The sequence below is a fragment of the Asterias rubens genome, chromosome 1 (assembly GCF_902459465.1).
Source record: "Asterias rubens chromosome 1, eAstRub1.3, whole genome shotgun sequence".
In the NCBI taxonomy this organism is placed as follows: Eukaryota; Metazoa; Echinodermata; class Asteroidea; order Forcipulatida; family Asteriidae; genus Asterias; species Asterias rubens.
The window spans coordinates 2,713,799-2,767,010 of NC_047062.1; the positions used below are offsets into that span (position 1 = coordinate 2,713,799).

The window sequence follows — 53,212 nt, forward strand, 5'->3', positions numbered from 1 at the left end:
TATGGTACACAAAGTGTGGGTCTTGGACAACATTGTTTACCGAAAGGGTCCAATGGCTTTAAAAGATGCTGGTATTTTTTTTACCATTGCATAATTTCTCGCCTGACCTTAACCGGCGCGCCAAGGTGGTTTGTCATGTAGCTTATCTTATACTATGGTTTATTTATTAGCTGCACTGGCGGTCGAGCAGGCCGTAGAGTACGTTTACAAGTAAGACTATCATTTGTTCATTTGGCACGGGTATTCGAAAGCAGATAAGATGATCTTTCTTAATCTCTTGCTAGCTTCGCTTGTGGGATTTCCCCTGGTAGTATTTGGTAGTCTTTTTGTTGCATATGTTTTATATCTTCATTACGTGCATGTGAAGTACAGCCATGTTCCTGGACCAAAGCGGAAAAGGTAAGTCCAGTGTACACGATTTGCCTCCCTAATCGTACTGGTCGTCGACTCCCGTTATTATTAAGGCCCTGTCACACCATAGATTAAGGACAGAGACGTTTTAGTCAGTGTGTGCCGACGTATGGAAATTTCTCAAACGTTGGCATACCCTAAACTATCGGTGGATATTTCCACTGAAAGCGTATTCATAACGATTTGGACGTATGCATTCAGTGTTAGTAATTTTTCACAGAACGTTTCCGTAACGAATGCTTAGCGTGTTGCCGGCGTTCACAACTTATGTACTGCGATAGTCTAGCTACTGCAAAGCGCGCGGCAGCGTATTGCCGAAGATCACATGCAGTAGCCTACGAAAGAGGGTGCCTCTCGACGATTGAAATAATAACTGCGCTTTAAATCGTAGTATCATCCTGCGAACCCAATTTGTATATACCGATTCCCATAAACGCTGCCAATACGCCATTATACGGTAGCTATAAGTTAGAAACACGTTCAGTTAGTTCTGTGGTCGTCCAGAACACGTCAAATAGGTTCAAAGCCCGTAGGTTAGAAATAAGTTATGGGTACGCTAGACATTATCTCGACGTATGTCGACTTATTATAAACCTACAAGTAACGTATGTGAACGGTTTTAAACGACCATATAACTTACCTACAACTTATGCGGAACTTATGAGCCATACGCTGGCATACGTCGAAAATGTTTGTGCATGCACACAATTATTACAACGACGTACTTTTCGGGCAATTCGGGACCGGCAGAAAAAAAAACTCGTTTTAACCGGATATGCGAGCTCGTAAAGGCAATGTCACGCTGGTACCAGCGTGACATTGCCTTTACGAGCTCGCATATCCAGTTAAAACGATTTTTTTTTTCTGCCGGTCCCGAATACCAGCGTGACATTGCCTTTACGAGCTCGCATATCCGGTTAAAACGAGTTTTTTTTCTGCCGGTCCCGAATTGCCCGAAAAGTACGCGCTAATCCTCCAATCAGATTGGCAGAATGGAGTGGTGATAAAGACCTACATTGCACTGCATGGCTAATATCACTACCATGCGTCTTGTGTGTTCTATGTCACGCGCCAAGTTTGCTTGAAGATAAATCATAGATAAATACGTTATCACACGCGCGCTCGTGGAAATAATTATACGGAAAATATAGCGCGTCTGCGTCCCATATCCATGGGACGCAGAAGCGCTATATTTTCCGTATTCCACTCGCGCTTGTGTGATAACTTATCGTTGTTATTATGGATTACATAAGCGCGGTAGTTAGCAAGAACATGGTTATAACGAGGTAATTTTGGGCGGCCCGATACAAGCAAAACATTCTTTTCAACAAGAACAATATACAAAACATCAAAGTAAATACCCTTTTAACAGCCTGAACGTCATTGCTTTCAAAGACACCGGACACTATCGGTAATTGTCAAAAAACAGTCTTCTCATCACTTGGTGTACCTCAACATAATATGCATAAATTAACAAACCTGTGAACATTTTTAGCTCAATTGGTCGTCGATGTTGCGAGATTATAATGAAGAGAAAACACCCTTGTCACACGAAGTTGTGTGCTTTCAGATGCTTTATTTCGAGACCTCACTATCAAACTATGCGGTCTCGAACAAAATTCGTGAAAAATGACTTCTTTCTTGAAAATAACGTCTTCAGAGGGAGCCGTTTCTCACAAGGTTCTGCTACTACTCACATTTTTAAAGGCATATGTTCTATTCCATTCTTTTTGCCTCGTATTTGCCTAAGAATGCACCACAGAGCACCTAGAATGCAAACAATTTCCGGGCCCTTAGGCTATTGCAGTGATTAATTCCGAGACCCAATATTATTATGGTTTATACAAGGTGCTACTGCGCATACAGCAGCCACAGCAAGGAAACGCCGGAGCGAACCCCTACCTTTGGATCAACGGCTTTACGTCCCATCCGAATGACGAAGTGTCACGTCTAGAGATTCGAACCCACACACTGCTGATCAGAAACACCGGAGTTTGAACTCGGTGCTCTTAACCGCTCGGTCAAGACACTTCTGCTTAGGAGTAGTACATAGGGGCTTGTTTCACTATCGTGTCGTTCGTTCGTTGAGACCATAGCGGAACAAACATCATAGTTTTAGGACTAGTAGGAGCACTACTATACTATTTGTATTATAATATCGCCATCATTTATTTCGATAGGCTATCGCCATGATATTTTTCAATAGCAGGTATATGATTATAATGCACCAGCGTTCGACGAATGAACATATTCGCACCATTGCACTCATAAACATTCATTATTTGTTTTATATAACATCCAGGTAGATCTTTGTCATTTTGATTGAAAGATACAACTTTCAAAACAAAAAAAGCGTAGGCCTCCAATTTTTAATTGTAGAAGACGAATGCTAGTAATTATTATATAACACCCAAGCAGATCCTTGCTATTTGATTGGAGGATTGTCCGTCACGTGATAGCAAATAAAAGTACCATTGCACGCTGAGTCACTCACCGTGCTTTTTCGTTCCATCCGAAAAGTACCATTGCACGCTGGCACGCTGCCAGCGTGCAATGGTACTTTTCGGATGGAACGAAAAAGCTGAGTAAAAACATCACTGCGTGCGCGTGTCTTTGGTAACGCAGCAGGTGTAACTGCAAGAAGGCATAGTAAAATTACTAGCATTCGGCTTCTACAGCTGAAATTGTTTGTTTTGAAAGTTGTATCTTTCAATCAAAATGACAAAGTTCTACTTGGATGTTATATAAAACAAATAATGAATGTTTTTCATTCGTGCAATGGTGCGAATATGTTCATTCGTTGAAAGCTGGAATGTTCCATTCAACTCGGCTCCGCCTCGTTGAATAGAACATTCCATCTTTCAACTCATGAACATAATTCGCACCATTGCACTCATAAACATTCATTATGTGTATACTAATATGCCTTGCTGCGTTACCGAAGACAACGCGCACGCAGTGATGTTTTTACTCAGCTTTTTCGTTCCATCCGAAAAGTACCATTGCACGCTGGCAGCGTGCAATGGTTTTTCGGATGGAACGAAAAAGCACGGTGAGTGACTCAGCGTGCAATGGTACTTTTATTTGCTATCACGTGACGGACAATCCTCCAATCAAATGGCAAGGATCTGCTTGGGTGTTATATAAAATGTAATATTCGCACAGTATATAACGCAATAGGGTTTTTTTAATGATTTTTATTTCGTTGATTTTTTTGGAATGATACATTATTTCAATAACCGGGTCAAAGGTCACGATAACATATTAAAGATTTCAGTGACGTACATTAATTTCAGAAAAATTTATTTTTGACAAAAAGAATTGATTTGAGCATGCGATTCTCATCATTTTGATACCAAAATTGCATACATGTGGTAAAAATTGACATGGTTATGACATATTTTTTACCAAAAAGGTGGTATTTTACCCTAAAAATGTCGGATTTTAGTGGGTTCTGCCCTGACCACATGGTAAGTCGGATCGGGCTGAAAATTTGTGTGCATTCATTGCTCATAAGGACCTACAAGCACAACAATTGTTATCAAAATCGGAAGACATGAGGTAAAAAAGTGAGTTGGTCTGACAATGGCCTGACATGGAATGACCGATATACCAGGTTGTTTAAACGTTTAATTTTGCTGGTATTTTGCTGGTTCTTTGTATGACCATCGTATCATGAATAGGCCTTTATACTATCATCACTATGGTGTTTATTCTTCCTTCCTTGTGTTAGGAATTAGACTACACAATTTGCTTTAGCAATAAAACGGGGGGCCCGGCAAACACTGAAGAGAAAAAATTAAACGGGTATAAACGAGATTGGGGAAAAAACAGTAGATTGACCCTGCACTCAACTAGAATAAAATGAGTTATGGCCATGCCAAACAGTGGCAAGCACAGAACAATGTCAACGCATGGGATCGCGGGGACGGGGAGGCACTAAGAGGTGCTGGTTAGATGGGACGGGATAAGGAGGGGGCACATGGTAGGAACGGCAAAATAAAATGCCCTGAACAAATGAACGGGGCTGGGGATATAATTTGGAAAGGAAACAAAGAAAATGGACTTGAGGACGATAGACAGGACAGGAGTATAATAAAAACCACTGCAGCAGGACCCGTGCAAAACTGAAAAACATAGATGGGAAAAAGACGGGCAAGTCTACGATTTCACAAAGCACTAAAAGGTTCGTCGTGACTCATAACGTCACTCCATTTACCAACGGGGTATAATGGAAACAACCACTAGCGGGACCCGCGCGAAACTTGAAAGCATGAGTTCGGGCACTAGCGGGAAACCCGCTATAGATTTCCACGCTGTTTCGATTTCACAAAGCACTAAGATTGATCTTAACTTTGTATCAATCTTAATTGGTAATCAAAGAGTGACGTCCAATACAAATTACAGTGTCCTTGTTTGTACTCCGTTTCGTTTATTTTTTTCCCGTTCAGTTTAATTTTTTTCCTGTCCCGTATCATTTATTAGTCCCTTTTCTCGTTTTCCCTATCCCGTAATATTTCCCAGCCCCGTTAATTTTGTTCCGTCCTGGTCATTATTTTTGCGTCCTGTTTTTTCCGTTTTGTATTATTTGTCTGTCGGATTAATTTTGTTCCCGTCCCGTTTATTATCCCCCGTTCGCGCACTTGTACGCGATTTGCAATGTTTTTTTTTTTTTTTTTTTTTTTGCAAATTCATGTATTGCGGGTCCCGTTAGACAAATAAACTGGGCAGTTAGCGCAACTGAATACCTGATACGCATACCAATGTGCGCTGTTGATGATCTGATCATAGTGCATGGGGGTGATGCGTTACACAATGACCACGTGACGACCGTAAAGTTGCGATCACATCATCAGATCACATCAAGAAATCAGTGTAAGTGTTAGTTTTACTGTCAACTGTCACTTTAAAAAGAAAAACAATATTCAGGAAACACCCATCAAATTGCGTTTTAAAGATGTTGTGAAGCACATGTGTGACACATGCAAGCTGTCATTTTTTGCACCAAACCAATCCAATGACTTCATAATTTAATGAATAACTGGAAATTGAGTGTACAAACTTCGGCTGGTTGTTAAAGTAACTCAATTACTGGTTATCAAATTTGCAAGAGAATAGTAACAGAAAAACACCTTTTATGCATTACTTTGCGTGCTTTAAGATGCAGAAGCCTTTTATTTTTTGAGTAAGAAATTACCTCTTTCTCAAAACTACATTACTTCCGAGGGAGCCTGTTCTCACACTGTTTATATTATCAACAGCTCTCAATTGCTCGTTACCGAGTCAATTTCTTTGCTAAAAATTTGTTTGACTAATTACCAATTATAAAGTGCAGTCTCTGTACTGTGCATGGGACTCTAAGTAGACTGGAAAGTCTCATTTTTTAAATTTAGTGATCAGGTTAATTTGTTATTTTTCTTTACAGTTTTTTCACCGGGAATGCTGCTGATTTGAAGCAGGCTGCCATAGATGGCAGAGTGTATGAAGATGTGTTCCTTGATTGGTAGGTATCTATTTATAGAGCTACCAAATCGATATGTGGTCGTTGTTGAAATCGGAGCACATACCATTATCGGTTATGAGCTGTGAAAGGTGGTATATTTTCATACTTAAAAAAAAAGTATTTGAAAAACACGGTGATTATTTTTATACATTTAATGAGGACTCACCTATCCATAACTTTTAAAGAAAACCATTTCATATTCGCTGTTTTTAATAGTAACGCGGCCTTAAAAATAGGTAAATTTCACTATTTTAAAACACCCAAAGCAGTAAACCCAGCCCGAATAGACAAAGTTGATGTTTGGGACCAAGGTATATCAAATATGAAAGTTTAAAGGTATTTTTTTTTTTTGGGGGGTGGGGGTGGGGTATGCTCTGATCGTCTTCTGGAGAAAGCTTTAGCTTTCTCAAGAAGACGATCAGAGCATACTGATCGATCAGAGCATACTGATTACATGGTGTATCGCAAACCTTTCCATATCGTATATTTACAATGCAAAGTTTCAAATCTTACAAGTCATAAATAGCTGGGTTTTTTTCTTATTGGCTACCTTTCTCTGCGAAGCATTTGCGGCAAAAATAGATTTTACAAAACAAAAACAAACATATTGGCAGCTACGTCGTTAAGCCTTTGAGAAAACAGCCAGGAGAAAAATTTGAGGCCACTTTTGTTTTTTTGCATTTACTCCAGACGTCATTTTGATTAGTTTGCAAATTGCAGCAGCTTATTCTAATTTCTTATTGATAATATTTTTATTTTAGCATGATCAGTATTTCTGATTGTGATAGTTATGTTTTCTATTTGCATTTACTAGCTCAAGTGACCTGACGTATGGGGTGGGGGAGGAGGAGCTGTCCTCATCTACTGAAAAAAAAACAGCATTCATAAATAAATAAATTCAACACAATGACATTGAAAATATAAAAGATAAATCTCCGGTTAGGCACAGAGAATATTTCGGAATACCAACCTGTAGTTAATTTAGACATGTTTTCATTGAGAAAACCAACGAAAAGGGGGCCTACATTTGATTATGTTGGGATCTAGGATTTTTAGTTTTGAATAATAATTATTAATATTATTATTGGATCTTTCCGATTGCAGGAATAGGGAATTCGGGCAGGTTTTTATATTCTATCTCTACTACCAGACCTTTGTTCATGTGTACATTCCTGAAGTTGTAAGGGTAAGCTTTTAGCAAGAAGACGGAGTGTTATTGTGTGTGATTATAAGCTAAAAATGGTTTATTTAGCCCCCTAGTGTCACAATTAAAGTCCACTCATGGTCAGGGCTACAATAAAAGGGGACAATCTAACATGTTGCCTGTCATGTGTTTTTGGAGCTGTTGTTTTTGTTGTTTTCCTAATCTGCAAAAATGTTGTTGTTTTTGTTTTGTTTTGGGTTTTTTTACAATATATATAATTAAAAAACACTGGACACTATTGCTAATTGTCAAAGACCAGTCTTCTTACTTGGTGTATCTCAACATATGTAAAAAATTACAAACCTGTGAAAATTTGAGCTCGATTGGTCGTCGAAGTTGTGAGATAACTACATATACAAGAAAAAACACCCTTGTCACACGAAGTTGTGTGCTGTCAAGCTTGATTTCGAGACCTCAAAATCCATTCTGAGGTCTCGATACCAAATTCATTGAAAAACGCTTCTTTCTCGCAAACTACGTTACTTCAGAGGGAGCCGTTTTTTTACAATGTTTGATACTATCAACCACTCCCCCATTACTCGTCACCAAGTAAGGTTTTATGCTAATAATTATTTTGAGTAATTACCAATAGTGCCCACTGCCTTTAAACACTAAACAATTTCTTGTTCACAAAATGTGACAATTTTCACACTTTTGATGGTGTGTTTGTTGAAAATCGAAGGGATGGCCATTTCGTTTCTGTATAAAAAGACAACTGAAGTTGAAGCTAGAACATGCTACAGTAATTCATCTTATATTTCACCAATGTGACCGTTTAAAGTTTCAATTGGATTTCAGGAAATGTTAGTGTTGGACAACTATCCGAAGTTCGGGATTGGCTTAGAGGGCTTGGCATGCAGTTTTGGCCAGCGTTTAATGGGCCGAGGTCTCGTGACCGAGTTGGATCATGAAACCTGGAAACCACAGTCCGCCATGTTCAGCCCAACCTTCCATCGAAAGTAAGTCTGATCCCTGAAATAACAACAATACACAAAGAAATAACTTCTACAATTTTTGTAAACTCAGAAATTCTTTAACAAACCTTGAAAATTCCATGTTGAATATCAAAAACTGATAATCGTACATTGTGCCGCATATAATGGAATATTAACTTAGCATCGGGAAAAAGGATTACTAGTTTTACCCTTACACAGATGTGTGTTAGCACTGTATACTGCCAGTACTTTCACGGGTTGTGGTACCCTCTGCTGTGGATTCGGAATGCCTATAGCTATCGGTCGATCTCGATGGTCTATTTGGTAAGACATCTCTTCTAGAATTGCAAGGGTCGTTGGTTCGAATCCCATTGAGTTATGCCTGTGATTTTGTAGACATGACTCGACTGGGACTTACCCAGCGGCCCCAAATTCAAACTTGGAAGCCCCGGATGGTCCCTGCTGGTAGTGAGTGCAACGCCGCGGGGACACTGATTTCTTGGGCCATGGTGTATTGAAAAACAAGTCCCTGCCCCGACCGCCGGGCACCGTGTAAAGGCCCGGTCACACAGGCCCCGATAACGAGAACGAAAACGAGAACGATAAAAATGCACGCTCGCGATTGGTTGAATTGCTCCACGCAGAATACGCCCACGCTCATTCAACCAATCAAAGGCGTGCATTTTTATCGTTATCGGGCCTTAACGCCCACAGGAAACAGGTTACCATTGACAGGTGCATTACCTAATAGCACTAACTTGACGTGTTGTAGCCTACTAGTGGTTAATGGTGCGTTCGATTAACTTCCCTGGGTTGACACCGGTCTGCCACCGATACGTTCGAATAGCTTTGACATCATTCCAGGGGCTCACCCGGGTCAGCCCCAATGGCCCTGCTTGTGGAGTGGGTCACTCGAGGGGGGGGGGGGCTGGCCCCAGGTGCATGACGTCACCACGAGGTGGGTGATTGTTCGATTAGCTCTTGTCAGGGGCTCACCGGGGTGAGCACCGCGGGTTCGACACAGGGTATCTAATCAGTTTTAATAGAGGATTTTCAGTTAAGATCAATCCTAGCTCTTTGTGAAATCGAGTGCTGGTCATGACACTTGTAGGTCCGCCATGTGTCGTGTATTGCACTTAAAATAAAACAAAAAATCCATTTAAATGTATCGCTATGAGAAAGGGGTTTGCCCGGTGTTTCTGGCAGTGGCTCCCTTATGCACTGCAGCACCTTGTAAATTCTTAAATTGGTTATATAATAATAATGTTGTTAAAACCTTTCTTAAAATACTTCTATTTGTTCAAGTGCATTGAGTACCTTGACATGATCATCGTGTCCTATTTATAGCCTTGTATCCGTGGCCCAATTTCAAAGAGCTGCTAAGCACAAACATTCTTCCTAGATAATTCAGGATTCTAACCAAATTTCTATGTGTTGCATTATCCTTTTTTTTCAAGGAAGAAATGTCATGCTTAGCAAACGTTTTTCTTAGCAGCTCTATGCAATTGGGCCATTGGGTGAACCTGAATGACGATTTGGCTCCACTCTTCTCGGGTCTTGTCTTTTTCCAAATCCAGTCCGTTTTGTCATCAATCCAGAATCACCTTGGGGCATCCTCGCTATTGGTAGAATGTGTGTTGTATAAGACTATACTTAACTAGTGCAATAACATTCTCACATTATTTCTATAGCTACCTGAAGACCTGTATTGTCCAGTTCAACTCCAGCAGTGACGCTCTAGTTGAGTGTTTGTACAAGAAAGCTGATGGGAAAACAGAAGTGAACATGATGGATATGTTTAACATGGTTTCACTGGACAGCATCAGTAAGGTACATTTATATGTTATGTTGAAAAGCACTCCGCACTAATGGCGTCGATGTCCGACAATCCACCACATTTTCGACCACTACATCATCAGTGCAGGGGGAACTCAACTGTCACTGCATGGCGCTGGTAGTTTTACAGACCTCTTAACTATTTTTATTTGGCAAATTGTTAAAGTCACCTGGAAATATATTTTGTTTTCTTTCAAACATAAGAGTATATGCCTATGAACAATAAAACCATTTTTGTAATAATTGTTTGTCACGATTGTTTTTGTTAAAAAATAGATAAAGTTGTTTGGGGGGCTGACTCCGCCTACCCCTTTTGTGACGTCAATCGAGGCAGACTTTGCCTCCAACGCGTAGAGTGAACACACCTGCATGTACGGTCCAAGTCGTGAGTTTGTACGTTTCGAAAAAAGTTTTTTTATTGCATTTTTCCGGCAATGCCGACCAGGTGTATTGCTGCTGGAGTGCAGCAAAACAACTAAGATGGGGTCAGGTTGCATGTGTTCCCTAGATCCCAACTATAGGCGGTTGTGCAGACTCACAAGAGCAAAAGTGGTCCGGTCCGACGTCTTTTTCAGCGCTGTGCAGCGAACAATTCGAGCCGTCGTGCTTGGAATCCGGAATACACCAAACATTTGACAAACTTATTCTAAAACCTGACGCAATCCCAACAACTTTTCCAGCTAGTGGGAAGTCAAAGAAGGTACCTGAAAGACGTGACAAACGTATAGGAGCATATGCCAAACGTGAAAATTTCGGGGAAGTTAGAACTTTGAGGGCATGTTTTTAGCTTGCGATTCACCGTTCAGGGTAATCCGAGTGGACCGTCCGCACAGCAGTCGTAGCGCGAGCAGTCTCCTCGTGACCGTTGTTCGTATGCATCATACCGATCAGGTACCCAGAAGTAGTGTACGGGGCCAAACGACACATGTTCTCTTCAAATATCGCGCCTCGATTGACGTCACGAACAGCGCCCTCTCGGGTCGGGGCCTACTCTTAAATTTGTAAATAAAATGATAACTAATTTGTAAGAACCTTGGTTAACTGTTTATTCACATTCCACTCATCAAAACACATATCTTAATGACAAAAGCTTTACTTTGAAAAAATACCACTTCCAGGTGACTTTAAAGACTTTTTCCTAACTTTCATGAGGACTCTAAATTCGAAAACGAGTTCATCACAAAACTGAATTTGACCTTGAAGTCTCTCTTTAGATTTCAAACGTTTTGTGATATCTGTGTTAAAAACATTTTCTTGTTCATGTTCAATACAAACACATTCGTTCGTTCATTTATTCAGTACCATTTATAACAACTGTGTTCCTTCAAATAAATCATTATAAAGATTTTTACTGATTGAAGATAAGCATTATCTGAATGTATATATTTATTTATATTTGATTTATTAAGGAAATCAATTTGTTTGTTCATTCAAAAGTCAGATGATTAATTTTTTTTTACCATATACAAACTACCAGTAAAATATGTGAGCACAAAATGAACCCTAAATTCCCACCATATCCCAACCAATAGTTGAAATTACACATAAGATTTCTGTCTATTTTAAACTATGTTGATATTTGCATGTGTTATTCTTCTGTAGGTTGCTTTCGGTATGGATACGAACGTATTTTCTGATGAAAAATCTACATTCTGCACAGATATGCAATTTATGGTGAATTGTGGTGTATTACTACTCCGAAATCCACTAGTTTGGGTAAGTTTACCTCTTGATATAGCTGGGTTGGTGTTTTTATTTTATGTCACTTTTCATATCCGTTAAAAGCACATTTTGGTAAATGTCAATGACCCAATATTATGCCTAAAAAGGCTTTAGGCCTGAAAACTGTTCATGTTGGGTGAGAAATTACTTCTCTTTTCTAAACTACGTTAAAAGAAAAGCAAAAGAAAAATGTTTCCGGTTATATGCCATTTTAATATACGGTCGGTAGGTCGGAAAGTGTTCATCGTGTTCATAGCAAAGCGTCGAGTCGAACACCTCTCGTTTTGTGTACGTAAATTTATATTTGATGTATAGGCCTGCTTCTTGTTCCTTCTTCTTCTTCTCAGCGTCCATTGTCTGCAAATTACACTTTGTAATAATATTGAGATGTACTTTGATAGGCATGGGTTCAATACTAGAAATGCTGATTCTCTTAAATGAACACGTTGCCATGCCTTGGATCGAACGAGTTCAAGGAAACTGCTCTACCAGCTATTAGAGGCATGAGGCTACCAGTGGGCTCACATCTCCTCTAAATCATCCGTCAGTTTTTACGCACCCTAAGTTATCGTCTTTTGTTATCAGACTTTTTGTCTTGTCGACACCTTAACTTCACCTTATTTCTTATGCACTTTGCCTGTGACGTCACTTCTGCACCATCCTGCATAGCTATAGGTAGCTAAATAAGGATTCCACCATTGAAGATTGAAGTTGTTCTATAAAAAGTTGGACGAGTTGGTCGAAAATTTGACTCCCATAAATGGCCGACCGTGTAAGTCGACATTGTACTTTACTTCTGCAACATCTTTCTATCCATGTGCATTCCGTTTTAGAAACAGTTACAGAAGACAAACTCGACCAATCCAAGGCAACTTTTTTAGGGAGAACAGCTTAAAAGTTGTTCTCCCTATAAGCCTAACATGGAATGTTTTAAGCAACCTTTCAATTATTCTGGTGCTGCTATATGGAATATGGAATAAGTTACTTACTGGGGCCCATAATGCATCGTCTATTGGTGGTTATAACAATATGTATAAACAAATCAATTTGTAAGTATATTTTAATCCGCATGTTGTTCTTCTGGGGTTTTTCTTTTTTTATGTAAAATCGGTTTACTCTGTCTGTTTGTATTTTCCCTTTTTTATACTGACACGGGACCATAACGTAATACAGCTCTGGTGCTGATTTGTGTATCCTGTGTAAAGATGTTTAATACATTAGGTTTCTAAACGTTAATAATTTTAAATCCTTGAAAATCAGCATCGAACCAACGACAAGAGACATTGGGTTGCTTTGTGGATATTACACTAAAATAGGTGTTTGTTTTTTATTGTGTAAGTGACCTTGTGTGACCTCTACTTCCGGTCAAGAAGTGCCTTGTAGTCTAAAACTGGCATATTTTAAAGATGAAACTTCCTTCGTTGTCTTCTCTCCGTTGGGTGATAACTTATTGGCTAGTATAGTAATTAAAGTTTGCTTGTGGTTAATTACTTGACATGACATTTAAGTTTTGCGTTTCTGAGAGTCCTTGTCTCCTCAACCATCTTGGCTTTCATAGAAATGGGGAAGTTTGTATTGAGGATGTTTGTACTGAACATGAACAATTTATTTATAGTCTGTGATTTAATTTGTATTTCAGCTAAGTCCTTTTAGAGACCATATTAAATTCCGAAGAGAGTGGAGAGCTGCTGCCAAGAGAATGCGGGAGATGGGACGACAGTGCATTATGGGCCAGATGGAAGCGCTCAAACGAGGCGAGAAACTGGACAACAACATCCTCAGTCATATTCTGCAGTCTGCAGCGCCAGATAGTGACAGCAATGACCTGGAGTTGATGATCGATCATTTTGTGACATTTTTCTTGGCAGGCAAGATATTTTTTTATTAGATGGAAATTTGAATCAGGGATAAAGAATATTTATTTTAGTTTTACCCATATACACTGATGTGTAATAGCACTTTATACGTATGTATTTTCCGAAGCTTTTTTTTTTGGCGGGGGGGAACCACAGGCATGGGTTCGAACCAGTGACCTTTGCAATTTTAGAGCATTGTCTCACCAACTAGACCACCGAGATTGCCCGGTAAATATTTTTACTGGGTACATCCAGCCTTTTTTCTCACACAGTTTTAGTCTTAATGTCATGTCTGCACTTTAAAGCCAATGTGTACGAATGGTAGTTGTCCAAGACCAGTTTCCTCACTTGGTGTATCCTAACATAAATTTTGCACAAAATGCCTGAACCCTTTCTCATGCATGAAGCCTTTCTCAGATTCAAATCATAAAAAACATCTCTCTCTATAAAACTACATTACTTCAAAGGGTGACGATTCTAAAAAAATTTTTTTTAGTACCAACAGCTCTCCAGAGCTCTTATACTGAGTATTTGTATTCAGTAATTTGTTGGTGAAATTTGTTGGTGAAATTACCGAAGGTAACCCCCCCCCCCCCTCTTTATAAAAAACTTAAGGCAGAAAACAGTGCAGTTCTTGAGTTGAATACTTTTAATTCGAATGCCAGTCAATATTAATGTGACAAATTTAATTGTTATAGGGAATTATTGAGTTGGTTACTAATATCGTTTTCTCTTCTTCAATACAAGTGCAATCTTTCAGTACAATTATTTTTTATTTTTCATGAGTAAGTAAACCACATTCAGGAGTGTTTTTGTAAACTGCTGTCGATTTCATTTGTATAGGTCAAGAGACGACAGCGTGTCTTATGGCATCTACATTGCTGGAGCTTGGGAGACATCCAGAAATAATGTATAAGTTAGTCACTTATCTTGTGATTAATTTTTTGGGGTGAATTGTCGTTTTATAAGCCAGGTTAACTTGTTTTTATTTTTTTATTTTTTATGTTTGGGTATTTGTTTGAGGGTTTTTGTGTTCTTGTCTGTTTTAGGTTGTTTGGGTCGTTTACTTTGTGGGTTTTGTTTGTTGTGTGTGTTTTTTTCTTTTACTTTTTTTATGCCATTAAACAACAGGGCAAAGTCTGGTATTTAACTTCGTTAATGTTTTAATTTTTTTTTTTTTTTTATATTTAATAAGTAAATAAACCAAAATAAGAGTTTGGTATATGCAAATTTGCTCTTGAAATGTTAGGTTGTCACACCAGTTAAACACTCCGCTGTTCTGTGGTTAACTCTACTTTTTTCCCCTGTTTAAATACTTTGTTATAAGGATGAAGACTGAAGTTGATGCAGTGCTTGGTGATGATGGATATGTCAGCTTTGAAGACCTATCCAAATTGAAATACACAACTGCTGTAAGTTTGTATCAGTTAAATATTTGTATGAGTTTGTATGGGGTATATTGAATATTAATGTACAATGTATTGAGTGAGTGCTCCTTTCAAAACATACCGTGTAAGTCTAGCCTTGACTCAAGGCTGTTGGCGTAGTGTGCCCCGGCCCGACGCGGTACGATTCGACAGTCTTGATCGAGGCTAGTGTAAGTATGGCAACGAAAAGGTCCCAATTCAGCTTCCGGGTGCCTCTGAGCCATCAGTCAAAACATTTGCCACCATCGTATTGTAGCTGCTATTGAAGGTGATGGGAGGTCAATAAAATTCACAATCTATTACGTGATTTAAAAACAAAAAAATGTCTCCTGACGATGACTAGAGCATAGAGCAAGCTAGTCAAATTGTTGTGACCAATGAAAGCTCATTCGATGTAGTGGGTTTAACAACCCTCGATTCACTAAAGCAAATAAGTAGTAGTCACGGCTGGTTTCCTACAAGGAGGACAGTTCTTTTCAGAACTGAGAAGTCTCCTGATTTCCGAAAAAAGTCTACTCCGCACAAAAAAAACATAATCTACCTGGCAAGTAGATACACACATGATGTTACCACAAATCTTATTAATCAAGTACATGTATTCCCTTAACATGTGTCTGTGAGGTGTCGTAAGAGCAATGACCTCTAAATGGCTCTTTGCGAAATGCTTAATTGATGAAGTGATTTATTGGTTTCATTTACGGGAAATTAAAGTTGAAGTATGCAGCATTTTAGCTGCCTTTTAATCCATTTGTGTTTTCCCAATTGGTTTAAAAAGGTTTTGAAGGAAACCTTACGTTTCCATTCCCCTATTCCATCTGTGGGGAGGTTGACACCGAAAGACGTGGTGTGGAACGGTATTAAAATCCCTGCTAATACAAACATCTCGGTGAGTTATTTAATTTTTCACTTTTGATTTTTCTAATCCCTCCCTCCCATATTTTACTTTCGTTGAATTCATCGCAAATGCCTATATTGGGCATGACCCCATCTACCTGACGTCATCACAATACTGTTTTGTTGCGCCATTTTGTGAGTCAATGTCACTGAGTGTAGTTTAGCGGGAATGTTATCACCACGGTGCATGGCTACACATTTACCGCTGAGCGTGGCACAGTTGCCGCCTGCGAGGAAATCGAGCCAGGGCTCGATATAATGCACTTATATTTGGCAACAAATGAGTTTCCTTTGTCTTTTTCCTTTTCACTTTTTCTTGATTTACTCATTACTCACCTTAAAAGTTTTTAAACTGAATGACATAAATGTTTATCTTATCTTATATTAAATGTTTAAGATTATCTTATCACGTATTTTCATTTACTCCTTCAGGTTTGCATTATGAACCTGGCGAGACAGAAGGAGTATTTCGAAAACCCAGAAGAATTTATGCCAAGCCGATTCTTGGGTGGAGACAAGTAAGACATGCCTTTAATTTTTTAAAGAAATATCCCTGTATATGCGATCAAGCTAAATCAGTCGTTTCTCGGAAATATCAGGATGAAGAAACAGTTTCTTTTAAATACAGAATGTCAAACTATATCTTATTTCATATTGTCAACTTCCTCCTGATGAATAACACTAAGAAGGGGTCAAAATTAGCATTGCAAGAAAATGTGCCGAAGTATTTTCAGTTATAACGACTCGACTTCAAACTCTTTTTTTCTCAGTTGTATTCTCTCGCACCGCTTGGTTTTCTACTATTATAATTTTTGAAACAAATGTGATATCAACATGGCGTTTAAGCAGCATTAAAGCATTATGTTATGCTCTTTCCTAATATTTTGTTTGATAACCTGGGGTGAATTTCACAAACTTTGGTTTTCACGCTTTCAAAGAGTTTGCAATATAGAGCCAAACAACTAAAACAAGTGCTTACTCAAATAATCTTGTTTTAGGCCTTTGAGTTAAACTGTTTTATGTGTAAAACTAGTTTTTTCATTTTGGTTCTGGTATTGCAAAAATAATTTTCGGTCTATTAAAAGTTTGAGCTACAAGCCCTAAGGTCTTATGGTATTTCCACCAACACGTAACATGTATAAGTGCCAACTTAATTGATACCAAAGATTACAGGGTGCAAAAGTGCACAAGATGGGAAGCTTTAGTTATTGTTGGAATGAGAGATACACATCGGCGCCATTTCAACAAGCATACTTCTTGTTATATAACGGTCATTGTCTGCACTGATCTATAATTGTTGCATCAAAAGAGATGCTTGTTGAAATGGTGTCCAGTGCACAGCTCAGCTTCCCCAGGTCGTGCCTTTGGTGCTCTACAATATTTGACTGAAACTTTCATGTGAGTTTTATGGGTTTGAAAACTGGCAAATTGGTCATGTAGAAAATAATACAAAAATACCTTCAATTCAATACAATTCAATTCAATTCAAAAAAGGTTTATTGAAACAGGTCTCGCAGTTAAAAACTGAATTGCACATGTCAACGTCGTCTTAAAAAAATTACATCAAATAGAAATTATCAAAGAAAAGGATATTTAAAATTATATTACTTTCTGGTAATCCAATGCTTTTTGTTCTTTATGTCATTAGCAACAACTACATGTTCATCCCGTTCTCACTGGGTCCAAGGAAGTGTATCGGGAAGCAGTTTGCTATGGTGAGTAAAGGCCAAGTCACATTGCAGCGATAACGAAAATGATAACGATCACGACGCAAAGGGAACGCATTCTATTGGTTGAAACGCTCTATATAACGCTCTGACAATGATTTTGACTGAGCGCCTGACAGCAGCCACTCAAATCAGCTCTGTGTTTGTTTGCTAATTTCTTAGTATATTGCTCAATTTGTGTTTTTATTCTTATACAACTGGATTTGTTACTACACCTGGAATCTACAGGACTTTTTCTGTGTATCCTGGAGTCATCTGAATTGTGAAAATAGTGTTTTTCTGTTGGAAATTTTCACTGTCTCAGCTGAGAATTCTGGTGTATAAAGCTTACACACACTTAGGTGGCTGCATCCTATGCAGTCATCCACCTAGTCCATGGACATTGTTCGCCCATCTGGGGACAATGGAGGTAAGTATCCTTTTCATTCTTTCTCTGCTTGCTAGACCATTGTACTGTACTGACTCATCTGTGGTCAGCTTTGTTCCATCAGCATCAATTGTGTCTGGTGCTTGCATCCTGCCAAAGACACATCTAGGCCTCATCCACCATCGAAGATATCTGAAATGCCCTGTTTCTTACTATGACAACTCCCCAGCCACTTTTCATTTGGAAATTGTGATTTTTGGTGACATTGCTGTAAATCCCGGCCCTGAAGGTGTAAATAACTCAAACTCAGCAGAAGCTAGTCCAAACTCTGCAAATTCCTACTCGCGGAACAAGCTTCTAAGTCTCCGCTATGCCCCATCCACACGTGCTACAACTCTGCTGCCTTCCTGTATGTTATCATTACAGAACCTTGGCCTTTTTGTAAATCCCAGCACTGTTTACCGACCTACACATCGTGGTAAAAAAGCTGGTCGCCGTAGAACTGTTCATAAACCCCCTGTACCCGAAGTTACACTCCCTTCTGTTCCAGTACCAGTGACTACAGCCAAATCTCAACTCAGCTTTTGTGTTCTAAACACACAGTCCATCTGTAACAAGTATGACGATTTTGCTGATTTTGTTCTGCAAAAAGATCTGGACCTTGTTGCCGTTTCAGAAACATGGCTTAGACCAGACGACAACTTAACATGTCGTCAATGTACGCCTGCTGGCTACTACTTTCATCACATCCCAAGACCTCACAAGACTGGTGGAGGAGTTGCAATACTGTACAGATCTACTTTATCTGTCTCTGTGAAAAGTAATGACGTCCAGTACACAACTTTTGAATCTCTTCATGCTGAAGTTTCCGGAAACTCTAAATCTGTTCGACTTGTCATTGTATACAGACCTGAAAGGGATTCAAACGGCCAACATGTGACTTTCTCAAGTTTTCTAAGGGAGTTTGAGAATTTGATTTTGGAATATCTGCTTCATCCATCGGAAATCATTATCACCGGCGACTTTAACATTCATGTTGATGACGTCCACAACACCAATGCAAACCAGTTTAAGCATCTACTTCAAGCTTTTGGTCTTACCCAGCATATCAAGGAGCCAACTCATCGTCTCGGTCATTGCTTGGATCTTGTCATAACTCGTGATATCTCCCCACCAATTGCCTCAAACTTTATTATTCTACCTGGATTATCTGACCATTATGCAGTCATGTGTAACTTGAGTCTGTGCAAGCCCAAAGTCCCAACCGTCACTATAAAGAGCCGACAATGGAAACATGTGAATTCTCCCGAAGTGTTCCACGACATAGGCACTCATTTAGCAAATCTAGAAGTTGATCATGACTGCTTGGATTCCTATGTCAGCCAATATGAGAGTACAGTCAGTGACATCTTGGATAAATACGCACCTTGGAAAACGAGATCAGTCAAGGTCCGAACTGAAGTCTCCTGGTTCAATGATGATATTCGTACAGCGAGAAAGATCTGTCGTCAACTGGAGCGGAAGTGGCGGAAAAATGGCAAATTGGCAACACAACGACAAGAATATCGCAACCAATGTAAAGTAGTTAGGAATTTGATCAACCAGGCAAAGATCATCCATTATTCATCTCAAGTACAAGAATCCTCAGGAGATCAAAAGAAGCTCTTCAAGATAATTGGTAAGTTGTTGCTCAAACCCAAAACCCCTGTCCTTCCATCCACCTACAATAACCAGGACTTAGCAAACGAGTTCCAGAAATTCTTTGTCACCAAGATTTCAGACATCCGCTCATCATTTTCATCAGTCCCTTACAACGTGCCGCAGACATTGCCACATCTTCAACCAGAGTGTAGACTATCTGTGTTTGAGCCTGCCACTGTTGCTGAGATTCAAAGGGTTATTATGAAATCTCCTTCAAAATCCTGTGAGCTGGATCCAGTATCAACATCCATGATAAAGCAAAACATTGATATATTTGTACCCTACATCACTAAGCTTGTAAACGAATCTCTCAGTTCCGGTTGTTTCCCCGATAGCCTCAAAGTTTCCTACATCAGGCCGCTCATCAAGAAACCAAACCTGGACAAGGAGATATTTAAAAACTACAGACCGGTTGCAAACTTAAAATATCTTGGAAAAGTCATCGAACGAGTAGTGTCATCACGTATTTCTGATCACATTCATACTTTCAACCTGTCCGACGTGTTCCAGTCAGCATACAAGCCTTTCCATGGGACCGAGGCTGCACTAGTCCGTGTGAGCAACGATATTCTCTCTTCTATGGACAATGGTAACCTTACAGCACTAGTCCTGCTAGACCTGAGTGCTGCTTTTGACACTGTTGATCATAACATCCTTCTCTCTCGGCTCCAGAATCACCTTGGCATAGAGGACACAGCCCTAGCATGGTGCAAATCGTATCTCCACAATAGAACTCAGCATGTATGTATTGGCACTGCGATATCCGACCCTGTTGTTTTGAACTACTCTGTGCCACAGGGGTCGATACTCGGCCCGCAGTGGTTTACGCTGTACACTTTACCGATTCGTGACATCATCCTCAAATTTAATCTGAATTACCATGTGTACGCAGACGACACTCAGCTATACATCACGTTTAAATCTTCTCAAGAAAACGCCAATGCATCTATCGCAAGACTTGAGAGATGCATCCAAGAGATTCGACGTTGGACACAACAAAACTTCCTGAAGTTAAATGATGATAAGACAGAGTTCCTTTTATTTGGGTCACGTCAACAGTTAACTAAGGTTTCAGTGCCATACATCTCCATCGGTGATGCTCGGATAGCTCCCTCGCTAAAAGCTCGGAACTTGGGGGTTATTTTTGATTCATCGATGACACTTCAGCCACACATCAACAATATTGTTCGTTTATCATCATATCACATCAGGAATATAGGTAAGATTCGCAAGTACTTGGATAAAAGTGCCACTGAAAAGGTCATTCACGCATTTGTTACTTCTCGTCTTGACAACGGCAATGCTCTTCTATACAGTCTACCTAACAACCAGATTTCCCGACTTCAACGGCTCCAAAATACTGCTGCCCGCATTGTGACACTGTCTAGAAAATCCTGTTCTATCACCCCCATTCTGAAACAACTACACTGGCTCCCTATCTCTCAACGAATCATCTTCAAGCTGATGCTCATTGTCCACAAAGCTCTAAATGGCAAGGCTCCCCACTATATTTCTGAACTGCTTCAAGTTTACACTCCATCAAGGAATCTTCGATCAAGTTCCATGCTTCTCCTCATTGAACCCAAGTCTCGACACTCATGGGGTGACAGGTCTTTTTCTTCAGCCGCGCCACGCATCTGGAACTCTCTACCACTTAATCTTCGATCTTGTGTTTGTACCGCAAAATTCAAGTCTCTTCTCAAAATTTATCTTATGTCACAGGTTTTCAATGACTAATTTTGTTGTGTCTGTTTTTCTTTGTGTTTTGTTTTTGTTTTTGTTTTGGTTTTACTGCGCCTTGAACACCCAGCAGGGTGGATATGTGCGCATTACAAGTCTTATTATTATTATTATTATATACGCAGAACTCAACCAATCGAGGGCATGCATTGCTACCGTTTTCGTTGTCGTTGTCGTTATCGAGGCCTGTGTGACCGAGCCTTAGTCCTTACAGGAAACCAGTTAATTCTGCACGTCAGTATCGTGTGTCAGTATCGAAATAGACTATAGACTATTGTTATAGTCTATTTGTACATAGCTATATAATAATAATAATAATAATGAAAACTTATAAAGCGCACAAAATCACAGAAGTGCTCATGGCGCTAAAATACAAACAATAGCATTAATTAATATACAATAACAACAACACAAACTAAAACGTAAACCTAAGTTGAGAGAAATCTAGAACATGTGGTATAGAATACAATAATACAAATGCAATATTTAAGAAAAAACATATATGGACCTATAACTGTGAGAAATTGTCCCAAACTTGCTCAAACTCAGACCATTTATATCGACTTTCCTTGATTAGAGCTCCCCCTCTCAACCCGCTTCCATTGGGTCGCCTCTCCGTCTATCTACCATCTTCGATCTATTCTTCGTCTCACCACACTCGGTTTCTCTAGAATTATTGATCAGCAAATTATCTTGAACAAGTATAAAACAAACTCCCACTGCACCCGGATTGGAGAATGACGCCCGTCACTTGTTGAATGTTTAACATAACTTAGCCCACTCCTACTAATATACAAATTTTACTTTAGGAAGTGCCAGCTCTGCTGGATGAAGTAATGGACAAGGAAAACAATACAAACAAATGCTGCCCTCTTGTGACATACACTGTATTGTGTTTCCTGTCATTACCATTGACTTTATTGTTTCCAGATTGAGGCTCAGGTTGTCATGGCCAAGTTAGTGAAGAGTTTCACCTTTGACCTCGTGCCAGGTCAGAGTTTCGACTATGTAAGGAGCATTACCTGCAAGCCAAAGGATTCGTGTCAAGTATACGTCAAACCGGCCGTACCTAAGTCTGACGTAATGGAAGAAGTTGAGTAAACATTTAAAAATATATAAATTATATCTATTGAACAGATGTTTTTTCTTTTTCTTAAACAATTTATTTGGCTTTTCTGGTGTGAGTTAGCTCCCCAAAAAGTGTATGAAGAATTTCCATTTTAAACAAGAATTTGTTGTAGTGTTTATCTTTTTTTAAATATCAACCTTATATGTAGTATTTAAACTGCAATACTGCACTGTGGTCGTGGCCATAGCAGGCCTATAGGGGTGTGGAATCAAAGGCATGGACACAATTGGTAATTACTCAAAAACATTTATTTGGTAACGAACAATGGAGAGATGTTGATAGCATAAAACATTGTGAGAAACGGTTCCCTCTGAAGTAACAAAGTTTTTGAGAAAGAGGTTATTTCTCACCAAAACATGAAGTCTTCCAGGCCTATAAAGCCCTTTTTTGGCACCTGAAATCAGACAAATCTGTGCATCAAGAATGTTTTTTTCTTTCATTATTCTCTTGCAACTTCGATGACCAATTTGAGTCCAAATTTTCACAGATTTGTTATTTTATGCATATACGCCTCTCTTAATGTTAATGCATGACGTCATATTTCTTACTCAAAATGAGGCTATGGGCGCACGTCCGCCACCACTTGCAGTGACTGCGCGCGCCTATGGCCTCGTTTTGGGTTAGCATTGTGACGCACCTCATGCATAAATATTAAAAGAGGCGTATGCTGGGATACAACAAGTAAGAATAATGGTCTTTCAACGACGAATTACCTAATGTGTCCAGTGCCCTTAGAACTGTAACCCAGTATACTGCTTGCCATGCTGGCTGTCGCATCACAAAGGTCAGCCGGTCACAGTAACTGGGGCTACATTTCATACCATCTACATCCGCAACCTCCAATGATCGTGGTGACAGTGCCCCTTATTTTCGTATTATACTGCAACACATACTTTTGCTAAACATATGACAACATATAAGTAAACTTTATTAATCTCATAAAAGAAGAAATTGCATTGCTTGCAGAAATCTGAAAAAGCACCACAAAAAAAATCATAAAGAAACAACAGGCAGATACAAAAAATAGCACCTAATTTTCTTCCTCACGGATACAACGCACAAGAATTTAAGAATTTTAACAAGAATTTAAACAAAACAAGAACTCCACATAGTTTATATCTTTTATGTTTGGTGTCAAAAATTATAAGTTGATGTAATCTTTTATAAATATAGTTTTCTTTAAAAGGGAAACCACTTTTCAGTTCTTCATTAAAATATTTTCATTGAAATAGTAAGTTTTTTACAAATTTGAAAGAGATGTTTAAAAATGTTCTATCATCGTAAGAGGCTGTTTTTGGTATTTACAACTGATGTTAAAATTTCAAGGAGGACCCAACTTACCGCCAGGCCTTTAACCAGTTTACAGGGTGGTAAGCAGTGTCATGAAATACTAGACTATGGCCCAATTCCATAGAGCTGCTCAGGGAGAAAATACTAGCGCTTGAAGTTTTGTGCTAAGCAAATTGGGCCCAGGTCTTTTACCAGGGAACCATGTCAAGGCTGCCCTACCACTATAAGCAGGGCTCAATTTCATAGAGCTGCATAAGTAGAGTATTATGCTTAACACATAGTTTTCCAAGCAAAAATAAGCAGGATGCCAGTCACAGGCACCAAGTATTCTGTAATCCGAGTACAGAGTTCAACAGCCGGGTACCAGGCACTTGGATCTGAAGAGTACGAGTCTGAGTATCTTGATAAAGAAATTTCTGAAAAATGAGATTTAAAAAAAAAATTAAACTAATTTTGTTTAAACTAATTTTGTTTAAACTAATTTCTAGGTGACAGTGGGCCTATATAATTATGTTATTGTTATGGTAATCATAAATACATATACAACTTCGTCCAGAGGTTTATTTCTCTGTTTTAAAAATAATTTATAGTTTTTAAATATTGTGATGGGGTGGTTCTGGCTTAATACAGTCTTACAGTAGATAGCGAATAATGTGTGCAAATTGTCGGTGTTTTTTTGTTATAAAGTCTCTTGTAAACCACATCGGTGTATATGGGTAAAACCAAAATGAATAACTTTTCCCCTCTTACAGCAGACCTTTGTCATGCTGTCACCATCTTGGTTATGTTCCCCGTAACCATCACAGTTATGCATGCTAACATTCATTGCGCAAACAGGGCCCCAGACGATAATTTCTTCTAGCCTCAGTTTGAAATGACTTGGAATGGAGTTAATTTAATAAAGGCCTATAAAGTATGAGATATTGTAGTTATTAAATTCCTATGGATAAATTACCAAAGTCTCGGTTTCTTTTTAATAAGCTGGTTGCAATGACATTTTGTTGTTGGATTAACAAGTCATTATCATTGCAATCTTTTTCACAAAGAAATTCCTCGTGTTTTTTTTTCTTCAATTAGTTCTTCACTGTTATTCCTTAATAACGTAATGCTATACCAATTATAACTATAAAGCAAAGCAGTTAAAAGTTTACAAACTTTTGATCCCCTGCAAATACAAGCAGTTTTGTTTGCTATTTTTGTATGAGCCGACAGCTTGAAAACTTGCTCACACGACAGTCATTTGACCTTTTCATTTGTATGGTTACACGCACCACTGCAACCCATTAACAATTGATTTTCATTGCAGTCTTTTATCCACAAAGAAGTTCAAAGAGGTTCAATAAGTTTGTCAATGTGCTTCCTGAATAATCTAATGCAATACCCATTGTGATCATAAAGCAAGTTAAAAGCGAGTGAAAATATTCTCAACTCTCTCGGGGTTCAGGAAAAATGTTTCTTGCTGAAAAAAAATGCTAACATGTGACAAGTGACATGTCCTCTTTAATAGACACATGGACACATTTGGTAATTGCCAACGACCAGTCTTCTCACTTGGTGCACCTCAAACATAGCCTATGCACTAAATAACAAACCTGTGAAATATTGAACTCAATTGGTCGTCGAAGTTGCGAGATAACTATGAGGGAAAAAACACCCTTGTCCCACGAAGTTGTGTGCTTTCAGATGCTCGATTTCGGGACATCAAAAGTTAATTTTTAGGTCTCGAGATAAAATTCAAATATAAAAATACTTCTTTCTCGAAAACTACGTTCCTTCAGAGGGAGCCGCTTCTCACAATGTTTTATACTATCAACAGCTCTCCATTGCTTGTTACCAAGTAAGTTTGTATGCTAACTTTGAATAATTACCAATAGTGTCCACTGCATTTAAATTTGTTGCCTTCAACCAACCATTAAAAAAAATACCATAAAAATGCCGTTAAAGAACAGCACCCTTTTCATGAACGAACCCAAATGTATATTTTCTTTCAGTTTTTTTAATCACGATCTTAAATATAATTTTGCTGAAATAAACTGATTTGTCAGCAGGAATCTGAAAGGAAAGATCATAGCCACGCTTCGGGCCCATGGCGATCTTTGATGAGGGTAAACTTGTCAATCACTTTTCCACTCTGAAACAAAATAAAGTGCATACAAAACAAAGACTTGTTATATAATGTTAGAATTCACGGATACAGAGCAAAATGTATAATGATTGTGCATCCGCCCCACACATTTCCTGGTGCTCTAACTCTAAAGCGAATGTTAAATGGGTCAGATTTTGGCTGAATTTACCTCAACATTTAAGTTTTATAGCTATTTTATAGATTGTGGAAAGTTACAACCCTTCATTTAAGATATTGCACAAACTAACAGTTTCCAATTATTAGTTAGTGATAGTTAATTGGAGTCTAAACATGAATTATTGTCGGTATCTCAAAAATATTTTCACGCCCATCAGCCATGTTACAAATATTTTACATATTACCGGTAAAAGGGCCTACATGCATTTTATGCCATGCCCATGCCGTTGGTGAACATTTGTGTACGTTTTTGCTGTGTCTAACTGTCGACATTCGTTCAGAGAGAGAGAGGGGGGGGGGAGGAAAAAAATAGAACGATGTTCTATCTGGGAAATCTGGATAAGCAACTTTAAAAAATAATAAATAAGATTGCATCATTACATGAGGAAAAACAGCAAAATGTACATTTCTTATTTATATTTTCAAACCAACTGGCAAATACTTTATATACGGCTAGAAACCTAGCCATACATTTTAGACAAGTATGATAACAGTTTAACATTTGTCCACATGAACGTTACATTATTTATTTTTGGAAGATGCAAAAAAATGCATTCCTTTATCACCTGATCATCAGACACCTGTTCCCAAGTTAGATGAGTTTTGTTCCTAATCTGCATGACACTATAACCGTAGTCAATAGAACGGAATGCATCCCACGGCTTGGAGAATAAAAACAGATCATGTCTCTCTTTACATCCCTGTGGAGATGGGAAGAAAGTTGTATTATTTCAAATGTAAAAGGGGGTGTCAGCGAAAACTTGCGTTAAAGACAGGCTACACTTTTGGTAATATCTCTTCAAGTTAATGACCATAAAACAATTACCTGGTAAGCAGCACTGAAGAGCTGTTGATATTATAAAACATTTTGAGAAGCTTTAGTTTTGAAGAAATCATCATTTTCACCCAAAGATTTGAATCTAAGAAAGGCTTCAGGAATGGAGATTCTTAATAAATAATAAACCGCAATTGGTTACTGGGAAGGCAGAAAGGATGATTTGCGTTATTTATTTTAAAGGCAGTGGACACTATTATAGTAACTACTCAAAATAATTGTTATCGTAAAACCTTACTTGCTAACGAGTAATGGGGAGAGGTTAATGGTATAAAACATTGTAAGAAATGGCTCCCTCTGAAGTGCCATAGTCTTCGAGAAAGAAGTAATTTTCCACGAATTTGATTTCGAGACCTCAGTTTTAGAACTTGAGGTCTCGAAATCAACCATCTCATGCTAGGAGTCCACTGGGCCAGCGCCAGTTGGTGCCAGTTTGCGCCAATGCAATTTACTGTGGCGCCTCGTGTCACCAATAAGGTGCCTAGTGGCGTGTAGTGGCTCAAACTGCCTCCCAACTGGTTCGTGGTGGCCCACGGCACCAGATTTGAATGTGGCGGCAAGAAAATTTCAAAATGTTTGAAATTTTCGTCGCGCCACTTGCATCGAGCAATCAGCGCCAAGTGGCACCAAATGGCGCGAACATATCGCCCTTTGGCGCAAACAACCCGCCTATTGGAATCCACTGGAATGTAGTGGCGTCACATGGCGCCACTCCTTGGCGCCAAGTGGCACCTTATCAAAATTGTAAATATTTAGTAGAGATGTTGTTCATACAGCAGCTGAGGAGGGTCTGAACCAGGTAGCCGATGGCTGATATTTATATAGTCGGCAAATAGCGCCAAGCGGCGGCAAGTTCAAACCCATTTGGCGACCTTTGGCACAAACTAATCACCAAGTGGCACAAAGTAGCCGTCTATTGGCGCGAATGGCGCCAACAGTGTGAATTTTGGAATCAAATGGCCGTGTTAATGGCGCGAACTGGCGCAAACTGGCGCAACATTTTGGAGCAAGCCGGGTGGCATTTGGCGCACGCCACATGGCACCCAGTTTATTCCACTTGGCGACACATGCCGAGCGGACATTAATTCGGCGCCACAGCGAGCCACTACGCGCCAATCACATAATCTGTGGCGCGAACTGGCACCAACTGGCGCTGGCCCAGTGGACTCCTAGCATAAACGCACACAACTTCGTGTGACAAAGGTTGTTTCTTCTTTCATTACTATCTCGCAAGTTCGATGACCGATTGAACCCAAATTTTCACAGGTTTGTTATTTTATGCATATGTTGAGATACTCCAAATGAGAAGACTGGTCTCAGACAATTACCAATAGTGTCCAGCGTCTTCAAAGAAACAAATAAAACTACAAATTTAAAATATTATCGTTTCTCTGTCCTTTGTTCTTTCTTCATGCTGGTAAACCCCCTGAATAACCCCCTCTGTTGAACCCGACATTTGGAGGGCAGTTACACCTGCGTCGTACAGACAGGTTTGTACCTGTATATACTTTTTGGGCAAACTTACAGCAGATCCAGTGATGATGTGTACTGGTGCCTTGGGGTTAGTGTAAGGTGCCTCTTTACTGCCATTGTAAACCTGAAATGGGAATTAAAACAGAGGGTTTGTGTGTTTTTGATGTTTTCAATAGTTTTGGCAAACAAATTTAACTCCTAGATGACATTTTCTGTAAACTTTTTCAAACAACTAAGCACAGTGTAGCCCAAGTAAATATTTGAAGAATTTGTTTTGCTTTGCAAACATGAATAAAAACCTTCTTTAAACATCTTTTCAAACCTGTACATTTTTAAAAAATATCAGCTGAAAAATCTGGGCAGTATAAGTATAAAGAGATATCCAGACATGTTTTTTATAATAAAATTTAAAAAACAAAAAAAATGGGGTCGGGGGTTTTGAACGGTCGGGCGGGGACGATCAACATTTCTTTTTATGTGGCCTTATAGCCTGGTGGTGTTCTCCTGTAATGACTTCACTGACCTTTTCTTTATATACCGGCCATAGACGTTCATAGTTATGTTCATGGGCCCACAGTTCCAGGTCTACCCCTATATAAAGGATAATCATAATTCAAAAATATGTATCAAGTAGTAATATACATAAAATACTTAAATTAATTTCACTGTAACGTTAAACTTGGCCATAGCAACATATAGATGGATGCAATACGCATCACCAACCGCCGTATTTGATGAATGCGAGGCTATAATTCAAATTGGTTATAAGAGCTGTGCGAGAGCGTACACGCATGCACTCTTGCATTGTTTATACATCAAATTATATGGCGGTTGGTGACGCTTTGCAATCCATCTTTTATTGGTATCAAAAAGGTAAATGGATTACAGCAAAGGTTCACCTTGTGGCCGGAAGATGGACGTATTTTACCAGAGAAAGGGGCGACCGTAAGCAATTAATGTGCAAAGCTGTCTTTAAGAAAACTGCTTATGAAAGTTTAACCAGTTTTCTAAAATCCGCATGGGAAAACTTTAGTCTTTGTGAATAATATTCTAACAAATATGCAACAGTAATGCAGAATTCCACTTTTCGGTATTTATGTTATTGCTTACGGCCTTTTCCCCCGGGGGTGGGGTGGGTACTTCGTGTGCCTAAAGGGCGTAGAACCTATTATGCACACGACGAGTTTATGATACCCTGATTTGTTTATATACTCTAGAAAAGGTATAAGTATTGACAAAATAAGTCACCATACAAAGACACTCCGGCTCTATTTTATAGGGTTTAAAACGCACAAAGCACCCCAGCAGTAACGCCTACCTTGTGACGTCACCACGTGCAATTGGTATCCTTAATATTTGTTTGCTTTGCAGAAATCTGTTAAAATGTCTGCTCACAATCAGCTCTAGAAATTGGGCCACCCAGAAATCCCAACTTACCGTATTTGTAGAACATATCTTCCAAGGCACTTCTGACCTGTGGTAAACCAACAAATAAAAGTTAAAGGAACAAGCGTTTGTAACCGTTAGTCATAAAATGCATATGGGTAGAAAGATGTTGTAAAAGTAGAATACAATGATCTACACAAACATGCCTAGAAATTGCACAGTTCTCCTTTTACCTCGTCGACTAACACGGTCGGCCATTTATGGGAGTCAAATTGTTTGACTACCATAAATGGCCGACCGTGTTAGCTCGCACAGTAAACGGAAAACCACGCAATTTTGAGGCAAATTTGTGTGGATCATTGTATTCTACTTTTACAACATCTTCCCAACCATATGCATTTTATTAAAAAAAAAACACTTTTTGTGGACCAACTCGACCGATCCAAGGCAACGTGTTCCTTTAATACTTTGTTTTCTCTAACATCGAGGAATTCTGTTCGACTTTTGAGGGCATGAATGCTTTATTTAGTCAAAATATTCGACAACCATGTAAACGTTTAAATGAAGACTAATGGTTCTATAGTGTTGTAGAGTCTCTTAAGACATTTATTTAATCCAAAATTATTAATTAAGTATACAAATGGAGGTTGAGAATGAGATATGCAGAATTTATTTGTATAAATCGAGTATGCGTCTTGCTGATTTTTGTTTCTGTAATCTAAAACTCATTTATGCTCAAAGACACCATTGGGAAATGTGTCAATACCAAAAACAAATAAATTGTATGCGTGCTTATCAAATTTAAGGCACTTTTGTTAATAAAATCGAACGACATTTCTCTGACATTGGGCGGGAATACCGAAGGCCTATTTGACTTTTTAATCTCACCAGGCTCCTTTGTTTAGTGCAGTCATCACGGTCGGAGTCGGAGCAATACATAGGTCGATGACCCATTGTTATTATCCACGGATACTGGGCTCTCCTTTCGGGTTTATTGGCTTCCTATATGCAAGAAAAACAAAACATCACAAAACAAAATAATCGGGGCACAGAATGCCATTGGTTCTTGAAGGAGTATACTTATTGTTTTAATTTCGGGGGATTTCATCAAATATTTGGCCTTGGCCTGCATTTAAAAAAAAAATAAGAGATAACTCTTGGATGGATGCGATACCTAGCTATAATGGATGCGATACCTAGCTATAATTTATGAACGGTGTCGCATGCAATTATGTCCTCTGTGCAATACTATCCGGAGGATAGTATTGCATATGCAAAAATATCCGCCGGACGGTTTCGCATATGCAATCGTGTCCGCCCGACCGCTGCTGCATAATGTACAAACCACTGTTAAAACCAAACGTGCGGCCGGTGTCGCATGCAATTATGTCCTCTGTGCAATACTATCCGGAGGAAATTATTGCATATGCAAAAATGTCCGCCGGACGGTTTCGCGTATGCAATCGTTTCCTCCCGGCCGCTGCGGCATAATTTACAAACCACTGTCAAAACCAAACATGTGGCCGGTGTCGCATGCAATTATGTCCTCTGTACAATACTATCCGGAGGACATTTTTGCATATGCAAAAATGTCCGCCGGACGGTTTCGCATATGCAATCGTGTCCGCCCGACCGCTGCTGCATAATGCAATTGTGTCCGCCCGGACACGTTTGCATATGCAGTTGTGTCCGCCCCTTGAAAAGCCGTCCTTGCAGTTAATTAAACGCCCTTGTTCGACGGAACACGTTCGCCATATTTTTACAAGCTAAGTGCTTGTCAAGAATGACATGGGAAATGTTCGGTCGTTGGGTATTCGCTGCAAACAAAAAATACGTGAATATTCATGGTGCAAATACGTACGTTCAGTGCATGCACGTTCGCTTACGGTTTTTGCATAGCCCTGGACACGATTGCATATGCAAAAGTGTCCGGAGCGGACAGTATTGCATGGCGGACACAATTGCATCTGACACCGGCATGCAGTTACAGTTTGTTTTCGACTGGCGTCCCTGAACAAAGATCTTGAAAAATAGGGAGACCGCCAACTTAAGCAAGAGAGCTCAGTTGCTAGATTGGCGGCACGTACGATCTCGAGGATGAACATACAAATTGGCATTAAAGAGACAGAAGCTGAAGAGAACGTTGATACTTATTCCACTTCTGCATTCAAAATTGTACCGTTTGTGTTTTGGATATCCTAAATTTTGCATTATATAGTGACACACCACGAGCCGCTTTCACGAAACTTTCGACACGGCGCAAGTTACAAATCAGTTGCAAGTCTTTACATATAAGATGGGTGGTATTGACTCATTAAAGGCACTGGACACTTTTGGTAATTGTCAAAGACCAGTCTTTTCACTTGGTGTATCTCAACATATGCATACAAAAAAAAAACTGTGAAAATTTGAGCTCAAGTGGTCGACGAAGTGAGAGATAAGAAAAAATACCCATGTCACACGAAGTTGTGTGATTTCGAGACGTTAGCGTGAGGTCTCGAATTCAATTCAATTATTTTAGTGAGAGACTACTTCTTTCTCAAAAACTAGTAACTAACACCAATAGTGTCCGGTGCCTTTAATAGTTATTGTTAATTATTCGTTGTGACAATTTTATAATCAACCTACCATAAGGTCTGCTTCTAGCCACTTGAACTGGTTAGTCTTTGTTTCATTTGAAACGTCGCCAAAAAAATAAACCTCGGTGGAAAATGAAATAATATGGGCTGAGTTGATGTTCCAGCTGAGGAAGACGAATGAAAAGTATACATTTTTCTGATAGATTAAAGATTGGATTAAAAATATTTATTGTCATGATAAAAAAATGAATTTTGTCTTCCATGTGTAAAGGAGACTGTACAATATATACAAGAAAGGCATAGCAACAATAGACAACAAGAATAAAATTACAATAAACAGATATATACAAATATAAAGATAAAAATATGTGGGGAACATGTAAAAAGTACAAAATAAGAGTGAACCAAATTATCTCGACCATCTACTGAGCAGTTAAAAAGCTTAATTGCACTAGGGAGAAAGGAATCCTTAAACCCGTTGGTCTTTAAGCATAGCTGTCGCTTCTTGCCTAAGTGGTTTTGGATAATGTGAGGGTGTAGAGGGTGGCTGGGGTCACAGATGATCTTATTGTCTTGAGAAATGATACAAAGTCTCCCGCATGCATTTAAACGTCAGCTCCAATAATCTTGCTAGCTCGTTTAGCTTCTTAGAGTTAGATTCCAACAGACACCAACAGACACGACAAAAGCTTAAACTAGATTGAATTGTACTTTGACAACAAAGCTTAAGAATATTCGTGTTTACGTTAAACGATTTCAGTTTCCTTAAAAAAGTAAAGCCGTTGATTAGATCTTTTATACACATGGGTAGTATTTGCATTCCAAATACTTGATATCCATGCACAATAAAATCCTTTGCAGGAAGAAATACTAAAGAAAATCACACGCTTTTGATATTTTGTTTCTCATAATAACGCAGTAATAGATAAGCTTACACACACCATTAAAATAATATACAAAAACAGAACATTGTTTAAGGGTGTGTGATGAAGAATGGATCTGACCTGCTTAAGGCTTTTTCCTACTGCTCGTATCCGCTCATTCTGATGCGCTTTAAAGCCATTGGCACTTTCGGAACAGAAAAACAAAAAAAAGTTCACAGATTTACAAATAACCTACAGGGTTTACAGAAGGTAATGTTGAAAGACTTCTCTTGAAATATTATTCCATGAAATGATTCCTTTTTGAGAAAACATTAAAACAATTATCAATTCTCGATATCGAGAATTACAGATTTATGTCATGACACGGTGAAACGTGCGGAAACAAGGGTGGGTTTTCCCGTTATTTTCTCCCGACTCCGATGGTGTTCACAGGTTTGTTATTTTATATTTAAGTGTGATACACGAAGTGTGGGCCTTTGGACAATACTGTTTACCGAAAGTGTCCAATTGCTTTAAAGGGTCTGCAGGCTTTTTTGTAGGACACAAAATACAATGTCCACCTATTTACATTAAACTTACACGATTTTAAGATAATGATGGTGGAAAGCTTCCCTTAAAATATTACTTACTGAGGTGCTGTAGTTTCTAAAAATTTAGTAAAACAAGTCACGACAAAAGGGGGGGAATTCTCTAAAGACGAACATTATTATTGCATATAAAAAAATATTCGTGACATTGTTTTACTCATTTCTCAAAGGTAAGCTTTATACCATCAATATCTTCAAACGGTGTAAGTTTATTGTAAATCTGTGGACATTGTGTTATGTGTTAGAAAAAGTACCCAATCCTTCAACTAAAAAGGTGTTAAAAACAAGCTGGAAAATGTCCTACCTGTACCACAGGTTTTGGTTGTCACCATAAAGAGGCATAGTGAAGCGATTCTTGTAGTTTGAAAAATTGCTGTTGAAATAGAAATTTAAAACAAGCATGCAAAAATTGTCAATTTAAACTGTAACTAGCTGATGTCGTTAATTACATTGTGTATCATTTGGTGTCAGCTGCGCATGTCACTTTTATTCAACCCTGAAATTGTTTGATTATTTAGAATGTAAAGATCGTGCTCGTAGATAGTTTGGGTCCGTACTCGACAAGCTCTGCATTCTATGGCCCCCTCCGACGCCATCACCATGTGTTTTGCATTGGTGTTTAGTTTTTGTTTTCTGCTATTTTTTTTTCGATTGTCTTTTCTAGATTAGGCCTATGTTTGTTTTATGTTTTATTATACATCATTGGGTTACGAATGCATTTGTTTGTAAAATATTATTCATGATTCACTATGTTTTGTTAACCTTTGTGGATTGGAAATCAAATCACTCTATAACTTACTAAGCGGATTCATGGTTTCCAGCACATGTCATATAAGCAGCCACAGGCTCAATCTGCCTCATGAACTCGTCACCAACATGGCCGTTGTTAGTGTCCAGATCGTACCCAAAGTCACCTGCAATCAAACAATTCACAAGGAGTTAACATTGTGAAATACAAACACTGTAACAGTAAGGCCAACTGTAAGGAAACTCATAACTGGTGTCTTTCTTCAACAGTTTAACAGTGATTGGTATTAGAATACCAGCATAATGTCTGCAAGCTATTAAACTATAAAGGATGACAATAATTGGAACTTTTAAAGCGCAGGTATCCGCCGCAAGCGGCGCCCAAGCATGGCGCTGCTCTGCAAAAAAACACCAGCATAAAGCCTAAAACAGAAAGTAGCATCACACAAGCATCACACAAGCAGAGTAAACAAAATGCTTCTTTATGAGAGAGGATGTATTCTTCAATATACCAAGTGAATTTGAATTAGATTCAGGTAGGGAGTTCGTTCAGGTAGGGAGTTCGAACAACAATGTTTTTTTGGTTTTTTTTCGAACAACAATGTTTTTTTCTCAGAAACATTTCCCCTAAAATTAAGTCATAATAATTCGAGAAAACTGAATCTGAAAAACAAGGCAACATGAAAGCTGAAAATTATATTAACCTGCTGAAAAGTTGACACACACAACATATTAGTCCAAAATTTTCTGAGGCTGTTATTTCATTCTAGGATACAACGCAAATTATGAACACGGTCTGCATGCGACTACGGTGTATTATTTTGTTTCAGCTCTTTACAAATTCGGTATAGGCCTATAATTCAGTGTCATATATGGACAGGAAATCAACATCAAAAAGCCAACATTTTAACCCAGGAAAAGCGTGTTGATAAATGTCAACAGCTAAGACGGTAACTAAACACGAAGAATGCGAAGTGTTAGCACACGATATCCCTAAAAGCAAATGTATGACAACAGTTTGTAAGTTGGGTAAACTGGTAAAGATGCCAAATGACTCACCAACATGTAATATTACATCCAACGTCCCATCCTGTGTGCCTCGTTGTAGTCGTGCTAACGACTGTGCATTCTCATTACCCATGTCTCCATAAATGGAGAAGCGAGGGCTCCAGTCGGTCCTGTTCTCCACAGCCTTGAAGAAAAAGAGCAAACTCCAGCCCTTTTTACTTCCACAGCGATAAACTGTAAATGGTTGTGGAGCAAGTTTTAAAACAAGTTGTTTTGTTGCCCAACATTTCTATTCCAAACGGATGTATTTTAATATAGGTTTTCCCAGCCAATTTCAACAATTCATTTTTAACACCCAGCGAATTTCGATTTAAACAAGAATTTTCAAATAAGTCAGCATTTCAATAGTCAACAAAAGTAATTTCACTACTATTAGCATCTGCTCGAATAAAATGATCAAACAATTTCGTAGAAGCAAGCTGCAAGAACTGGTCAGGCATTCAATTTGATCAATCAGTAAACAAAAAACACTAATGGTCAAAGTGTAGTCTGGGTTGCCTCTATATGAAATAGAATGGTTGAAACGAATTTGAACGAGAAAAACAAAATCTTGTGAAACTGGAAAACATAATACACACCAAAGTGAGACCGCTGAATACTGTTCATGACAAATAGTACAACTATGTAGTAGGCCTATGAGTGGAGCAAAATTAAATAACATAAATCTGCTTTAATTTACCATATTTGGTTCCAGGTTTTAACTTGGTTAGTTTCACCCGGTGGATGAACTGTGTGTGTTTTTCTGGACCGCCATCTACAAATTTTGTACTTGAACCTGAAGATGTGGATTTGGCCGCAGTCACTCCAAACTGAACCTGTGACTCGGTGTCATTGAAGGTACTCCATGTTACTATCATTTCGGTTGGGTTTCCTTTAAAATAGAACAATGTAGGAACATAAAAACCAATCAACAGGTTAACAAAATATCATCAGCAAAATTAAGTCTAAACTATTTCCATTTTTTTCGTTCAAAGTTAATAAAGACGAAAACTAAAAAAGGAATCCTGTAGATTGTACACAATGGAATCCCATTTCTTTAAAATAATAATCGTGCTGCATAATATAAGACTCTGGCACATGTTCCAAAGCTACAACCGCAGATTTAAATGTTCAACATATGAAATTTGTTCAAAAGAGAATGTTTTTACTCGGATGCTGCTTATGTCTTTCTTTGAAGCCATTATACACTTTCGGAACAACAACAAAATAAAAGTTCACAGATTTACAAATAACTTGCATGGTTTACATACAGAAGGTAATGGTGAAAGACTTCTCTTGAAATATTATTCCATGAATTGCTTTACTTTTTGAGAAAACATTAAAACAATTACAAATTCTAGATATCGAGAATTACGAATTTATGTTAAACACATTTAAACACATTTTAAACACATGTCATGACACGGCGAAACGTGCGGAAACAAGGGTGTGTTTTTCCCGTTATTTTCTCCCGACTCCGATGACCGATTGAGCGTAAATTTTCACAGGTTTGTTATTTTATATATAAGTTGTAACACACGAAGTGTGAGCCTTTGGACAATACTGTTTACCGAAAGTGTCCAATGGCTTTAAACACAAAAATTTTCATTTTCTTTTGAACCCACAAAATGTATGGCGGTGCAATTTACCCGTAGCTGATAGGTGAACTTGTTCAGGCTGGTACCAAATTTCACCATAGCTGTTGACAACAAGCAGCAAGGCAACGCATACTTGAAATATGTATGCGTTTATTCCAACTGTTCCTGAAAGAAAAAAAATAACGTCTGCAGAATTCAAGTTTTAGACATTAGTAGGTCATAGGTCAACTTTGATAGTCCCTCCAAAAAGTGGTAATTATTGCATAGTGGCTCATCTTGGGTTTCAGTAATTGGGAATAAATGAAATGCTAAGTAGAGACAATTTCAGCTCCCTGTGTATAAAAACTCTCTGTTTGAGTTGTGGTGGTTCCAGCAAGATGAATCTGTGTTAACACAGATTCTTCTTGCTGGAACCAAGTGGTTCTTCTCAGAGCCATGACAACTCACAGATAGTTGCACGTACAGGTTTGTTACACAGCAAATTGTAATCCAACCATGTCAAGTTTTAAATCCTAATAATGTATGTTTGTTAACCACAGACCTTAATAGATTGTATCAACCATGCAGAGGTTCAAATTCTACTCATGTACACAGTGTTACCGCAAAGATTGTATCCATGCACCATGCAAACTTTCAAATCCTACTCATGTACATCGTGTTACAACAAACTTTACTTTAGATTGTATTTCTACCATGTGTCTCCACCATGCAAAGTTTCAAACGTTACTCGTTATACATGGTGTAACTGCAAACCTGACTAGATTGTGTCCACCATGCAGAGTTTCAAACCTTACTCGTGTACATGGTGTTACGCAAACCACACTAGATTGTGTCTCCACCATGCAAAGTTTCAAACCTTACTCGTGTACATGGTGTTACGCAAACCACACTATGTCTCCACCATGCAAAGTTTCAAACCTTACTCGTGGAAATGGTGCTACGCAAACCAAACTATGTCTCCACCATGCAAAGTTTCAAACCTTACTCGTGTTATACATGGTGTTACTGCAAGCCTTATACTAGATTGTATCTCCACTATGCAAAGTTTCAAACCTTACTCATGTACATGGTGTAGCTGCAGTTACCAGAGTTTAACTCCACCATGCAAAGTTTCAAATCCTACTCGTGTACACGTGTTACTGCAAACCTTACTAGATCCACCATTCAAAGTTTCAAATCCTACCCATGTACATGGTGCTACTGCAAACCATACTAGATTGTGACTCCACACATGCAAAGATTCAAACCTTACTCGTACATGGTGTTACTGCAAACCTTACTAGATTGTAACTCCACCATGCAAAGTTTCAAATCCTACTCATTTACATGGTGCTACTGAAAGCCTTACCGGATTGTAACTCCACCACGCAAAGTTTCAAATCCTACTCATGTACATGGTGTTACTGCAAGCATTACCGGATTGTATCTCCACTTCAAAGTTTCAAATCCTACTCATGTACATGGTGTACTGCAAACCTTACTAGATTGTAACTCCACCATTCAAAGTTTCAAATCCTACTCATGTACATGGTGACTGCAAGCCTTGCCGGATTGTATCTCCACCATGCAAACTTTCAAATCCTACTCATGTACATGGTGTTACTGCAAACCGTAACTAGATTGTATCTCCACCATGCAAACTTTCAAATCCTACTCATGTACATGGTGTTACTGCAAACCTTAACTAGATTGTATCTCCACCATGCAAAGATTCAAATCCTACCCATGTACATGGTGTTACTGCAAACCTTACTGGATTGTCCTCCCACCATGCAAACTTTCAAATCCTACTCATGTACATACTCCTAGAGATTAAAAGCAAATGTCCATTTTGTCCATAACTTTTCAAAATGGTAACAAATAATATTAGCTCATCTATTTTGAAGATAACATACATGACTCATCTAATTGATTATTCTTAGCCAGCTCAAAGAATTTAGGTCACGAAGTCAAAGAAACATCACTTGAACACACGGCTCGGAATAGGCCTTTAGTATCTTTGCCTAAGCCCTTGAACACAACCACCATGACAATAAACCCTCAATACCACCACCCGAGAAATGCAAAAATCCCATATATGACATTACCTTTCATCCTGCAAAAGTCTCTGTCACGTTTTCCTTGATACAGTGGAAAATATTTTGTCCATAAGTGGCAGTTGAGCCTAACATCAGAACACAGTTGTATAATATCTGAACTACAAAGTTTAGATATTTAGCATCTCTTATCATGTATCAAACCATTTGGTAAAGCATGTGTCAAGTGCACACTTTAAGTCCAAAAGTCACTGCGTAGTGTTTATTTTGGCAAAGAAGCCTCCTTATCAAGCTAATCCCTCCTTGTTAACCAGCTGTTATGTTGGCAGTGCGCACGCGATCGTTTTTTTTGTTTTTTTTTTGATGGCTTACACTTATTACAATAAGGCCGAGTAAAAAAAAGAAACATGTTTAGTGTCTGGGTTTCTCAAAAAAGGAAGGAGGAGGGTTTTTTTTATTTTTTTATTTCAAGATGGCCGCCATGAATGTCAAATATCAATTGTTTTTTTCTGCTGCTGAAATACACAAAACATTAATGAAACAGTTTGGTCAAGGCATTCAGACAAGACATTCATTTTTGGGTTTTTTTTGTTGCTGAGATCTATTAAAATAACCCCTTTTCAAAAGAAAAGAAAAACAAATGTGCATAACAAAAACTTAAGAAAAAAAAGGAGGTGTCCTGTAAAAAGGAAGCGGGCGGGGACGCTGAACATTTCTATTTTTACTTGGCCTAATATTATTATGTTTTGGGTATTTACACATCCACAGAGCCTATTTGAGAATGCTGTGTACAACTCTAAACTGGTTATTGGTGATCACAGTTGGTAATTTAATCCTTTTATACAGTCGAAAAGTTTTATCTATACAAAATGACAAGTTCTCTAAGATTTTGTTGTTTTCGCAATCTTTTGTTACCTGCTGACTATGTAGACTGTTTTAAAACTGCATTGGTGTGTATCAACTATATATCAGTTAACATATTTAATAATAATCTTGCACTTCTCTGGCCCCCCAAATTTAATCATTGCCCCCACTTGCCCCACCAAATGAAAATGTCTAGTTACGCCGCTGTATGTTGGGAATTCAGACGAGTGCATTAGTGCGTGAACATCTACTACATGTACTGCTTTGCTTTACGATCTCACTCATTGACAAACTTATTGAGCCATGATCCATGAAATAAAAATGAATTGTTAGTAATGGGATAGGGTGCACTATTGCTGTGTGAAAATCTACTATAGAAATTTATGTGTCATATGACTCACCGTCATGAGAGCAAGTTTTCTTTGCTATCCGCTCATGAATTAGCAAACAAAACTGCTTGTATTTACAGGGGCTCAAAGGTTTGCAAGCGTTGAACTGCCTCGTTTATGATCACAATGGGTATAGCATACAAAGGAATTGCATTAAACAACATTGTAACGATTCCGGGGTGTGGGGTATGGTTTCAGATTCCAGAGTGGCGGCTTGGTTAAATTGATAAGATCTTATCAATTTAACCAAGCCGCCACTCTGGAATCTGAAGCCACAGGGGGAAAATAAAACGTAGGGGGATTTCCTTAAACTCCACTAATGAGACTGATGAGGCACATTGAAATAAATCAAATGTTTCAAACGGAGGATTGACATTAACCACAAGGAATTACACAGTGTGTATTTTATTCAATCATGTTCAATCACAAAATGTACATAGCGCCCTCTCTATCAAAGTGTCTGGAATTATATTATTTTTTAAATGTTTTTTTAACAAAAGGGCATTAATTATTGGGAATAAAAGAGTAGTGACTCATTATTAAACTTCCGTTTAAAACCTTGCAGGGCTTTGCCGTGCACTTAAGGCCCTTGCCTTCGGCTCCAGCCTTTATCACACGGCAATTCGACCCTGCCAGCTTTAAACAGCCGTGTAAGAACTCGTCGCTACCCTTTTATTCCCTTAAAAATGGTAACTTAGCAATACATAAAGCAAGGCAGTATTCGCCACAATATTGAAGCATAAAACCTGAGGATCTTCTTTGGTGATGAAAGGCAGCATTGAAAATGAGTTGTTAATCCAACAGCATCATGACTGGGCAAGTATTCTCGACAAGCCACATCCACCTCGACTTGACATCATCTTCCGGACTTCAGCAAGGCTTTCGACCTCATCCCTCACCACATTCTTTTTAACAAGCTGGCTCGTAACTTTAACATTCGTGGCCCCACGTGGAACTGGCTGAAGTCCTTTCTCACTAATCGACAACAGCGAGTTACCTACCGTGGAAGCGTCTCTTCTTGGGCACCAGTAGCATCTGGAGTTCCTCAGGGAAGTGTCCTCGGTCCGCTTCTCTTCAACCTTTTCATAAGTGACATCTCGAAAAACCTATCTGCAACCTCTCTTCTTTTTGCTGATGACACCCTCATTTACCGGCCAATCAAAACTCCAGCTGATGAACAATCTTTACAGTCTGACCTTTCTATGCTCAATCAATGGAGCACAGAAAATGGTATGAGGATCAACAAAGAGAAATCAGGGTTTCGATCCGCTATCGTTTCTACGAACCTCATGGTCATTATGTATTCCATCATTAAAGACGGCAAAATCACTTCATATCCTTGCTTGGCCCCAGCACAAACGCAATTCTATTGTGCCCGCTGAAGTTTCCGTTCCGCACTGCCCTCGATGAACGAAACATTTACACGTTGTTGTTGAAAGCTTCAAATTATTTTCGAGTGTGAACTTTTGTAAATATATCACAACTTGGTCATTAAGAAGTCGTAGCCTACACACATTCTCATGTTACGTTAAAAATTGTTTTTCAATTCAACATTAGTCTGCTAATCGTATAACTGTTACGTAAAGTTGTTGAGGGCAGGAACCAGATACAACCTAGTTTTCGAACCCAAACTTTGGTCTTAATTGTCGATCCCGTGTGTGTAGCTTAGCTGTGATTAGATGCCACTTTCTTCAAAGCAAAACCCGTTCGTTATCATAAAGTAGCGTTGCACACAGAAGAAGTGAATTTAAAAACTAAATAGTGCTACTAAAAATGAGAACTTGTTTTCGTGCGACGTCCATTTCAAACATTTTCGGCGAAGGGGAATACCGGGGCCCCAACACTTAATGGTAACATAAAGGGAAGGCAGCGGAGAGACGCAAGGAGATATTATATAGCTCCATGGATTCATGAAGACACCACCCAATACTCGCTGCCGATCCATCCATACACGTGGAATGACGTCACCTTTGTTGCCGCGGTCATTTGGGCTAAAATAGACCGGAAGTAGCAGGTCAGTTGCGTTCCAACGATGGTTTACTGGGCCTCGCAGCGGGGGGTTGGTCGTAAAACCTGGGCTAAGTCTAGTCCACCAATTTTTTTGGTTTAGTTTAGCCCAGCTCAGTGGGTCAAATTAACCCTCGCGGACCAGAATATTGCGTTCACACGCAGGGTTAGTTTAGCACTTTTGGATTAAGGACTAGTTTAACCCCACGTCTGAACGTACCCAATGTCTCGCTGCAAAACTCCCAACGACGAGCATCTTCCTCTTTACACACCCCAAGGTAGTGCTCTTGGTGTTGTATCTTCATATAAATACCTCGGGATAACTGTTAACAACAAGTTGAACTGGAACGATCATGTGAATACTATTGTATCAAAAGCTAACAAAACTCTTGGTTTTATTTGGCAGATTGCTGGTGGGTCATCTTCACATGCTCTTCGGTGCCTTTACATATCGCTAGTTCTTTTATCTTACAGTATGGATTACCAGCCTGGTACCCATACACTGCCACTTTATCAGCAAAGTTAGAAGGGGTACAACGTAGGGCAAGCAGAATGTGTTTGAAGCAACGGCGAGGTGACATGCCTTATGAGGAACGGTTAAAATCACTCAACTGGATGAGCCTTCCTTACAGGAGACAGCAGCACATCATTGTTTTCACCATTAAGTCTTTGTTTGGACTTATTGACTGTGATGCCATAAAGTGTAACACTATAATCAACACCCGCCATTTAGACTTGACCACATTTCACCACCACTATGTCAGGACTCAAGCTCTTAAGTACACGCCAATTCATTCATTTCCTCGTTTATGGAGCAACTTGCCGTCATACTTAAAAGACTCACTTATTCTGGATACTTTGAATGTTTTTTTGTAACAAATTATCTATTTACTATCATGACCTTCAATCCCAACAAACCTACTAGTTTTTTGTTTGTTTTTGTTTTTAGATCCGTTTTTTTTTTTTTTTTTTAGTTTCATCTTGTTTATATAAATTTGGTTTTTATTTGTTTATTTATTTATTTATTTATTTATTTATTTATTTATTTATTTATTTATTTATTTATTTATTTATTTATTTATTTATTTATTTATTTATTTATTAATTGATTGTTTGATTGTTTGATATATTTATCTATTTATATTTATTTATTTATATTTATTAATCCATTATTTATTTTGTTGGATATATTTATGTTGGAAAAGAGCTCATTTCCGTTGCGTGTGTTGTTATTTTATTTTTTGTTATTTATTCATTTACTGATTCACCTATTTGTTTAGCCATATATTGAATTTTCGTTGTTGTTTTGTTGTTTTGTTGTTTTTATTGCTTTAGTTATATTTAATCATCTGTTTATTGATGTAAGAGTTTAAGTGGAAAAGGTGATTGCTTGATTAACTTTTTCGTTGATTGACCTATTTTTTGTTAAATCCATCCCTTTATTGAATTATTTGTTGCTTTATCTCTTTTTTACATGTACTTTTCTAATTATTTATTCATTCATTTGTTAATACTTTTTATTTATTTGTTTTAATTAACTATTTATTTGTTTATTTGTTTATTTGCTACTTGCTTGTCTAATTTCTGGTTTTGGTTTTGTAATTTGTGCTTTGTGTAAACAGATTATTTATATTAATATTTATTTCAAATTATTATTGTTTTCCAAAGAGAGTATTTTATATAGTGTGTTTGCTTCCCTATGTGACTGGATTAACAGGCTTTCGAGCTACAGTGTTTAATTATACTTCTGTTGATCCTGGCCATCACATTAGGGTTGTTTTATAATTTCCTGTGCCCTTATTGTTTTTCTTGCTTTGTATTTACTTTTGTACATGTACTTATAATTATCTATTTGTCATACTGTCAGCTTGTATTTGTAATTGTTTATTGTCCAAATAAAGAATAAGAATAAGAATAAGAATCATCTCATTGCAACCAGCTTACAGAAATTGAGACTTTTGGGTCATTAAAGGAACACGTTGCCTTGGATCGGACGAGTTGGTATATAAAAAGAGTTTGTAACCGTTTTTTATAAAATGCATATGGTTGGAAAGATGTTTTAAAAGTAGAATACAATGATCCACACAAATCTTCCTCAAAATTGCGTGGTTTTCATGTTACTGTGCGAACTAGCACGGTCGACCATTTATGGGATTCAACAATTTGACTCCCATAACTGGCCGACCGTATAGTCGACGAGGTAAAAGGAAAACCGTGCAGTTTAGAGGCATGTTTGTGTGGGTCATTGTATTCTACTTTTACAACATCTTTCTACCCATATGCATTTTATAACAAACGGTTACAAACGCTTTTTCAAAGACCAACTCGACCGATCCAAGGCAACGTGTTCCTTTAACCCAAAGGAGGGAAATTGCTTCCATCAAAACTTAAAATGTATTTTAAATACAGTACTTGAATTCAATCTCTCGTACTATTATAATAAGTACTGTAAGATGTGCCCTTTAATCCTGTATGCACATTGCCACTTTCATTGTATAAATAGCGCCCTCAAGGGTTGAGACATGTGATTCCTTATCTTCCAATATGGCGAGTTACACAAGGTGAGCCTTTATATTTATGTACTAATAAACCCATGCAAAATCTCACAAACTGGCGAGGAGGATGACTCTAAAACTTTATCAAACTGAAATATAATATAAACCTCAACTCTATAACTAGAGTGTTGGCATTTTAAAGCATTATTTCTTGCTGAAAATAAGTGATTTGGATCCCGTTTTTCCAAAGTTACTTTTACAACTTGATCTCCGCATGGTCATACTAACTGTTTTGTGCATGCTATACACACACAAAGTCAACGTGAATAGTCGGTGTACATGTACATTAAGATGGCGTCTATGATGATCGGGCGAATCGATCCCTTTAATAATGCAGAAGAGGATTGGCCAACATATTATGTTGAACGTTTAGAACAATATTTTGAGGTTAACAGTATTGATGATGACAAGAAAGTACCGGCTCTGATTAGTCTTATTGGAAGTAAAACATACGGGCTGTTGAAGAATTTGACAACACCTGCCAAACCCTCCTCCAAAACATATGATGAACTTGTGAACATTTTGACTTCACATCTGTCTCCCAAGCCCCTGGTAATTGCGGAGAGGTTTCGATTTCATAAAAGAGACCAGAAAGAGGGGGAACGTGTCAGCGTCTATCAAGCTGAATTACGCAAGTTAGCTGAGCATTGTAACTTCGGAGAGTATCTCAATGAGGCTCTACGTGATAGATTTGTCTGCGGATTGCGAGATGGTAACATCCAGAAACGGTTATTGGCTGAAGATAAGCTCACATTGAAGAAAGCTACAGAATTAGCAATCGCAATGGAAACCGCAAGCCGAGATGCAGTTGAATTACAACAACAAATGAGACCTAACAACGCAGTACATGCCATAGCTACAACAAAGAAGTCTTCTTCATTTTCTTCATCTTTGTACCGATGTGGAAAAAAAGGTCACACTCCTGACAACTGCCGATTTAAAGATGCAACATGTCACTCCTGTGGAAAACATGGTCACATAGCTCCAGTCTGCCGATCCAAACCACCTCGCACTCCATCTGACAACACTCCATCCAACAAACCCCAAAAGAATTACAAGCGTAAGGGGACTGTTAAGGTCATGGAGGAAGTCCCAGTTATGGATGATGATGACGACGATGTGTTGATAGCCAGAGTTAGCATCCACACTGTCGGCTGCACTGCTTGTGACAGAAGTACAGCAGTATTTGTGACTATTCATCTCAACAACACTCCTGTCAAAATGGAAGTAGACAGCTGACACTGGTTCTGCAATCACAATACTTTCCATGGCAGACTACTACAAGAAGTACTTACCATATGAGAAACTGCTGAAGACAAAGCTGAAATTACAAACCTACACTGGTCAGACGGTCACTCCTGCAGGAACTGTTGATGTCAATGTCTTGTACAACAAGCAGCAATATTTTGGCAAACTCTACGTCGTTGAAAGTGGTGGACCTCCATTACTTGGCCGTGATTGGTTAGCACACATCAAGCTGGATTGGCCCAAGTTGCTAGCAATTTCTACGGTACAACCTACGACCACTGAAGAAAAGCTGAAATCATTCCTGAATGAATATCAAGATCTCTTCAGTGAAGGAATTGGCGAGCTTAAAGAGATAAGAGGAAAACATAAGCTAAAGAAAAGCGCACAACCTGTCTTCATGAAAGCGAGACAAGTGCCATACGCCATTCGTCCGAAAGTTGAAGCTGAATTAGAGAAACTTCAGAAACAGAACATAATTGAACCAGTAAAGAATAGTGAGTGGGCAACTCCAATAGTTCCTGTGCCTAAACCGAATGGTGGTGTTCGTATTTGTGGTGGCTTCAAGGTAACAGTGAACCCAAATATAATCATCGATCACTACCCCTTGCCGAGCGTAGAAGATGTCTTTGCAACACTTTCGGGAGGACAGAGATACAGCAAACTTGATCTACGTCAAGCTTCTTACCTACATATGGTGATGGACCCCGACTCCAAAAAGTTGCTCACAATCAACACTCACAGGGGACTCTTTGCTTTCAACCGCCTAGCCTTTGGTGTTGCGTCTGCACCTGCCATGTGGCAAAGAACCATGGAACAAGTTCTCCAAGGCATACCTGGCGTACAATGTTTACTAGATGACATGATCATCACAGGCCGTACTGATGAGGAGCACCTTGACAACTTAAGGAAAGTTCTCCAACAACTCAAAAATAGTGGACTACGCTTGAACCAATCGAAGTGTGAATTTCTCAAAAAGAAAGTAATCTTCTGCGGCCATGAGATAACTGAAAACGGTCTAAAGAAAACGGAGGACAAAATCAATGCTGTGATGAACGCACCACGCCCCAATGATGTCAGTCAGCTGCGATCCTTCCTTGGCTTAGTAAATTACTACCATCAGTTCTTACCCAACTTAGCGACTGAGCTACACCCGCTAAATCAGCTACTCGAGAAGAACCACAAGTGGGAATGGAACGCAAACTGTGAAAAGGCATTTCAAAAAGCGAAATCACTCATCACTACAGATGAAGTCCTAACCCATTATGACCCCAGTCTTCAAGTGAAACTTGCATGTGACGCGTCACCATATGGACTGGGCGCAGTCATGTCACATGTCGTGTCCGATGGATCGGAGCGTCCCATATCGTATGCATCACGCACACTTACGACTGCTGAACGCAGTTACTCCCAGATAGACAAGGAGGCACTCGCATTGGTGTGGGGAGTGAAGAAATTCAACCTCTACTTATGTGGACGGAAATTCACCCTAGTGACTGACCACCAACCACTCACCTCTATCTTCAATCCAGTGAAGAGCACCTCTGTAACTACTGCTGCACGCCTCGTAAGATATGCAGTTTTTCTTGGCAGTCACGATTATGACATCGAGTATAAGAACACCACACTTCACGGCAACGCTGATGGTTTATCTCGATTACCCCTGGGTCAAACAATGTCTCCACAGAATGATCCAGTTGACGTATTTAACATGACTCAATTTGAAACCTTACCGGTCTCCAGTGCTGATGTTCGTAGAGAAACATCCAGAGATTCCACATTTTCCAGAGTTTTTGTGAACACCATGAAAGGATGGCAAAATAATTCTGATCCAGATCTTGCAACATACTACAGTCGAAGGAACGAGTTAACTATTCACGACGGTTGCTTGATGTGGGGAATCAGTGCCATAATCCCTAACAAGTTGCACACTAAAGTACTCAACGAGCTCCATGAAGGTCATCTTGGTGTCGTCAAGATGAAATCTCTAGCACGTAGTTTTGCTTGGTGGCCAGGAATTGACCACGACATAGAACAGTTTGCAAAAGGATGCACCGGATGTCAACAAGTCCAACACAACCCAGCTCAAGCTCCACTTCACACTTGGGAATGGCCTGCAAAACCTTGGCATAGAATACATATCGATTATGCCGGGCCCTTCGTTGGACACATGTTCTTGGTAGTAGTAGATGCTCATTCAAAATGGCCTGAAGTAATACCGACCAAAGCTACTACATCTACTAAAACGATCGACATCCTGAGAACAATTTTTGCACGATACGGTATCCCAGAACAACTCGTTAGTGACAACGGTCCACAATTCAAATCCGATGAGTTTGAAGTGTTTATGAAGCAGAATGGTATCCGACACATCACTTCAGCACCATATCACCCATCCACGAATGGTCTTGCAGAGCGCTTCGTCCAAACGGTCAAGAATGGACTGAAATCTATGGTGGGAGAGGAAGGTTCAATCACTCAAAAGCTGTCTCGGTTCCTGATTGCGTATCGCAATGCCCCCGTGCCACGACTGAACAGTCTCCCGCATTAATGCTCAATGGAAGGAGTCTTCGTTCTAGACTGGACATCCTTAAACCAGACATTCGTCACCGTGTCACTCAGAAACAAAAAGATCAGACTGTGTGTCACAAATCTTCAAAGACAACTCGAGAACTACACGAGAATCAACATGTGCTAGTTCGCGACTACAGAGGCCCTCGGAAGTGGATAACTGGAGTTATCAACGCACGCACTGGCCCACTGTCATATGAAGTAAGAGTTGGCCCAGACTCCATCTGGCGTAGACACATTGAACAACTTCTTGATGCAGAAACTGGAAAATCCTTCGCTCAACAGCCAGAGATGGTCCCCGATATTCTACCTCCTGTCGTTCCAGAGACCATTGGCCAGACATCATCTGATCCCCTTAAAGCGTCTCCATCACCAGGATCTTCATCACTCCTTCAGAGCGAAAAGGAACAACCAACTGCTCCTTCTACAATAACAGGATCTCCTTCAAGGACTGAGCGTCGCTATCCGCTGCGAACTCTGAAACCCCCTGATAAACTTGATCTATAGCCAGTGGCTATCCGAACATTCACGAAACGTTTTGCGTTTTGAGGCTAAGCAAGCCACAACCTGTTTATTATTCTTGTTCAGTAGAATCATGGAGGAATTTATTCCTCCATGGTAGAATTAGTGTTTTTGGAAAGTTGCTAAATTTATAACAAAGATTATTTTCCAAGCAAAGCAGGCAACTTACACATTCAATTGTTTGTTTGTCTGCAGTTATTTTCAAGTTCTTAAATTCACAGTTAAACATGCCTTCATTTCTACAGGATTTTCATAATGACAAATTATGTGCATATATAATTCTGAACTCTCAATTTTAGTGGGGAGGAACTGTAAGATCCTGTATGCACATTGCCACTTTCATTGTATAAATAGCGCCCTCAAGGGTTGAGACATGTGATTCCTTATTTTCCAATATGGCGAGTTACATAAGGTGAGCCTTTATATTTATGTACTAATAAACCCATGCAAAATCTCACAAACTAATGATATAAATTTTACCAATATACACAGATGTGATTCACAAAATTACCAAAAATATAGAATTTTTGAAAACTTGCATTCCTTATTCACTATATCTTCCTTAAAGCCATTGGACCCTTTCGGTACACAGTTCACAGATTTACAAATAACTTACAGGGTTTACAGAAGGTAGTGGTGAAATACTTCTCTTGAAATAATATTCCATTAAATTCTTTACTTTATGAGAAAACAGTAAAACAATATCAATTCTCGTTAACGAGAATTACGGATTTATTTTAAACGCGCGGAAACAAGGGTGGGTTTTCCCGTTATTTTCTCCCGACTCCGATGACCGATTAAGCCCAAATTTTCACAGGTTTGTTATTTGATATAGAAGTTGTGATACACGAAGTGTGGGCCTTGGACAATACTGTTTACCGAAAGGGTCCAATGGCTTTAAGACTAATGAACCCTAACCACCTCATCACAATATTGAAAAAATATACACCTCATCAGTCATCACAATACTTGTGTCACCTGGAAGAGGTATTTTGTCAAAATAAAGCTTTTGTCACCAATATAATTATGTGTTTTGATGAGTGGATTGTGAATAAACAGTTAACTAAGGTTCTAAAAAACTAGTTCAAATTGTCTTATTTACAAAGTTAAAAGTAGGCCTAGACCCCAAAAAGGCGCTGTTCATAACGTCAATCGAGGCACGATATTTTAAGAGAAAATGCTGCACAGCATTGGAAAAGACATCGGACCGTACCACTAGGCACTATTGCTCTTGTGAGTCTGACCAGCCATGCAGACTGACCCCATCTTTAGTTGTTTGGCTGCATCCAGCAGCAATACACTTGGTCAACATTGCCGGAAAATGCAAGAAAAAAACTTTTTTCGAAACGTACAAACTCACAACTTGGACTTGCAGGTAATTTGCACGTGTGTTTATTTTTTATTTTATTTTATTTTAAATCTTTAGACAGACACAATAGTTACAAGTTGTACAGGGGCTGTCACAAGGTTAAAACAAAAGTATAAAACTGTCATCAAAAGATGTGTAAAACCAGACCCCTGCCAACGATAAAAATATAATTGTACAATATAAAAAGGAGATTACACTGAAACATTTTAGAATCACACAATAGAAATCATTAAAACACAAGCAAAACCAGACTATTGAAAACAAAAAACTACACCCACAACAAAACACTGCAGCGATAAGAGGAAGGGACAACAATTAAAAATAAAAAAACATAGAATGGACTAAAAACCCTCAGAAAAATAAAATAAAAAATAAAATTGGCACAGAGTGCACCCTCACAGATTCATGCCAACCCACTGGGCCCGAGGACAATGATAGCAGAGAGCCTCCCCAAACACCACCCAAAAAAGCACAAAGACCCCTTAGACAATTATTAAAGAAAACAACAATTAAAACCACTAGCACTATTAACATACTAAAAATTCCCCCCTCAGCTTCATACGAAATGACTTGTACCCCTCCAAAATCAAAGCATTCCTGGTATCCAATGTGAGCTCCGAGAACATTTTAGGAAAGCGAACAATGGTAGAAAATTTATAAGCATCCGTCCTAGGTTTTAAGTGATGAAAAGTGAGCAATTCTGTGTGACGGGAGTTAACTTTAGATAGATTAGTTAAGTCATTCATAAAACTATACCGAGTGGACATCAACAGTTTTACAATAAAGCAAATGTTTAAAAAAGTCCTTCTGTCAGACAGCAACATAAGACCCAGAGTCTTCAGTCTTTCTTGATAAGGCTGTTCCATATATTTTTGCCGAAGTATCATCCTGCTGGCTCTGCGCTGTACCGATTCGATTGAATTTATGAGTTTTTTACGGTGAATCCACCAGACGGGTGAGCAGTAGTCCAAGATTGGCTGGACAAGAGTCTTGAACAAATGGAGCGATACGCACGAAGGACAGTTGCCAGAGATGAGGCGAATCAAACCAATCAGTCTATTACATTTTGAAGTAACAGCCTGCACTTGTAGATCCCAGGATAAGTTACTCTGGAATATACAGCCTAGAAGCTTGATGGAGTCCACACATTCCTGGGGGGAGTTTCCAAGATTGTATTCTGGTTTGCTCATACGTCGCCATGTCAACCGTATCGATTTGCACTTGTCAGCATTTAAGCGCAAACAGTTCAATTTAGCCCAGTTAACTATAGTGTTTAGGTCCTTCTGAAGTAGAGAATCCGGCGCGTCAGTTGTAACATTTTTGAACAAAAATGTGTCATCTGCGTACTGTACAAGGTTTGAAGAAAGTTGAAGTTGAAGATCGTTCGCGAACAACAAAGAGCAGGGGGCCGAGTACATAGCCCTGTGGCACTCCTGAACCGACCGGTAGCCAGTCTGAAGTAAAGCCTTTATAGACAACTCGTTGCAGGCGGTTTGTTACAAACGACTCAATCCAGTCAAGAGCAGCACCCTTTATGTTGTAGCAAAGTTGGAGTTTCTTAACAAGAATATTGTGGCTTATATAGTGTCAACCGCACGACTGAAATCTAAGGAGATTACATCCACTGCAGGTACCCGTGCGTCCAAAGATTGAAGCCATTGAGAACTAGCTGACACCAATGCTGTAGAACAAGACCTCCCAGGAATGAACCCATGTTGCTGGTCAGCTACAAGTCCGTTGTTTTGACAGTGGTCGAGAATTTGACGACACAAGATTTTTTCTAAAAGCTTGCAGATTATTGGAGTCAAAGAAACGGGTCTGTAATTGATCAAGTTGCTCTTTTCTCCTTTTTTGAAGACGGGCACTACATTAGCACGTTTCCACGCACTTGGAAGACAACCTGAAGCAAGAGTGTGGTTGTAAAAAAGTGTGAGAACAGGAACAATGGCTGGAGCAGCAAGTTTCAACAGATGGGCGCTAATACCATCAGGTCCATATGCTTTGTGTGCGGAAAGATTCCGAATCTCAGACGAAACTTGAGTTGAAGTGATGGAAAAACGTTCCAACGGGGGAAATTCCAATGTGGGAGAAGTGACACGGTCCTGGTCGGTGGATCCGGAGAAAAAACTGGCGAAAAGAGAGTTAAACTCATTTGCAATCCGAGATGGGTCACTTATATTTTCACCATTGATGAAGTAAGAATCGGTAGATTGAGAAGATTTGCGTTTGGACTTCACAAAATACCAGAAAGTTTTCCGATTATCTCTTTTCTTAAACAAATCAGTTACGAAGTCACTGTACGCCCTTTTGGAGAGATTGCGTACTTGGTTCCTTACAAGTTTAAATTGTTTCCAAGCTGTCTCAGTTCCACTTACACGAGCTCGTTTAAACAACCTTCGCTTCTCAAGGATGAGCCGATGAAGTTCCTCGGTGATCCAGGGCTTAGCTCTTTTTCTACCTTTTCGGACAGGAAC

At 38.9% G+C, this 53,212-nt stretch overlaps 4 protein-coding genes across 4 annotated transcripts; 3 read left to right on the top strand and 1 right to left on the bottom strand.

Moving 5' to 3' along the window:
- The first annotated feature begins 201 nt into the window (after positions 1 to 201).
- On the top strand, positions 202 to 22,945 carry LOC117306872 (cholesterol 24-hydroxylase-like). The gene is made up of 13 exons (XM_033791437.1): positions 202 to 399; positions 5,837 to 5,914; positions 7,019 to 7,100; positions 7,917 to 8,077; positions 9,745 to 9,883; positions 11,492 to 11,605; positions 13,251 to 13,479; positions 14,311 to 14,383; positions 14,795 to 14,879; positions 15,670 to 15,780; positions 16,221 to 16,306; positions 17,437 to 17,503; positions 22,254 to 22,945. Exons 1-13 carry the CDS (start codon positions 260 to 262, stop codon positions 22,422 to 22,424), a joined length of 1,536 nt encoding a protein of 511 aa, XP_033647328.1. The 5' UTR covers positions 202 to 259; the 3' UTR covers positions 22,425 to 22,945.
- A 2,653-nt stretch (positions 22,946 to 25,598) lies between these two features.
- LOC117299993 (acid phosphatase type 7-like) lies at positions 25,599 to 39,469 on the bottom strand. The gene is made up of 13 exons (XM_033783637.1): positions 39,268 to 39,469; positions 37,232 to 37,345; positions 36,283 to 36,474; positions 35,595 to 35,777; positions 34,588 to 34,702; positions 34,093 to 34,161; positions 32,367 to 32,481; positions 30,627 to 30,740; positions 29,790 to 29,826; positions 28,876 to 28,943; positions 28,405 to 28,476; positions 26,611 to 26,745; positions 25,599 to 25,873 (listed from the first exon to the last, which is right to left on the bottom strand). The coding sequence occupies exons 1-13, from the start codon at positions 39,272 to 39,274 to the stop codon at positions 25,808 to 25,810; spliced, it is 1,287 nt and encodes a 428-aa protein (XP_033639528.1). The 5' UTR covers positions 39,275 to 39,469; the 3' UTR covers positions 25,599 to 25,807.
- A 6,829-nt stretch (positions 39,470 to 46,298) lies between these two features.
- Positions 46,299 to 48,827, top strand: LOC117293421 (uncharacterized protein K02A2.6-like). Its single transcript, XM_033775752.1, has one exon. The coding sequence runs from the start codon at positions 46,299 to 46,301 to the stop codon at positions 48,825 to 48,827; it is 2,529 nt and encodes an 842-aa protein (XP_033631643.1).
- On the top strand, positions 48,827 to 49,354 carry LOC117293454. Its single transcript, XM_033775796.1, has one exon. It carries the CDS (start codon positions 48,827 to 48,829, stop codon positions 49,352 to 49,354), a length of 528 nt encoding a protein of 175 aa, XP_033631687.1.
- Positions 49,355 to 53,212: the final 3,858 nt, after the last annotated feature.

Excerpts from the sequence above, each read along its gene's own strand:
- LOC117306872 (XM_033791437.1), top strand. The coding sequence starts at position 260 with ATGATCTTTCTTAATCTCTTGCTAGCTTCGCTTGTGGGATTTCCCCTG. Across the intron at positions 7,101-7,916 it reads ACATTCCTGAAGTTGTAAGG|GAAATGTTAGTGTTGGACAA; the intron begins GTAAGCTTTTAG and ends ATTGGATTTCAG. Across the intron at positions 15,781-16,220 it reads CTGCTAATACAAACATCTCG|GTTTGCATTATGAACCTGGC; the intron begins GTGAGTTATTTA and ends TTACTCCTTCAG.
- LOC117293421 (XM_033775752.1), top strand. The coding sequence starts at position 46,299 with ATGGCAGACTACTACAAGAAGTACTTACCATATGAGAAACTGCTGAAG.
- LOC117293454 (XM_033775796.1), top strand. The coding sequence starts at position 48,827 with ATGCTCAATGGAAGGAGTCTTCGTTCTAGACTGGACATCCTTAAACCA.
- LOC117299993 (XM_033783637.1), bottom strand. Across the intron at positions 32,482-34,092 it reads AACCAAAACCTGTGGTACAG|CTGGAACATCAACTCAGCCC; the intron begins GTAGGACATTTT and ends CGTCTTCCTCAG. Across the intron at positions 25,874-26,610 it reads AACAGGTGTCTGATGATCAG|AGTGGAAAAGTGATTGACAA; the intron begins GTGATAAAGGAA and ends ATTTTGTTTCAG.